This window comes from Vulpes vulpes, chromosome 12, assembly GCF_048418805.1.
Source record: "Vulpes vulpes isolate BD-2025 chromosome 12, VulVul3, whole genome shotgun sequence".
Lineage (NCBI taxonomy): Eukaryota > Metazoa > Chordata > Mammalia > Carnivora > Canidae > Vulpes > Vulpes vulpes.
Window position 1 is genome coordinate 75,397,088 of NC_132791.1, and position 71,235 is coordinate 75,468,322.

Below are 71,235 nucleotides of genomic sequence, written 5' to 3' on the forward strand. Positions count from 1 at the left end.
TGGTGGCAAAGTGCAGTATCTGCGGGTTAGGTTAATAGGAAAGCAGTGAGATTGCTGGGAGTCCACCCCCCATCATGGTTCATGGTTTCTGTCTCTCCCTTGTTCTGAGTCCTTGAGTCCTTTCCCCAATCCTGTCTCCATGGGAAATGTTTCCTGAAGCTTTAGCTCTGATTCTCACAGCAGCTTCTTCCGAAGCCCAGTAGTCCCTGCTTGTCTCCATGGCACATCCCAAGCAGATGGACAGGAAGTGCTCTGGGAGGAGGTGATGTCCCTGGGAGCCACACACCAGTCACGAAGTTATCCGCTCCAGCACATGCAGACCCTGCTCCAACATGCCTCTCTGAAACCCCATTCCCAAAAAGAGAGAGGTGAGGACAAGAGGAGGAGACTCTCTGGGGAGATGTGTTAGGGGAGCAGGCTCTTTCTTGGCCAATCAAAGCCGTCCGTGACAGCTTACTCATGGGTGCTTCTGCCTGACTCACCCGAAATCCTTACTGTCTCATCTACTTCTCTCTTTACAAAGTACAGCCTTTATTCTTGGCCTTCAAAGCAAAAGGAGTTTGTTTTTCAGATACCTATTTATGCTTTTTATTAAAGCACTGAATTATCACATCAGCCTGTTGCTTCTTACAACCACCTCTCCTTTACCTCCTCAGTGTCTTGCCCTACCCTCTGTCTCTCTAAGTTTTTTCTACCCATCAAGGATAAAGCCACCTTTTAAACCTTTCACTTTGACTGCATTTCTGTCTTCTTCCACATTAAATTCTCTCCTCTTTTCATGCCAATACTTTCCCTTTCATTTCACTCCAGTCTGCATTTGGTACCTTTTCCTTTCCACATTCTCGACATGTCATATATGCTTTCCATTTACAAACTACCCCCATTTTATATCCTGATCCCCTTGACAGTCTGTCTAGATAATAGCAATAAAGTGACCAGAAGAGCCAAGAAATCAGTCCTTTTCCAGATTTCCTTTGAATTCAGGTACAATCTTCATTTTAATGAGTTTGGTGGAACACTTATCTCCTTCAGGCCAAATTTCACTAAAACTGTATTTTTCTGTTGTGTTCATAAAGGAATACTGATCTTAGTTAATATGAGGGAATTATTAGTTTACACTGAATCTGCAAGCAATGTCCTATTTGGGGGAAGATTAAGACAAAGAATTTTCTTTCCAAGCAATAGAATAAATACGTTTTGGCCTTTCCTCTATAATTGTATTTGAATGCAGTTTGAAGTACTCTTCATACCCTCAGACTTTTAACAAATGCTTTAATAATTTGTGCCCTTTTCATGGTAAAGATTGCTCCCGATCCTACGTTAGTAAGTACGACATAAGTTATTTATTTTAAGATGTGTTTATCTCACCTTTCCTCTCTAGCACTTTCCTTAATTGAGCTGAAGAGATATTTATCAGTTGAGGGAACATGACTAAGAAAGAGACAAATGGTCCCTTGGTGTGTAAGACTCCATCAGTTCAAACAGGTGACACTTCCATTTTGTTTGCTTTTATTTTTTTTTTTTAATTTTATTTATTTATGATAGTCATACAGAGAGAAAGAGAGAGGCAGAGACACAGGCAGAGGGAGAAGCAGGCTCCATGTGCCGGGAGCCTGATGTGGGATTCGATCCCGGGTCTCCAGGATCGCGCCCTGGGCCAAAGGCAGGCGCCAAACCGCTGCGCCACCCAGGGATCCCTTGTTTGCTTTTAAATGTGTAAAACTTTCTATTTAAAAAAAAGCTGAAAAAGAAAGGGACGTTTCAATTATCTATTTCCTATTTTAGATAATGAGACCAAGCCTGAGACTGGGAAATTGGCTGGAAAGCAGGAAGTATCCAAAGAAATGGAATCACAGAAGATGATACTCCATAGAATCTGCAGAGGTAGGAATATTTTTCTGTTTCTCTATTTTGGAGACCTTCATGAATGCAAGGACAGGCTTGGCAGGTGTCAAGGAAATTCAGAGGAAGGACGACAATATAATGTGATCGGTGTGGGAAAAGCTTCATGCACAGCTTGAAGTTCTTGAACATCAAATAATCCACACAGGGAAAAGCCCTTTCAGTGTCAAGAGTGTGGGAGAACCTTTAGTCAAAACACAACCCTGTTTAAGTACCTCATAATTCACATGGGTGAAAAACAGTATCAGTGTAATCAGTGTAGTAAAAATTTTAGTCCAGGCTCAGTCCTTAAACATCAGAGAAACATTAAACATCAGAGAAATCACACTGGGGAGGAACTGAACGGGTGCAGTGAATGTGGCAAAACCTTCAGTAACAGCATAGGACTTGCTGTGGCAAGCAGAGATACCATAGCTTAATAAAATGTTATCAGTGCCGGGAGTGTGGGAAGGCTTTTAGGGAAAGTTCAGACTTCACTCAACATCAGCAAACTCATACAGGAGAAAAAGCCTTAGAATGCAGTGAATGTGGAAAAGCCTTCAGTGTAAGTTCTGACCTTAATAGACATTACGGAATTCACACTGGGGAGAAACCCTGAGTGTGATGAGTGTGGGAAGGCCTTCCATTTGACCTCAGGTCTCACTGAGCACCAGATTATCCACAACAAAGAAGAACTCTACATGTGTAATAAGTGTGGAAAATCCCTCAAACAGAGGTCAGGTCTCTTTCAACATTAAAACACACACACACACACACACACACACACACACACACACACACAACTAATCAAAACCCATTGCTTTAATTATTGTAGTAAAATTGTTGGGCAGCATTTGCATTTAGGCAAGTCTCCCATGCTTTCTGGGCATCTGTGAATTATGGGATTAAAATAGTAGAATCTGGGCAGCCCCCATGGCGCAGCGGTTTAGCGCCGCCTGCAGCCCAGGCGTGATCCTGGAGATCCTGGATCCAGTCCCATGTCGGGCTCTCTGCATGGTGCCTGCTTCTCCCTCTGCCTGTGTCTCTGCCTCTCTCTCTTCGTCTCTATGAATAAATAAATAAAATCTTAAAAAAAATAAAATAAAATAGTAGAATCTCTCAAAGGTCCCTTCCACCTCGAAAAGTAAGTGGTTTTTGTGAATACCGTCAACCCTCTATATTTAATTCCTAAACATTCAAAAGTGTCCTCCACAAATTTGTCCCAGGATTTCCGTATTACTTTCCTTTTCTGGTCTCACTTTGCCTAGCTACCCAAGTACATTCCAGCTTCCATGTCTGTCTTCCATTCCTCCCCCTGCCCTGAATACCCCCCTTTTTTTTTGGAGGGGGCATTGATTCCCTAAGTTTATGTATGTCCTGCTGTAACCCCATTTGGGATAAATAACCTTTCTGAGTGCTGGGTCTCCCAGAGGTTATAGCAGTGCTTCTGATGTGTCACTAAAAGTGGCCTGGCTTATGGATTAGTGAACTGTCCAGTACCTCCCCTTCAGAGCCCTGGAAGATTTGTCTGCGCGCATTCAGTAAATGTGGTGACAGTTGGGATTACCTTCTAAAAGATCTTGCTCTGGCAGCTCTGGTGGCCCAGCAGTTTAGCGCCGCCTTCAGCCCAGGGTGTGATCCTGGAGACCCTGGATGGAGTCCCACGTCAGGCTCCCTACATAGAGCCTGCTTCTCCCTCTGCCTGTGTCTCTGCCTCTCTCTCTCTCTCTCTCTCTCTCTGTATGTGTGTTTGTGTGTGTGTCTGTCATGAATAAATAAATAAAATCTTTAAAAAAAAAATAAAAGATCTTGCTCTTTCATGGAGGTCCTAGGAAGTGCTCCTTCCAGGCACTGTTACGTTAATGCTATGTTAATGCAGAGAAAAATAAAATGGGTTGGTTCTGGAGAGGAGTTCTGAGGTCTTCCCAAAACAAAGAGCAGAGAATGGTTCAAGTCAAAAGAATGTAGATACTTTGTTCACTCAGAAGATGGGTAGCAGGGATCAAAAAGAGTATACCCTAGTGAGATTAAACTGGATAAGCTAGAAAATATGCTCCTTTAGCATGGCTCCCACATGAGAGTTAACTTATTTCAAGACCCAGTGACCCTGAGGGCATTAGCTGTCATTTCTATTAAGTGTCATATCACTGTTAATGTAGAGCTATCCTTTTTATATTGATTAGCCAGCATACTTACAAGTGGAAAGACCCTAACTTCCCCCAGGTTTCAAGGGAGAGATCAAACTTCCAAGCATAACAATCTTGGAGGGTAACTCAAGCTATGGACACTTGAGCCTGGCTTGACATTATGGCATTTTTAACATAATTTACTGAGTGGTTGATGAATCACTGAATGCGGTGCCATTTTTTGCCTGCTGTCTCCTCCCTTTTATTCCCTGACTACTTACATTCTTTCTGCCACATCATTGCTGCCTAATTATCTACATTCTTTCCAAATTGTGTTTCCTAAATATCTATGTTTCAGGGAGGAAGCAGAGATAGTTCAGTCAGAGATGAAAGGATCACATTTTACACAAAAAGGAAAAGAAAACCCTAGTTTTCTAAGGTGAGGGAGAGAGAACATAATTTTAGATAATGAGTTTCAAATTTTTCTCATCAATTTTATCAATCATCCTTATTTTTAAAAACACTCAATGTTTCTATATAATCACCTTATGACTTGATAATAATTTTAGGTCACTTTAGACTTAAAAAAATATATATATATATCTATATTTGAGAAGCATTTCACATAATTGCTGAGTAAGAAGATTATCATACATCTGTATCTAAGTCAAGGAGCAGACGCCCTATGTCAGAATTTATGATCGACTATTAGTAACAAAAATCTGAAAAATTCACAAAATATATTTCTCTCATGTAAAAGACATCTAAATGCAGATCATTTACAGTTGTTGGTTTATTTCATGGGGTCCTTGGGGATCCAGGTTCTCACATTTTCCCCATCTTCCTCATATATCTTCTCTTCCCATGGCTGCTGAAGCACCACCCATCAATTCTGCATTCCGGGCAGCAGGAAGGGCAAAAAAGGGATTCTGCCAGCTAACAGCATCTTTCATGGAACCTTCCAAGAACACACACATTTCCTCTTACATTTAATTAGCCAGAATTGAGTCACATGACCACACTTGGCTGCTAGAGTAGGTAGGAAAAAGGGCTTGGGTGGCTCAGTCAGTTAAGTGTCTGCTTTTGGCTCAAGTCATGATCATGAGCCCCAAGATGGAGCCCCTACTCCAGCCCCATGTTGGGCTCCCTGCTCAGCCTAAGTCTGCTTCTCCCTCTCCTTCTGCTCCTCTCCCTACTCCTTCTTTCTCTCTCACTCTCAAATAAATAAATAAAATATTTTTTAAAAGTAGCCAGGGAATATAATACCAGATACCAAAGTACACAGATAAAAATTGGAGTTCTGTTACTTAAGAAAACAGAATACTTATTTGGTAGGCAAACAATCTCTGCCAACAGTCTCAAATCTTTTGAGTTCTGAATTGTTAAATAAATGTGTGCTAAAAGACTGATTTACATATGAATGCATGAATGAATGGTAAAGGGTGCAAGGCACAAAATTAGAACTAGGAGATACAGTGGTGGATGGATATTAAGAGATTAGGATTAAAAAAAGAGATTAGGAGAATAGAGCTAGGAGGGACCCCTGGGTGGCTCAGCGGTTGAGCACCTGCCTCCAGCCCAGAGCATGATCTTAGAGTCCCGAGATGGAGTCCCACATCAGGCTCCCTGCACAGAGCCTGCTGCATGGAGCCTGCTTCTTTTTCTGCCTATGTCTCCGTCTCTCTCATTGTGTCTCTCTGAATAAATAAATAAAATCTTAAAAAAAAAAAAAGAAAAAAAGAATAGAGCAAGGAGAAAGAAAAGTGGGAAGCAGGGAGTGGGAATAGGTAAAGCTCATGAATTGGAGATTCTTTAAACTTGCCAGGCTTCTTTTATTTTTTTATTTTTTAAAATATTTTATTTATTTATTCATGAGAGACAGAGACATAGGCAGAGGGAGAGGGAGAAGCAGGCTCCCTGCAGGAAGCCCTATGTGGGACTCGATTCTGGGACTCCAGGATCGCATCCTGGGCCAAAGGCATCCCGAGCCAAAGGCAGACGCTCTACCGCTGATACCACTGAGCCACCCAGGCGTCCCTACCAGGCTTCTTTTAATGTTATTAAAAAGACTTGGGGAAAAATACAGCCCAAATCCATTTTAACTTAGTAATAAAGGATATATTTTTTAAGGTTTTTGTTTTTTTTTTTTAATTTGAGAGAGAGAGATTGAACATGAGTGCGTTGGAGGCAGAGGAAGAAACAAGCAGACTCCCTGCTGAGCAGGGAGCCTGAAGGGGACTCCATCCCAGGACCCTGAGATCATGACTTGGGCCCAAGGCAGATGCTTAACTAACTGAGCCACCAGGCACCCCAATAAAGGATATTTTTAAAGAAAAAAATTCCTCTAGATTCTTACCTCCCTAATTTGAGAATTATTTTCATTTATTTACACTATTTGGAGATATATATATATTTATTTATTTATTCATTTGTTTACACATTTATTTATTTATATATTCATTTGTTTACATATAGTAAACAAATATATCTATATATAGATATATATCTAACAAATATATAATATATATATATAGAGAAAACATAATTTTAGATAATGTGTTTCAAATTTTTCTGAACTGTTCTATCCATAACCCCTATTTAAAGAAAACATTCCATATTTCTATATAATCACCTTATGGCTGGTATTGTACAGGTAAATGAAATTCATAAAATGAAACAACCCACATAGCCACCACCAAAGTCAAGAAAGAGAACATTACCAGTTCCCCAGAAGACCCACTTGTGCTCCATCCCCCCTTCCTGTTATGACTTCTAACACCAGATATTAGCTTTCCCTGTTTGAACTTTATGTAAACGGAATCATGAAATATGTATCTTTTTGTGTCTGCCTTCTTTCACTATTATTTTTGTGAAAATTATCGCTGTGGCTTATAGCAGTAGTTCATTCCTTTTTATTGTTGCATAGTATTCTATTGTATGAATAAACTTAAACTTTTGTATGTATTCTGCTGTTAATGGATGTTTGGGTTGTTTCGATTTTAAAGCTGTTAAAATGCTGCTCAGTCATGCCTTTAGATGCAAATATATATTCATTTCTGGTGGCTATCTCTGAAAGTGAAATTCCTGGGTCATGGACTATGCATGTGTTCAGCTTTAGTGGATATGTCCAAAAGTTTCCCCCAAATAATAATACTAATGTACACTCTCATCAACAGCATATGAAAGTTCTCATTGCTCCATAATTCTTGCTAACATATGGCATTGTGAATCCATTTTTTCTTATATCCATGGATGGATACTAGGTTGCTTCCATATCTTGGTTATAGTAAATAATGCTGCAATAAACATAGGGTACATATATCTTTTTAAATTAATGTTTTTGTTTTCTTTGGGCAGATATCCAATAGTGCATTTACTGGATCATAAGGTAACTCTATTAATTTTTTGAGGAACTTCCATACAATTTTTTCAAAAGTGGTGACACCAATTTTACATTCCCTCTGACTGTGCATGGAGACCACGTTGCCAACACTTGTTATTTCTTGTCTTCCTGGTCTTGGCCATTCTGACAAGTGTGAAGTGATATTGTGGTTTTGATTTGCATTTTCCTGATGATTAGTAATGTTGAGCATCTTTTTGTATGTCTGTTGGTGATCTGTATGTCTTCTGTGGAAAAATGTCTATTTGTGTCTTCTGCCCATTTTTTAATTGGATTATTTGGGGCTCTTTGGTGCTGAGTTGTATAAATTCTATATTTTGGATATTAACTCCTTATTGAATATGTCACTTGAAAATATCTTTTCCCAATCTCATTCAGTATTTTGCCTTGCTATTTGATCGATATTTTTCTTTGCTGTGCAAAAGTTGTTTATTTTGGTGTAGCCTTAATAGTTTAATTTTGCTTTTGTTTCCCTTGCCTGAGGATATGTATCTAGAAAAATGTTGCTGGGTCAATGTCAAGAAATTACTGCCTATGTTTTCTCCTAGGAGTTTTACAGTATCAGGTCTCACATTTAGGTCTTTAATCCATTAGTTTATTTTTGTGTATGGTATAAGAAAATGGTCCAGTTTCATTCTTTTGCATGTAGCTGTACAGTTTTCCCAGCACCATTCATTGAAGACATTGTCTTTTCCCTGTTGTATATTTTTGTCAAAGATTAATTGACCACATATGTGTGGGTTTATTTCTGGGTTTTCCTTTCTGTTCCATTGATCTATAGGTCTAATTTTATGCCAGTACAATACTGTTTTGATTACTAGAAGTTTGTAGTATACCTTGAAATCATGGATTATGATACCTCCATCTTTGTTCTTTTTCAAGATTGCTTTGGCTATTCAAGGTCTTTTGTGGTTCCATAAAAATTTTAGTATTATTTGTTCTAGTTCTATGAAAAATATTGTTGGTATTTTGACAGAGGTTGCATTAAATCAATAGATTGTTTTGGGTAGTATGGACATTTTAACAATATAGGTTTTTTCAACTCATGAGCGTGGGATATCTTCAATTTCTTCCATTAATGTTTTATAGTATTTGGAGTACCCTATGAATTCATTTTTAACAGGGATTTCAGCATTGGAGTTGTGGTTGCTTAAGAAATACTTAATGAGGGATCCCTGGGTGGCTCAGCCCTTTAGTGCCTGCCTTTGGCCCAGTGTGCTATCCTGGAGCCTCAGGATCGAGTCCCACATCGGGTTCCTGGCATAGAGCCTGCTTCTCCCTCCTCCTGTGTCTCTGCCTCTCTCTCTATGTCTATCATGAATAAATAAATCTTATTAGAAAAATAAATACTTAATGACCTCCATATTGATAAAATTCAAAAGTTTGAAAACATACAGTTGGGGAGGTTATGTGAAAACAGGCACTCTCACACTTTGCTGTTGAGAGTGCAAAATAATATGTTTACAAAGATACTTCCCTTTCTCTCTCCTCTCTTCTCTTTCTTTGTTGTTTACCTTCAGCATTATTTATTAAAACAAAATGTTGGAAACAATCCAAATACCCATCCCTCACAGACTGGCTGGAAAAATTATGGTACAGTTACATGATGGAGTACTATGACACTGTAAAAAAAAATCAAAGAGGGATATTTCATTGAACAGATAATTTCCAGGTTATTTTAGTAAGTGATAAAGCAAGGTACAAAACAATATGATAGTTTATAGACGGAAAGAAGGTAAGTGCTTGTCTTTGTAAGGGAAAGAAGGGAAAGAGGAAGGAAAGGCAGGATAAGTTAAAACTACTGGAAATGGGGTGTATACAGTTGACCCTTGAACAATGCAGGGGTTGGAGAACTCACCCCAATGCAGTAAAAAATACACATATTGACTCCCTCAAAATTTAACTACTAGTAGCCTACTATTGACTGAAGTCTTACTGATAACATAATTAGATTCACACACACTTTGTATGTTATATGTATAATATACTGTATTCTTATAGTACAGTAAACTGAGAAAAATAATTAAGAAAATACATTTATAGAACTCTATTGTATTTATTGAAAAAAATCTGTGTATAAGTGAATGCACACAGTTCAAACCCATCTTATTAAAGGGTCCACTGTATATGGAGTAAAGGAGTTAGGGATAGAGGCAAAACTTTGGTTATATCCTTTTATATCGATTTTGAAGATTTTGAATTAAGTGTTTTGCATGTTCAGAAAGGAAATGAAAAGGGATGAAAGGAAAATAAACCCTGAAACAGAAAAACAAACAGAAAGAAATGATCCTAACTGTATACCAAGTTTATAATATAACTATAAAAAGAAAGAATTCATTCAAATTAAGTACTCTATGTTTTTGTATTTGAATTGGAGACATTCTATAAAATCGTAAAGAAAATAAGAATTATTGATAGGGCCTACAAGCAAGTAATGCGGGTCAGTTTCCTCTTCTGTTAAATGGGGATCACTGTACCCGACTTACAGGGTCGCTATTTAGAACACCAAGCCGGCTGTCACTCCGTTTGCCCGCCTAGGGGCTCCAGGCCAGCCAGGCTCTCACTCCACCTGGAGCGGTGACTCCGAGGGGCGACCACCGAGGCGCGAGACCTCCGAGCTTGCTAGAGCGAACGCGGCCGGAACCGCTGTCGCCGGGGGGCGGGCCGCGCCCAGCACCTCCGACTGCCGCCGTTCGCGGTGTGGGCTCCGGTGGTCGAGGACTCGGAGGTGGAGCCGTCTGGCCGAGGGCCTCTCCGCCCACGGATGCCCGGTGAGCTTCGAAGTCCGGCTGCGCCGGGGCCTTGGGAGGGGCGGGGCTGGGGCCGTGAGGCGGGGAGCCGAGGGGTCCCGGCGGGCAGGGCGGCGGCGTCGGCGGCGGCGGCCCTGGGCCCTCACTCCTCGCCCGGCCCTTTCCAGCTCGTCCACCCGTTCGCGGACCTAATTCGCTCGCTGACCTGGTCCCCGGGCCGCTTCGCGCCCTCCCTGTCCGGGTCGTAGGACAGTGTTTGTGTTCTCCCGCGGCCGGCAGTCTGCTGGGGACTTGCTCGAAGCAGTGAGCAGGGTCGTTTCGTCCTGTGCCGCAGCCTCTCGCGGTCTGGCCCACAGCCGGCGCAGGCTCTTGCCTTCTGTTGGTTTTTGTTTTTTCGGCGACTTTATTTATTTATTTTTTTTTTAAAAATCTTTATTTATTTATGATAGTCACAGAGAGAGAGAGAGAGGCAGAGACACAGGCAGAGGGAGAAGCAGGCTCCATGCACCGGGAGCCCGACGTGGGATTCGATCCCGGGTCTCCAGGATCGCGCCCTGGGCCAAAGGCAGGCGCCAAACCGCTGCGCCACCCAGGGATCCCTTTCGGCGACTTTAAATAGCAGTTATTATGTTCCAGGTAGGCACTGCTGAAAGCACACGTATTAACATATTTACTTCCCATGACTCTAGGAGGTAGGCACTGCTCTAATGTAAGCCCCCTTGCCCCCTTTTTAACATCGAGAAAGAAAATCAGGTCAAGTAACTTTGCTAGGATCGTGTAACTGCTCGGGGCTTGTAGTCACCTTGCAGATCCAGGCTGTCTGGCACCAGGGTCTGTTTTCTTAGACCTTTTGCTCTCTCTGTTGATTCTGCTTTCTCTCTGGATTAGCTTTCCAGCCACAACCCAGGAGGTTACTTCTCTTGTTTGAATCTGATCCTGCACCTTTTGGACCTCAGGAGACCTAGTCTTCTAGCTAGGATTTAAAATTGCAGAAGAATAGATCTGAAGACTTGAATGTCTTGCAGAATATGTCTGCAAACTTGATGAAACAGCGATTTCATTTGTGTGCTCACCTGTGTGGTACCCACATTTCACCACCCGCATACCCATGCTGTGCTTTGGGAAGTAGAAAACATTACAGTCTTGGCTGCTAGGGTAGGTAGCAGCTATTGATTAAGCCACCTTAGATCAAAAATTGTATATTATCTCTTTCGAAGGTAGTTGATTTAAAGCTTATTAAGTGCCAGGTTTTGTGCAAAATCCTTTTATATGCATTATCTCATTTAATACTCTTGCACAACTTTACAAAGTAGTTGTCCTCATTTTGTAAGAGAGATTGAAGGTCAGAAAAATCCATCAGGAAACTTGCCTGGAATCACATTGTTCATAAGTCAGGATTCATAACTAGATCTGCTACCTCATACTACCTTCTACTTACTGCAGGTAAACAGGAAACATAAGAGGTGTGTGTGTGTGTGTGTGTGTGTGTGTGTGTGTACATGCACACATTCACGCCTCTGAGATTGAAGATAAAGTCCAAAGGATCCATTCTTATCTATAACAGTATCTACTTCTGGAGAGTAGAGCTTGATGAAGGAATTTATTCTGTACATTCTGGATTTTTTTTAATATGAGAAATAACTACAAGATAGTGACTTGAGGGAAAAGAAAAGGTTCATAATAGAAGAGCTGGGAGGAGGAGGGGATGGACTGGAGTGCATGGGGAAGACCTCAGAGGATTTGAGAGTCAGATCAATGTGCTGAGTTTGGATAGGGTTTGAATAAATACAGAAAGTAAGACCACAGACATGGAACAGGGAAGAGGAAGGCCTGATTAAAGAACAGTGAGAAGGAAAGCCTAAATGGAGTTGGCAGTTTTTGCATGTGGAATAGAGAAAACAAGAATGTGGCCCAACAATTGAGCTAGAACTGTGACTGGTCTTAAACCAAGCTTGAGGGTTTGAGGATATGTCCGGTAAGTAGTGGGCGGTCTCAGATGGTGACAGAGAGAGAAGAGTGTGGGGATGAATCCAGTAAGTGGTGGGGACCTTGGATGGTGACATCATGGGGGGAATGTGGGCATGTGTCCAGTAGTTACTGGGCACACTGGCTGGTGACATCAGAGGGGAGTGTGGGATTGCATCTTGTAAGTAGTGGGAGCATTGGATGGTGACATCAGAGGGGAGAGTGTGTGGATGCGTCCAGTAAGTAGTGGGAGCCTTTGAAGGTGACAGAGGGAAGAGTGTAGCATGTGTCCAGTAAGTGGTAGAACCTTGGATGATGACATCAGAAGGGAGAGTGTGGGCATGTGTTCAGTAAGTGGTGGGGGCCTTGGATGGTGACATCAGAGGGGAGAGTACGGGCATGCGTCCAATAAGTGGTTGGGGCCTTTGATGGTGACATCAGAGGAGAGAGTGTGGGGAGGTATTATGATAGAGACATTTGTATTGCATGCTGCTTTGTCTTAACCTCTATGCCTGTTGGTAAAGAACATTTCTCTGAGAGTCATGGTAGATTTTGAGGTATTGATCTTGCTGAGGCTCTACAGAAAACTAGCTTTAAAATGCTGATGTAGGGCAGCCTGGGTAGCTCAGCGGTTTAAGTGCCTGCCTTCTGCCCAGGGTGTGATCCTGGAGTCCCAGGATCAAGTCCCACGTCAGACTCCCTGCATGGAGCCTGCTCCTCCCTCTGCCTGTGTCTCTGCCTCTCTCTGTGTGTGTGTCTATCATGAATAAATAAATAAAATCTTTAAAAAAATTAAAAAATAAAAATAAATAAAATGCTGATGTAAAAATAAAATGCTGATGTGCTTCTTTTTTAACTGAGAGATTATTATGCTAATTATATTCCTGACCTGTTTCCGAGGCCCCAATGATGTAGGATGATTTTTCAACGTAACAATGATGGAAAGTGATAGATGTTCAATGCTACTTCAAATTTTGAGTTTTGATCTTCTCGAGTTGTTTACAAGAAACAACTGATAGACTTAAAACCATTCTGTACCTGTACAACCATTCTGGTTTTCACTTTCAGTACAATATTCAATAAATTACATGAGATTTTCGACATTTAATTACCAAATAGGATATGTTAGATGATTTTGCCCAATTGTAGGCTAATGTAAGTGTTCTGAACACATTTACTGTAGGTGAGGCTAAGCTATGATGTTTGGTAGGTTAAGTGTATTCAGTGCATTTTCAACTTGTGATATTTTCAACTTTGATGGGTTTATGAGGACATAACCCCATTGTAAGTCAAGGAAGACCTGTACAATGGGTGGTGAACCTAAACAATATTAAAAACTATATGTTTGTGACTGGGAGGCTAGGGTTATAAAACACTTGGGAAGCATTTTAGAGGCACTGGGTTCGAAAAGGGGCTAAGATGTGCTAGGGTCATGACTATCAATGAAGCCAGAAATGTCAGAAATTTGTGGAGGAGGATTATGTTTGCAGATTAAATATAACTAATAATGGCAATATAGATTTAACTTTGTGGTTGTAGTGTGACCTGTATTTAGTTGTAATGTAAATATGCTCCTAGTTTTTTTTTTAATTTTTTTTAAAGATTTTTTTATTTATTCATAGAGACACAGAGCGAGAGAGAGGCAGAGACACAGGCAGAGGGAGAAGCAGGCTCCATGCAAAGAGCCTGACATGGGATTCAATCCTGGGTCTCCAGGATCATGCTCTGGGCTGCAGGTGGCGCTAAACCGCTGTGCAACGGGGCAGCCCCCCACCCCCCACCCCCCAACTCCCCCACCCCACTCCTAGTTTTTTTATTTTGTGATGCATGCCAATGCCTAAGAATAGTGTTGGGATACACACACACACACACACACACACACACACACATATGTATGTATGGATATGCACACACACACACACACACATATATTTTAAAGATTTGTTTATATGAGAGGAGGGGGTTTGGGGGAGCACAGGAAGAGAGAATCTCAAGCAGACTCCCTGCTGAGTTTGAAGCCCAATGCAGGGCCCAATCCCAGGACTCTGAGATCAGGACCTGAGCTGAAACCAACAGTTGGATGCTTAACTGACTGTGTCACCCAGTTGCCCCAGTATTTACAGTGAATTTTAATAATTTTACTTAAATGTGGAAACTTTTTTAAGCTGTATATCATGACTTGTGGATCGTGAAATCTATGTGGTCAGCTGTGAGCAGGGTTTTTTGTTTTGGGGTTTCAAAAAAGAATTTAAAAAATAATAGTATATATGATGTAATTCAGGATACATAGTGTTTTGTGAAATTATTATTTTAGCTATTTGTGTGTGTGTGTGTGTGTGTGTGTGTGGTACCTCACTCATGTGCAAACATGCATTCTTGTGCATGTATACATACATGCTCTGGGTCTCAATGTAAAAATGTTTTGTTTCGATATAAAATATTTCTGAGAGTCCTGGTCAAAAAGTTTGAAAGCCTCTGCCAAAACATGATCCTTTAAAATCACTTGGTTTATATAATATTCTTTCAGAAAATTGCTTTCATTAATTACTCTCATGGTTAAGATTTTACCATAAGTTTTACGTGGTCATAGACATTTGTCTCTTTACGTGCTCTAATTTTCTTTTACACACGGTTGCCATCCTCCATCCTCAATATTCAAAGAGAAAACAGTTTTCAGAAAATTAAAGAACAAGAAACAGCTCAAACTCTACCTCTGTTTTAAAATATCAGAACCAATATTTCTTTCATTTTAATATCTCTGAGTCAAGAGCAGTTCAAGAGCATTTTTTTGCCATAATGTTTTGACCGCTAGGATTCATTAAATCTTTCAACAACATTTATAAGGAAAATAATAATATTGGTAATTTATAATACTTGAGAATATCCCAAGCTCCCAGCTTCTTGTGCTCTTTATCCATGGTCTTACTTGATCTCTATATCCACCCACAAAGATAGGTCAGCAGAGGTTGTGCCTGGAGGACCAGGTCTCCATCCGGATTTCTCCCACCCCACACAGACCTCGCTCCTCCACACCCCACCTGACTGCAAGGATGGAGCCTTTCTCCTCATTCTGTCTTTTTATCTTTTTTTGCTTTCTCTCTCTTCTCCATTTTGTTTCCCTTTGCTCCTATTGTTAGTGTCCTCTGTGACCCCTTGGCACCAAAATGTTGGTTTACCTCCAACTGAAAACTTAACTCCGAGTCCAGTATCTTGCCATTCAAATGGAAACCTAGTATGTTCCCGCCGATTTGTTTGAGCTGATTCATTCATGATGATCAGAATGGTCCCTTCCTTCAATAAAACTCTGTGTGTGTGTGTCTGTCTGTCTGTCTGTTGGGATAGGGTGGGTGTTCTATTTCCCTTCCCATATCACCTGCATCAGAATTTTTGTAGTCCTTACCGTTACTCGTGCATTCAGAGTTTTTCACCAGACAGTGACTGCTTTTGGTACAAGTACTCCCTGTGCCTGCCAGCAGAAAAGATTTTCTATATTTTAATATTTTTTTTCTCTGCAATTACTTTATAGATTTTGGGATTTCTAGGAGAAAAGATCAAAAAGGCATCATCGAGCATAGACTCTTTTCCTGAATAGTTAAGCCTAAAATGGCCACAGCCTTGGCCCTTCAGACTCCAGAGATGCAGGAGGGACATCTGGCAGTAAAGGTAGAAGAACAAGAGGGGGATAACCCTCATACAAGAGAGATCTTCCGTAGACGCTTCAGGCAGTTCTGCTACCAGGAGACCCCTGGGCCCCGAGAGGCCCTCACCCGGCTCCAGGAGCTGTGCCGACACTGGCTGCGCCCCGAGACCCACAGCAAGGAGCAGATCCTGGAGCTGCTGGTGCTGGAGCAGTTCCTGACCATCCTGCCTGAGGAGCTCCAGGCCTGGGTGCGGGAGCAGCACCCCGAGAGCGGGGATGAGGTGGTGGCCGTGCTGGAGGACCTGGAGAGGGAGCTGGACGAGCCAGGAGAACAGGTGGAAGATAGGAAAACAGAGGTTTGTACCTACAGGGAGAGTGTGGGTTTCAGTGCAGCAAGAGGAAGAGGAGGATTTCTTTGTTCCTGATGGGGTGTGTTGTGGGTTTTCTATCTCTCTGCCTTTTCCTCTTTGCCAGTTTCTTGGTCCTTTCTTTCTTGTGCAGTGGACCTGAGATGGCTCCCTTACAGTATCTTCTCTGATATTTGATTCCTAACTGTCCTTAATTTCCCATCAGGTCCCAACCTATGTCTGTGAACAGGGAGAGTTTGTGAAGGAGAAAGCATCCCGGGGAACAGCCCACGAGTTGTCAGGTGGCCGGCTCCAAACCTTGGAAGAGCTGCATCAGTGCAATTCTCGAGAGATGTGCCCAGTTCAGGACATCGGTGAGGATTAGAGTTTCCTCAGGAGGCCTTCCTCACTCCCCGAGTGTCTATCAGTTCAGCACCTCTGTTCCATGTCTGCTGTGTGCCAGGCAGTGTGCTTGGTTTTAGGGATACTGTGACAGGCAGGGGAGACATGCTCCTTGCCCTCAGGAAGTCTGCAGCCTGGTGGGAGAGGCAGACAGTCACAGCAGTTATGGTTCCGTGAGTTTTCTCCCTGGGGGCTGGGCATCATTGTTTACCCAGGGACAGTAAACAGAAACCATGGTTATTTGTCTCCTGCCACCTACTCTCCTGGCTGGTTTTTCCCATTTTCCTTTGGAAACATAACATTCTTGTGATCTACTTATTATTTCAGGTGATGGGGCTGGGACTTGGAATGTGCAGTTAGCCCCAAAGAGGGAGCTTTCTAAAGAAATGAAATCTCTTGTGGAAGCACCTGAAAAATCGAATGGTGATATTATTCAGACGCCTGAATGTGGAGACACCTGTGACCATGAGGGCAGATTGGAAAGGCAGCGGGTGAGCTCTTCAGTGGAGAGACCCTATATCTGTGGTGAATGTGGGAAGAGCTTCACCCAGAATTCCATCCTTATCGAGCACCAGAGAACACACACAGGCGAGAAGCCCTATGAGTGCGAGGAGTGTGGACGGGCCTTTGGGCAGCGGTCAGGCCTGTTTCAGCACCAGAGACTCCACACTGGGGAGAAGCGCTACCAGTGCAGCATCTGTGGCAAAGCCTTCAGCCAGAATGCGGGGCTTTTCCATCACCTCCGGATCCACACGGGGGAGAAGCCCTTCCAGTGTGGTCAGTGCAGTAAGAGCTTTAGTCGACGCTCCGTCCTCAGTAAGCATCAAAGGATTCACTCTGGGGAGAGGCCTTACGAATGTGAAGAATGTGGCAAGAACTTCATTTATCAATGCAACCTCATTCAGCACCGGAAAGTGCACCCTCTGCTGAGTCCAGCCAGCCCCTTGGAACAGGTAGGGCAACATTTCCTGACATCAGACCACTAGGCAAGGTTGCAGGGCGGGTTCTCACTTTGTCTCACTATTACCTTTGAGCAAGGTAATAGTAAAAAGTAGTGTAATCCTCTCGAGTAGGAAGCTCCTAGGAGAGCCAGTGAAATTGTATTTTTCTGCTGAGAGAAGTGTTAATACCGTAAGTACCTCTGTCAGGTTTTCTGGGGTCAACAGCATCCACAGTCTTCAGTCTCACACACACCTGTGCAAAAAGTTTTCTAGGTGTGCTTCAGGAAGCCTTCTTCATTCTAGTTCTAGGAAACTTTTTAAAAGTTTTTAAAAATTAAATGCTGCCTGAACACAAATTATGTTAAAAGTAGTTCACTCACTGAGAATTTAAAAATCAATTGAAAAGTAATTGCAGTGAAATATATAATATAAACTATTTGGCTATTTTCTGTTTTCATTAAGGTATGATAAAATTATCATACTTTTCTGACCTGCAACAGGGGGGCAGATGAATTGTCCCATAGACATACACAAAACTTTTCCCTACGGAAGCACTCTGTAGCTTTTCAGTAACTCAGCCTCCGGATAGGATCCAAGGAATTGAACAATCATATGTTACTAGTAGCTCAGTGGCTAGACATAGCAGACATTGCCTGAGATACTCAGTTGGCACAGGCCAAGAAACTTAGCTAAAAATCTGGTTATCTCGCTTCTGATCTTTGTTATGAAAATATAGGCCTCTGTATTTTTCCTGTGACTTACAAGCGTTTTCAGTTTTTGCTTTCTTTAACCCCTAGTTATGGATATTTTCAAATACATAAAAAAGGAGAAAAGTATGATCAGTCTTCCGTGTTGTTGGCCTTTTATAAGCTCCATGCTTCTCAGCACTACCTATTGATTACCACCAAGGTCATGCATTAAAAAAAACTTCTTTCCCCTAAAGTAACGGAGTGTTTACTTTATACTAAGCCCAGGACACAAAGAAATGGAAACTCTCTGGTGATGACAATCTGGATTGGAGTACCAAATACGCCTTAATAATAGAAACACTGTAAGGGCCCTCAGAGATCACTTCTGCGCCCCCTTGTATGATTGATATAGAAATGGAGGTTCTGGGAAGCAACTGTAAGATCATACAGATAGCTAATTAATGAAGCTGGAGCTAGAACTCTGTCTCCTAATTCCCAGTGCTCTTTCTATTAAGCCACTGGAAGCATTTTATCTCCAAATAGAAATTACTAGTAAATGGAACTTACAAGAATTAGAAGGCACTGAGGCTTTGCTTTTTTAGCTCAACAAAGCCTCCCATCTGTGTGTTTTAGTAAATGCACAGCTTCTCTATTCAGTTCCAGGAAAGACTCACCACTTATCCCTCACTTGGGGCATTTTGTTTTTAAGTAATCTCTATACCTCAAATATGGGCCTTGAACTCACAACCCCAAGATCAAGAGTTACACACTCCACTGACTTGAAACAGCAGGCAACCTGATTATTTTTAACTTTTAAATTTTAATTTACTTAGCCAGAGTTTTCAAGAAAAATAACTCATTCTTCATCCAGTTCAAGTATCAGAACATTAAAAAGGGAGCCTATCTTTGACCTTATAGCCATTTTCCTAGTATCTTATGTATCCTCAGTGTTTATGTAAATACAAGAAAACGTTAGTATATATAACCTTATTTCCTCTGTTACACAGAAAGATGATATACTCTAGACCTTTCTGTGTTCATGAAACAGTAGTCTTTAGAGTAACAGAGCTTCCTCGTTCTGTTTGCTAGTGGGGACAGTATTTGACTTATTGGTGCTCTTGCAGTTTGACACACTCCCATAGATGCACAATCACTACTTTACAATGTCACAGATTGTTTCATTCTTTTCCCAAATCTGGTTCAAGCCAAACCATTTAAAAGCTAACAACTTCCACATGAGCTAGGAAATAGGGTTTGAGTAACTAGAGTTGCACCTAATTCTTCTACAGAGAAATGCAGAAGTGATGAGGTGATTTTCAGTCTTGTGTATTTGGCTCTATTATATATCCTTATTTATAATATTTCAAACCATTTCTGTCACCATTTGTGGCTAATTGCAGGTCTTTCCCCAAATCTTAAATTTTCTCAAGAGTGTATTTTACTGTGTCTCGAGCTTAAATGATTTCCAAAAGTGATACATGTGGATTTTAAAGTGAAGGAAAATATAGTAGACTTAAGTTTGAAATAAAATCTACTTCTCAAATAAATATATATTCCATATAGTAATTACATATACAATTATAATCTGAGTTCATAAATATCTCAAATGCATCTGCATATACCGAAGCAGCATATATTGGATAATTCCACTATATCAGCTCTTAAAAGATTTAAAATATGAACAGATCAGAATTTTAAAGAATGTATTTCTAATGGATTGTTTTTACACCTGCAGTTGAGGATTGGATGTTTGGTTTGTGTTGTGCTTGTCTTTTTGTTTTGTTTTGTTTTTTTCACAGCTTCTCAAAAATTCTAAATTTTCTCAACAACTGATGAAATACCAAGAAACAAAAGATGTTATATATGCTGTACAGATATGTGCCACTTAGAATGCAGTGATGGTTAATGTGATTAAAATTACTTACAGTTCACTAAACTAACTTTACTTGTTTCTGATACTAATTGTGCTAATTCTCTTATCTGGGATGCATATTTGTCATTCGCTGAAAACTAATGTTTGATGTGGCCTGTAGACAATGGCATGCAGACCCTGGCTATTCTGTGATTATTCCAGCCTTCCTGGCCAGAAGTTCTTGCTTGTGTCCCTTTTAAATTCCTAAATTACCCTCGCTTCTCTTCTTTCTCTACCCTGGCTCTTTTTATTCAACCCACGAAGTCTCTGGCAGTGATCTCTGTTAAGCCAGCAACCATCTATCCGTATGCTTTTGAAAGTCTAATCTGAAAGAGGAAGTCAGTTTTACAGCTGAGCAAGGTATAAGAAATACTGATTGAAATCCAATTAAAAAGCCTGTTGGTTCTTGAGGGATAGTCCAGGACCCCTCTGAACAGGAGAAGACTGGACACTGTAAGGAAAAAAATGGCTGAGAATTTTGCAACTAACACCTATCTAGAGATGTAGATAAGAGCCCTAAAGATTCTTTCACTGTAATTTTTATTTGAAGGTCAAGACACAAGGAGAACCAAGTCTCTGTCCACATTTTGTATTTGGAAATGACTCCTATTTTCTGTATCTGACAATACTTTTTCTCTAAAAATTATTATTTATAGTGGAAGACTGTTTTATACTTTTCCAGTAAGACAAAGTTATCTCTGAGGAGATTTTAAAACAAAAGTATACCTAAAGTCAAGGTAGCTGGGTGGCTCAGTTGGTTAAACGTCTGCCTTTGGCTTGGGTCATCTCAGGGTCCTGGGGTTGAGCCTTGCATCTGGCTCCCTGCTCAGTAAGGAGCCTGTTTCTCCCTCTGCTGCTCCCCCTGCTTGTGCTTGCTTTCTCTCTCAAATAAAATCTTTTTTAAAAAGTTTATCTAAAGTCAAAATTATAAAATATGAAGTATTTTTCTCAGGAGCAATTTTGAAATATAAAGTCTGTACCACTATACATGTGTGTCTGTGGTTCAATGTTAATTTAAGTTAGAAGTTGAGAGAAAAGTAAGGGTGTCTGTGTGGCTTAGTCAATTAGGCGGCTGCCTTCCACTGGGTCATGATCCCCTCCTTGGGATCAAGCCCTGCGTCGTCGAGCCCTGTGTCAGGCTCCCCCCTTAGCAGGGAGTCTGCTTCTCCTTCTCCCTCTGTTCCCCCTGCTTATGCTCTCCCACTCTTTGGCAAATAAATGAGTCTTTAAAAAAATTCTTTTAAAAAAGAAGTTGAGAGGAAAATAGATTATTTGTAGAAGGAAATGGAGGATAGAGAAAAGTATTTGTGGCAGAGAGAAGAGGGTGAGGAGGGCCCGATTAAGATATGCTCAAGATCCACACGTTTTCCAGTTTGGCCAGGTCACGGAGCTCCTGCAAGGAATTGCAGGAGTGGGGCCAGATTGAGAGATCCTTAAACACTTTCCTGTGCATTTGGTAAGCAGAGTGGAATCACTGAAAGTATTTGTTGTGCTATAGGAGGAGGTTTTTAACATAGAATCAGAGAATTCTACCTTTAAGAAGAAATTTCGAGTTTACCCATTCATATCTACATGAGACAGGTGAAGCCTAGAGTGGTTAAACACTTGTACTGATCTATTTTTTAATCACTTTAAAATTTTTAAAAGCAAAACTATGAACAGAGATCATTGTGAATTATACGTAATTTCATGTAGCCCGGGACACAGTTCAGGCATCTGCAAACAGCAGTAGCAACAAAATGAGAGGGAAAGAGGAAAGTGAAGAACAAAATGTGAGAACTTAAGAAGGACTCAGGCAAAATTACACGTTAAAACTGGATTAGACCAACAGATGCTGACCAAAGATAAGGAAAAATAAAAAGATGCAGAGACTGTTACCAAAAAATGTGCTTTATCTTTATAATACCTTTTACTAGAGATCCCTTTGTCTCTGTTAGTCCACTTGTCTTAACAGTGAAAACAGTCCCACTGCTCTTCACCCCTTACTCATTTTGGTGCTTTACATAAAAAAGAAAGAGAAGGGCACAGTGTATACATTACTGACTTTTTTTTAGGTCTCTGGACCCACACCCAGTTTTCCATGCCAGCATCTCAGCTCTTTGATGAAGCCACTGATTTGAATATATACCTGTGTTAGAACCCCCTGCGCTGTTTGAACTGCAGTTTCCTGGGCACTACCCCAGACTGGCTGAATGTTTCTGAGGGCAGAACCTGGGAGTATTTTAGCTAGTTTATCAGTGGTTCTCAGACATAAGGTAATCATATATATAATTTATTGCCCAATTTGGGACACTTGAGAATGAAAGGAACGGTTACTAATTTCACCCAGATAAGAGGCCTAAATCAGCATGTGTGGTCTTCCCACTTAGGACTTTTCCAGCTGAGGAGATAGAAAATGAGATAGAAGCAGACAGAAGTCAATGTTCTCATGAGAGCAAAGGTAGAACATCTATGAAGATCTCCAATGGGAGATTTAGATGAAGCCACCTAGACCAGGGTCACCACCAATTGCCTGGTTTGAAATAACCCCTGTTAATGCATCTATTGGATTAGGTAAGAAAGGGTGAGTATGCCTACAAAAAACACCCAAAAAGGATCCCCTCAAAACACAAACAACAAAGCTGTTAATATAGGTAGTCACCTAATGTGAACCTGTCGAGAGAAGGGTTTACCAGACAAGATGGGTGACATTTCAGAAGCATAAGGGCCGTTCAGTGCATAGGGACTATGGACTAGTATGGGATGTGCACTTTCAAACTGTAGAGGGAAGATGGGACAGTAGGGCACTAGATGGGAACCTTGAAGGAGTAAGGCAGAAGGTGAGCCATTTTAAGCAAGTAGCTCGGATGAATGGGGACCAGATCCTGTGCCAAGTAGCTTCCTGAGTTACTATAGCTGAGCCACTTACTTCGCTGCGGCCAGCACGGACGCTGCCCCCCTGCCCCAGGCCCGTGTGCCGTTGTTCCCGAGGGTAGAGTGGGGTAGGGTAGGGGGTGGTATCCTCCTAGCTTTCTGCCAGCCCAGTAGTCAGGGATCTGATGCGGTTCCGTTACTCAGAAGGACCCAAGTTGTGTGAACAAGGCCTCAGACAATGAAGGGCAAGCCAGCCTTGCTCCGGGGGCTGCTGATTATTGCTTCTGGTCCCGGGGGCAGAGTGGACTGTTATCTGGACAGCGGGCATCTTCAGGGACCCTGCGGGCAGGACCTCCAACGACCAGGGGCCCGGCGTCCTCAGTGGAGTAGAGAGATCTGGGCCCAGGCACCAGGGCTGCCGGACACCAGGCCAACCCGCCTTCCCGCGCGGTTCCGAGCCCACCGCGCCAGCGAGGCCCCGCTGCGGGTGGGAGCCAACTAACCACTGAGATGACGGGCTCTCTAACTTCCTAGAGAGGCGGCGAGGAGCCGGCGGAGGCGCGCTCGGGGGTCGTGACGCACTTCCGGTCTTGCGGGCGCCGCGGCCCCAGGGTGCCTCTTCCGTCGCGGGTGCGGGCGTGGGCGGGAGGCTGGTTCTCTGCCCGCAGGCAGGATGGCTATAGCGTGGACCCCCAAGACCTGGGTAGCCTCGGCGGACACAGGCGCTGCGCAGCGCTGGTGTGGTCCGCAGGTGGTGGTTTTTGCCGGAGTGCTAGTGAAAAATCCTGGGGGGCTGATCGCGGGACTGCATGTAGTGCTGGGGAGGCTCTCACTGAAATACGGAGCGTGACCTGCCTACTGGCGAGGAGCCAAGGCAGCGCCTCGTGAGATCCTATGGCCAAGAACGGGTCCACAAGGTAGCACGGCAGTCTGTTGGGCGCCGAGCGTGCCTTAAGCACGGGAACAGACATTACCGTGTGATGAGGAAACTATTACAGTATAGTGTAAGTGCCTCAGGGAAGTAAGCTTCATATAGGCCTTGGGAGGCGGGCACGGGCGAGTTAGAGGTCACCCCCCTGAAGCCATTAGAGCGGTCTCTCAATAGGAGGCAGACAGCGAAGCGGAAAGAAATGGCCCTTAGGGGATTGTGGGTGACAGATGAGAAAATTGAACCGAAAGAAGGCGGGTGTGGTGTAGCTGGGGCCCAGAGGGAAGTAGTAATGACTGGGTATGCCAAGGGTCCTAAACATTGAAAGGCACTGTGCTGCTCCATGTTTAATGTAACAGCTCATACATTTAACATAACAGTTAGTTATGTCAGTGCAGCCGCCTTGCAGAAGAGACCAGGCCGAGGGCTGCAGCTGTGCCAGTTATGCTCATCAGTATGCTGGCACTATCTAGGCACCCGGTGAACTGTGGCATCCACGGTAGATGGGAAGGTCTACTCTACAGCTTAGTAATATAATCCTACCAGGCTACTAGGAATATTCTAGAAGCATTGTGGTAAATGAATTGGAAGGGGGCAAGACTAGAAGCTAGAGAAGAGATGTGCTGTTGTCACAGAAAGAACCAATACTATAACTTGGTGAAAGGCCTCCATGTTCAGCTTGGAGTCCGCTTGTCCTGCTCCCTGTTTCTCCCCTGTTCACCCTCTCAAATAAATACAATCTTTAGAAAAAATAATAAAGCAAAATATAGCCAGGGATAATTAGTTTTTTTAATTAGATGATTAGGTGAATGAATATGCCATTTTTTCTAAATAGGTGCCACACCCAGGATGGAACCCAATGCAGGGCTTGAATTTAAAATGCTCAGATCAAGAGTCCAATGCTTAACTGACTGACCCATGTGACCCAGGTGCCCAGTGAATGTGCCATTTTAAAAGAGATGGGGGAAGGAAGGAGTGAGGTAGGTAGGTAATTTTCGAGGAGACATTGATTATGGGGGAAAAATGAGTTAATTTTGGTGGTGCTGAGATGCCTTTTTTTTTTTTTTAAGATTTATTTGTTCATGAGAGAGACAGAGAGAGGCAGAAACATAGGCAGAGGGAGAAGCAGGCTCCCTACAGGGAGCCCGATGTGGGACTCAATCCCAGGACCCTGGGATCATGAGCTGAAGGCAAACACTCAACCACTGAGCCACCCAGGCATTCCAAGAGATGCTTTTAATACATGCAAGTGGAAGGGTCTGATACACCATTGGACTATAATGGTCTGGAGCTCCAAAGCAAGATTGGGATAAAAAAGAATCATATTTAGGAGTTCTTAGGTGACAACATCTCACTTCTCAGATGCTACTACTGAATGGACAAGGTTGCCCAGCATGAAAATGGAATGAGAAAGACGGCGGGTCTCAACTTACAGTACCAGACATTTCTTGACAAGCTGAAGAAGAGCCATAAAGTAGACTTAAGAATGAGTTATGACAAGTGTTATATAATACATCCGGGGGATGCCTGAGTGGCTTAGTGGTTGAGCATCTGCCTTCTACTCAGGGTATGATCCCGGGTCTGGGGATGGAATCCCACATTAGGCTCCCCGTGAGGGGCCTGTTTCTCTCATCTGTCTGTGCTCTCATAAGTAAATAAAATCTTAAAAAACAAAACAAAAACTCCCTGAGCACCAGGCATTGGTCTAAGCACTTTACAGAGACCAACTTATGGAAAACAGCCACAAGACTGCAGTTCCTTGTAAGACTGGGAGTGGCTAGCAGTGTTAGGTGCTGCAGGGGCATCTGATAAGTAAAGGACTGAAAAATACTCACTGGGTTTGTGTACAAAGGGGGCTTCAGTTAATTGACTTGGGACTCTTGACTCAAATTTGGGACACATTGACATGCACACTGTTCTTTTTTAAAACTAAGAACGCCTTGGAACATATCTAGCACAATTCTTGGCAGACAGGTTGATTTGTAAATATAACTGACTAAACCTGTGACATGCAGCTTAAGCGGACAATTGTTTGCATTGTTTTTTCTTCGTTACCTGAATATTTTGTTATCTGAATATGCCACTGAAGTTTCTAGATCTAAAAGTTACTAGTATTGTTCTTTAATCCTAAAGTAATGTGTTTTGCATAATTTTATGACAGTATTCTAATGACAGTCTGTGTTCATTTTATCTTTTACAGAGCATCTCTACCTTCAAATCACTGGCTTGATCACAGCGATTCACTCTGACTAAATATGTTCTTCCTTTGGAGCTGATCTGTTAAGTGTTGTGTTATGTGTTATCATGAGCCTTAAGCTCCCCCTGCTGTTATAATGAGCCAGTCTTCTGAGCAGTTTGCCCAGGAATGGATTCAATCCAGCCCTTCTGGGCTGCAGAAGAACAGAAGGAATGTGAGTAGCAGAATCTAACCTGCACAGAAGTGGTCTTTCTGACAGGATTTGTTCAGACGAAACTTAAGGCAGTTCTGCTGGGAGGATTCCTCTGGGCCTCAGAAGGCCAACTCCAGACCCTCTGCTGTCAGTGGCTGAGACCAGAGATGCACAGCAAGGAGCAGGGCTTGGACTTTCTGGAGCCAGGGCAGCTACTGACCACCCTGTGGGAGAGCTCCTGGCCCAGGTGCAGGAACAGCCCAGGGGATAGGGAGGAGGCTGTTGCTGGACTTGGAAGGCTTGTCCAGGAAGCTGGATCATCCCAGACAAAAGGTGAGATAAGGAAGAAGTGATCTATCATTGGAAGGCAGGTATTCTTTCTCGAGAGAGATAAGAGAGTTGTGATCTCCTCTCACATGTAGGGAGGGAAATTGTCAAGATGTATTGGCCAGGGACACCTGGGTCGCTCAGCGGTTGAGCGTCTGCCTTTGGTTCAAGGTATGATCCCAGTCCCAGGATCTAGTCCTGCATTGGGCTCCCTGTGGGGGGGCCTGCTTCTCCCTCTGCCTGTGTCTCTCATGAATAAATAAAATCTTAAAAAAAAAAAAAGATGTATTGGCCAGAGTTGTGTTCCCCTCCCTGTCCTTTTAATCCCTGCCGTTGGTCAAGGAAACCTCTGTCCTCCTGATCTATGTTCCCCATTGATATTGGGATTGAAGCTCTAGAACTCTCAGCATATAGCTCCCTGGTCAAATTTATCTCATTGTCCCTGGGTCCTAGTCCTCCTGCAGCGACAGGAAGGGACCCAGGGGCAAACAGCTTATGTGGCAGCAGCACAGGACTCACCCCAGAGTTGGCTCCAGCCAGAATGGGTCAGCTCACTTCTGAACCTTGGGAGCTGCACCCTGTTCAGGAGAAAGGTGAGGAGATCCCAACGGGGGAAAAGATAGGAAATGTCTTCTTGTGTTTTTCCAAACAAACCTCATCACTAACATTTTTCCCTACCTTTCACTTGCTCTTTTTTTCCACTTTTAACCTGTTCCTCTAAACACATTGTTTTCACCTTGTGATTCTTCCTTCATTTCTTTGACTAAAATTGTTGAAAATTAACTCCTATTGAATGGTTCAGTTCCTCCATTCTAACTTAATACTACCAACTTCCCTGATCCCTACCAACTTCCTCTTATCCCAGAGGCAGAACATTTTTCTTCATTGAAGCCAATAGAAAATGACTCAAAGGCTACGTGCAATACAAAAATTTCTAAATGTGTATTTTGAAAAAATTAGTACAGGAAACAAATTTAGTATTTTTATGTGCTTGTTAGAGAAGCACACGTATATGCTCAAATATAATCATACTGAACATATCAACTGCCACTACTATTAAATTTAATAATACATTATGGACATATCCATAAGAGTTACATGTTATGCATACATATTGCTACCATAAATTTTTTTCTTTTTTTGTGGGACTTGATCCTGGGTCTCCAGGATCATGCCCTGGGCTGCAGGCAGCGCTAAACCGCGGAGCCACCGGGGCTGCCCAGATTTTATTTATTCATGAGACACCAAGACATAGGCATAGGGAGAAGCAGGCTCCCCATAGGGAGCCCAATGCAGGATTGGATCCCAGGACTCCGGGATCACGCCCTGAACTGAAGGCAGACACTCAACCACTGAACCACCAGGCATCCCACTTAACAGGTTTCATTTTATGGGTATCAAATTATTGTTATTTTTTGCCTTTGATCAGGTCTTTATTCAAAATTAGCTGTCCAAAATGGTTCAACTGTTAGAGAACAAACAAATTTAAGCTTATGCAGCAGGCTTCTTGTCTTCTGTGATGGGTTTCTTCCCTACAAGCTACTTCTCAGCTACTGGTTTCTTGGTAGCTGTGGCCTTTTCCCACCAAACGTTCCTTCTGCTTCCAACACCAACAGCCTTTTTTACTTTCTTCCCTAACACAGGCTTCTTGCCCAGAAACCCCTTCTCATCTGATTTGGCTTCTAAGGCTGCTGCTCTGGATTGTGACTCGGCCTAGCGAAGAATGATGTTCTGGCACGTGGTCTTTGTGTACAGGTCTAGCTTCACTGTGATTCCCAGGTTTTTCAGTGGATTCCAGGCTTTAAGGTTTTTTTCTTCTTCTTCTCCTTCCTTTTTTTTTTTTTTTTTTAAGATTTATTTATTTGAAAGAGGGAGAGAAATGGGGGTATGGACAGGCAGAGGGAGAGAATCTTCAAGCAGATTCCCCACTGAGTGCAGAGCCCAACACAGGGCTCCATTCCACAATCCTGAAATCATGACAAGCCAAAATCAAGAGTTGGATGCTTTACCGACTGAGCCACCCAGACATCCCAGGCTTTAAGTTTCTTAAGAAGCAAAAACAGCCTCCTTGGTCTTCTTGTAGCCTTCAACTTTATCTTTAACCAACAAAGGAAGTTCAGGAACTTCCTCAGTACAATGACCTATAGACATGACCAGTGCTGGAAAGGCTCATGCAGCCAGGGTAGAGCAGATAGCATTGTTGCTTCTGTGTTGTTTGCTTGGTACAAACGTGCAGCTCCCACAGCACATATTCCCAGAAACCCTGGCTATAATGGTGAGTCCCATCACCTTGTAGCCTGGGAGGCCAGTACCCCAAGATGCAGCACTGGCTAGATGACCTGCTAATTCACTGACAGCATAGGGTCATCTGTTGTTTTTGCACAAGTTGGTGTGAACAGAGTTCACAATATCAGGTTGAATGGGAGCCTTGAGCACAGCAGGCAAGGTAACATTTTTGCCAAATGACCTCTTTTCAGAGTACACAGATATCAGTGGATGAGTACACACCATGAAGAGGAGAGGACTGCACTCCTTTCAACCCAGTGGCTCCTACGGGAAAAGCTCAAATTATTTTTTAACTAGCCATGGAGGGTTTTTAAGTTGCCTCTTTTTTCTTTCTTTTTTTACATACTACCAACTAAAAGCCACAAACTTTTTTCTTCTTTTTATTCTGGAAAAAGTACAAATCTATATATAAAAATTGCATAATGAATCTCCATGAACCTGCCACCCAGCTTCAACATTATCAAATTATGACCATCTTATCTCATTTATAACTCATTGCTGTATTATTTTTTCCATATAATTTTGAAGTACATCTCAGATATATTTTTTCAAATGTAAATATTTCAATATATAGCTCAAAAGATGGATTCTTAGAGGTATGACTGAAAGACAGGAATTTATTTAACCATAATAGTATTATGACATGTATAAATATTAGCAATAATCCTTTGATACCAAATTTCTAGTTGTCTCAATGATGTCATGAATTTTTAAATTTCTTTTGTTTGGGGATCCCTGGGTGGCGCAGCGGTTTAGCGCCTGCCTTTGGCCCAGGGTGCGATCCTGGAGACCCGGGATCGAATCCCATGTCGGGGTCCCGGTGCATGGAGCCTGCTTCTCCCTCTGCCTGTGTCTCTGCCTCTCTCTCTCTCTCTCTCTCTCTCTCTCTCTGTGTGTGACTATCATAAATAAAAAATAAATAAATTTCTTTTGTTTTAGCTTATTTGTTTGAATTAGGATCCCAAGAAGAAAACATACTTTGGTTGATATGTCTCTTAAGTTTTTTTTAATAGATAGTTTCCTCTTCCTTATCTCCCCACTTGCAACTAACTTATTAAAAATATCAAGTTGGGGATCCCTGGGTGGCTCAGCGGTTTGGCGCCTGCCTTTGGCCCAGGGCACGATCCTGGAGTCCCGGGATCGAGTCCCGCGTCAGGCTCCTGGCATGGAGCCTGCTTCTCTGTGTCTCTGTCTCTGTCTCTCTCTGTGTGTGTGTCTATCATAAATAAATAAATAAATCTTTAAAAAAAAAAAAAAAAACATCAGGTTGGGGGCGCCTGGCTGGCTCAGTCAGAGGAACCAGTCAGTGACTCCTGATCTCGGTGTCATGAGTTCAAGACTCATGTTGTAGGTAAAGATTCCTTAAAATAAATAAACTGGGGATCCCTGAGTGGCTCAGTGGTTTAGCACCTGCCTTTGGCCCAGGGTGTATCCTGGAGTCACAGGATCGAGTCCTACATTGGGCTCCCTGCATAGAGCCTGCTTCTCCCTCTGCCTGTGTCTCTCATGAATAAATAAAATCTTAAAAAAATAAAAATAAAACAGCTGGTTGTGGACCTGGGGAACTCAGAAACATTAGGCATTTTACCTTTTAAGTAACATCTTGTAGAACTATTTGTCAGTGTATTTGAGGTGCTCAGAGCCAAACCCCTGGGACTTTGTTACAGTCCTCCCTTCCTCTCTCTCAGACTTTCCTTAGAGCTCTCATGGTTTCTGCTGTTGGTTCTATAAACAATCTTTGTCTCCTCTCAGCCTTTGGTGGAGAACTGAGAGGCAGTCCTGGCTGAGTCCCTCATGTCCTGGCAAGGTGGCCACCACAGAGTTTTGTTGCTAACTAATCGCTTTCTTGTCCTTTTGGGGAGGTCAAGGCCAGGCCACAACTTGGCTTGAAGGGACATTTTCAGAATTTTCTTCCTGTCACTGGAGTGTCTTTGCTTCTCATATTTCCCTAATAAACTTCTCAACTTAAAAAAATGTAGCAAAAAAAACATGTAGCATATCTTCCACATCTTTTTCTGGTTAGTAGTTGAGAAATCAATTACAAATTGAAAATTCCCTGTAGACTATACCATTTAACCTAAGGAAATTTAATATTCTCAGGGAATCGTCTAACCAAGCCGTAATAGTAAACATGCTCTGGTTATCTGTTGCTGTATAAAAAGCTACCCCAAAACAATGGCTTAGATAGCCATCCCATGATGTCTTTGGCCAGGAATTTTGGAAGGGCTCATCTGGGAGTGTTGGACCCTGGCTCACGGGTGCCAACGTGTCCCGGTGGACGCCCCAGAGACTCAGACCCCAGACAGGCAGATGCAATTAGCAAGAGGGTTTATTGAATGTTTGCGCAAACGGGCTCTCCGCCTCAGAGGTGGCAGAGCTCCGATTAGCAATTACAGGCATCTTTTAAAGGCAAAAAACCGCGGGAGTAGCATAGCATTCGGGTTATGACATGATTGATTTCTTTGAAGGTCAACACGACCATGTTCAGGGACTTTTCCAGTCAGGGCGAGGGGGGGATAGTTTTCGTACCTCGGAAAAACAGAATGTTTTTGTTGCTTGAATTTATGGGAGGCACCTGGATGGGCTGCCTCAGGGTTAGGCCTGGTCCCACTCGGGGGGGGGGGGGGGGTTTCTTCATTCCCTCCTCTTTGTTTGGACTGATTTTAACCTTAAAATCTTAGGGAACTTTTATTTCTTCAGTTTGGAGGGCCCGATATTGTTGAGTTAGTACCAGAGCTTGGGTAATGGACAATCTTTCTCGGATGAACTGGAGCAGCCGGTTGAGGATGCAGGGGCCGAAAGTTAGCAGCAGGAGCAGGATAACTAGAGGGCCCATAATGGTAGAGATTAGGGTGATCATGTAGGGAGACTGGTTAAACCAGCCTTCAAACCAACCCTGCTGGGCCTCCCAGTCCCTTTGTCTTTTATTTAGCCTATCTCTGAGTTTGGCCATGGAGTCCCTGATGACTCCAGAGTGGTCTGCATAGAAACAGCATTCTTCTCCTAGGGCCGCACACAGTCCTCCCTCTTTCAGGAATAGTAAATCCAAGCCTCTCCTGTTTTGAAGTACTACTTCTGAAAGTGAGGTGAGGGATTGTTTTAACTTAGAAACGGACTGCTCTAGTGCCCATAGATCTTTATCTACAGCTGCTTGGAGTTCTAAATAACGTTTAACGTGAGCCCTGAATCAGAGCAGCTGCGCCAGTACCCACCCCAGTTGCGACCCCTAGTCCCAGCATAATGGCTAGGGTTAGGGAGACAGGCTTGCACTGAAAATGGGTGGGATGTCTGTCATATTGATTTTTTAGAGTTTCAGCAGGGTGATAGAATACCCTGGGCATAATCTGCACCATAACACAGAAGTCCTCAGAGTCATTTAGGACCTGAGCAGATACACAGGGGTGAGGCCTTTTTTGCATGCCCACCAGGTTCCCGGCTGGGGCACCAGGTAAGAGTGAGTCCCTAAAATCAGGGCGGCAATATTGCAGAGTTCCTGGTAACCCGGGTGAGTATAGTTAGCCTTGACAGTGATGTAATCCCAGGAGGAGGAGGGCCTCCCATCCTGTGTCTCCCGTAGTCTCGCACCCCCAATTTTTACAATGGCAGTGTTCCCCCACCCCCTCCATAGGTGGGATTTAGCCTGCGATCTCTGTGGTACTCGGGACAGACATAGAAGGGGAGGGTGCGTAACATGGCCCTCCTTAGGCGTCCCACATCCTCCCCAGGGGTTTAATCCTTTTCTTCTGGGGGGCTTTAGAGGTGTCAGAATACCCCTCTAGGTCCCATGGGCTGGGGGCCCCTATGGTTAATTTACATAAGTCAGGATATAGGTTGGGCCACCAGGTTCCCATGGGAGTAGTTTTTGTTATTGACCAGACCTTGTCACCCCCAGACGTTAATACCTGCCAGGTTAACTTTTTGGGGGCATGACGGTTACCTTTGGTGGGAGTGAAAAGCGCTAGGAGAGGTAGGAATATAACAATTGTCATTGAACAATTTTTGAAAGTCTTATCTTGAACGGGCTTTGGGTGCGGTGGAGCTTCCATTGGAGTGGCTCGCCCGGTCCATCCTGGCTGGCGTCAGCGGTGCTCATTGATGGGGCGCACTTGACGTGTGAGGTGTGGACCCAAGCAGCAATACCGTCTACTTTTAGGGCGGTTGGGGTGGTTAGTAGTACGATGTATGGGCCCTTCCAGCGAGACTCAAGGGTCCTGGACTGATGTCTCCTGACGTGGACGGAGTCACCGATCTGGAACGGGTGTGGGTCGGTTGCATCTCCGGGGCAATAGACAGCTGCCAGGGGTCTCCAGATCTGGTGCTGGATAATCTGGAGCGCCTTTAGCCTGTTCTGTAAACCGGGAGTGTTAGCAAGAGGGTCAATAGCAGAATCTAGTAAGTCCGTTACTGGTGGGGGACCTCCATAGAGAATCTCGTAAGGAGTTAGTCCATGGCGCGTGGGAGTGTTCCGGACTCGGAACAGGACCAAGGGGAGGAGTTGGACCCAGTCTCTAGTGCCAGTCTCCAATGTCAATTTGGTTAGGGCCTCTTTAATTGTTCTATTCATTTTTTCTACCTGCCCTGAGCTCTGGGGTCGGTATGCACAATGTAATTTCCAATTTATCCCCAGTAATCTGGCCACCAACTGACTTACCTGGGAGACGAAGGCAGGGCCGTTGTCCGACCCTATTACCTTGGGCAGTCCAAACCGGGGGAAAATTTTTTCTAGGATTTTCTTGACAACCACCTGGGCAGTTTCTCGTCTGGTGGGGGATGCTTCTGTCCATCCTCCTGTGGGCCTAGTGCAGTGGCTCGTGCTGTTTCATCGGCCATCCTGTTCCCCTCTGCTACTGGGTCGTTGCCGTGCTGATGCCCAGGACAGTGAATTATACTCAATTTTCTGCTGTCAGTATAAATGTTGACCTTTTTGTCCTTAGCCTTTTTAGGGCCTGAGTTAGGGCTATAAGCTCCGCCCTTTGAGCTGAAGTTCCAGGCTCTAGGGCACTGGCCCAGATGACAGTTTTTTTTCTTTTTCTTTTTTTTTTTAATTTACCACAGCCGCCCCGGCTTTACGTTCACCATTTCGTAGAAAGCTACTCCCATCTGTGTACCAGGTTGCTTCAGCATCTGGCATAGGCTGGTCCGTCAAGTCCCCTCTGGTGCCATGGACCTCGGCTAGGATCTGGTGGCAATCATGCATTATCAGGGAGGGGGACTCAGTTTCTGGAAGCAAGGTGGCCGGGTTTAGGGATGTAGCCGTTCCGAACCGTATCCGCTCAGAATTCAGTAACATGGCCTGATAATGGGTGACCCGAGCGTTTGAGAGCCATTGATCAGGGGGCTGGCAGATGACTGTCTCTATGGCGTGGGGGGGGGGCCACCATAGTGAGGGGTTGGCCGAAGGCCAACTTATCTGAGTCTTTTACCAGGACTGCCACAGCCACTATTATTCGGAGACATGGGGGCCATCCTGCAGCCACGCTGTCTAATTTTTTTGAAAAGTATGCCACAGGCCTTTTTCAGGGTCCCAGTTTCTGAGTTAGGACCCCTTTGGCTATTCCTCGGCGTTCATCAGCATATAGTGCAAATGGCTTGGTTACATCTGGGAGGCTCAGGGCAGGGGTGGTCAATAAGGCCCTTTTTATTTTGTCAAAAGCCAATTGTTGCTCCTTTCCCCAGTGGTAGGGGGTGTTGGATTTCGTGAGAGGATATAGGGGAGCCGCCAGCTCTGCAAACCCGGGTACCCAGAGGCGGCAGAACCCGGCACTGCCGAGGAACTCTCATAGCCCTCTGGCATTAGTGGGTGCTGGGATCAGGGCTACAGCCTTTTTGCGGCCCTCCGTCAGCCACCTCTGGCCTTCTTCCAGGAGATATCCCAGATAGGTCACTTGTCTCTGGCCTATTTGGGCCTTTTTGGCAGAGGCCTTATACCCCAGTCCTCCCAGTCTCTCGAGCAGGGCCCCGTACCTTTTACACAATCCTGTTCTGTCTTAGCCGCTAGGAGCAAATCATCCACGTACTGCAGGAGGATGAGGTCCAGATGATCAACTCAGAAGTCTGCCAAATCCTGGTGCAAGGCTTCGTCGAACAAGGTGGGGGAGTTTTTGAATCCCTGTGGCAGCCTTGTCCAAGTGAGTTGTCCTGAGAATCCCGTCTCAGGATCTTTTTATTCAAAGGCAAAAATAGGCTGGCTTTGAGAGCTTAGCCTTATGCAAAAGAATGCATCTTTTAGATCTAAAACCGTATACCAGACGTGGCTCGGGGGTAAGGTGCTGAGTAAGTTGTAGGAATTCGGCACTGTGGGGTGTATGTCCTCCGCCCTTCGGTTAACTTCCCGTAAGTCTTGTACCGGCCGGTAATCTCCTGTGCTGGGTTTTTTTTTTTTTTTTTTACGGGCAACAGAGGAGTGTTCCAGGGCGACTGACAAGGTATTAAGATGCCCACTTGTAATAGTCTCTGTATATGTGGCCGAATGCCCTCTTTGGCCTCTTTGCTCATTGAATATTGCCAGATCGATATAGGGGTGGCCGAGGATTTTAGGTTTATAATTATGGGTGGCTGGTTAACAGCTAGTCCCATTCCAGCCGTTTCCACCCAGGCCTGAGGGTAGTGAGCCATTCAGAATTTAGGGGCTGCACGGACGGTGGAGAGTCCTGGTGCAGCCGGTGTTCATCCTCTGGGCGCAAGGTCAATACCTGAAGGGGCTGCCTTTCTGCGCCAGTAATGGTGGCCCCTTTCTGATGAAAATAGATCTGAGCCCCTACTTTTGAAAGAAGGTCTTTGCCTAGGAGGGGGTAGGGGCAGTCTGGGACCAGTAGGAAGGAATGTGTTACTTGCCCAGTGCTCAGGTGGACCTTCCATTCGGTTGTCCATCAATATAACTTGCCTCCAGTTGCTCCCTGAACCCAAGACGTTTTAGAGCTCAAGGGTCCTTTTGCCTCAGTTAAAACTGAATGTTGAGCTCCCGTATCAACCAAGAAGGTCACTGGCTGGCCCCCCACTTTAAGGGTTATCCGAGGCTCAGGGTGGGGGGGGGCTCCTGGCCCTGATACCCCTAATCTTTATCTTTTAGGGACAGAACAGCAATGGGCTTCTTCTTAGGTCCCTGCGTTTGGCCCTTCTTTGGACAATCTTTAACCCAATGTCCTTTTTCCTTGCAGTAGGCACACTGGTCTCGTTCAACCCGTGGTTTTCTTTTGTCTCCCAGGTCCCTACTCTGTCTTGACTTACTCTGCCCTGAGCCCTGTACTATGGTGGCCAGTATCCCAGTCAGTTCTTTATTGCGTTTCTTTTATCTCTTTTATTCTCTCGTTCCTCTTGCTCTTTACGGATCCTTTCCTCCCTTTCCTCTGGGGTCTCTCTCTCTCTCTCTCTCTCTCTCTCTCTAAGTCCTGTAAGGTGTATCCCTGAAGTCCCTCCTACCGTTGTAACTTATTACAAATACCCGAGGCCTATTGTCCGATGAAGGACATGATTACATCTGGTTGCCGATCTTTGGCCAAGGGGTCAAAGGGGGTGTACATACGGTAGCCTTCCATTAATCTTTCCAGAAAACCTGCCGGCGTCTCATCTTTCCCCTGCACTCTAGCACGTACCTTTGCCAAATTGGTGGGGCATCGCCCTGCCCCTTTGAGACCCGCTAGGAGTACCTGGCGATAGAGACGGAGCCGCTCCCTACCAGCAGCAGTGTCGTAGTCCCAGGTCCGGCGAACCAAGGGGAAAACATCCTCAATTCCATCAGGCAGCTGGGTCGGCCTCCCATCCGCCCCCGGGACGCTTTTCCGTGCTTAGAGGTAGACGCGCTGCCTCCTCCGTGGTGAGGAGAGTCTGCAGGAGCTGTTGGCAGGCATCCCAGGTCGGCTGGTGGGTCAATAGAATTGACTCAATTAACCCGGTTAGTGCCAGGGGGTCTCGGGAGAAAGTGGGGTTATGAGTTTTCCAGTTGTAAAGGTCAGAGGCAGAGAACGGCCAGTATTGCGTCTGGCCGCCTACTGATCGGAGGGGAAGTGCCTGGGAGGTCCAGACGTCTTCCGACTCCCCCTCGCGCTCTCCTCGAAAGCGGAGGCGACTGGGGGGGGGTGTGAAGCGAGGGGTTGCTTCTCTACCCCAGTAGAGTCGGGGGATGGAGCTGAGGGAGCGGAGGGAGAGGTAGGGCGGGGAATAAGGGGAGTGACGCAGGGAGGGGGTGGGGGTCTCGGCCCGGCCCCCCCTGAGAAGGGGTGAAGCATTTTATCCAGGGGGGGGTGGGTTTTTAGCGAGATCCTCCCAAACTATGATGTACGGCACCTGATCAGGGTGCCCATTGGGTCCTGGCTAAAAGACCAGGGCCTTCACCTGCAAGATAATACCAATATTAAAAGTAACGTTCCTGGGCCACTCTGAGAGTGGCCTGAGTTGAGAATCGGCCTGAGTTGAGAGCCGGCCACTCTGAGGAGCAGAAGGTGACCCATTTTCTGACTTCGACTGAAAGGTTGTGTGCCCGGCCGGCGACTTCTTTCCAGTGATCTAGAGTGAGGCTTAAAGGGGTGGTTGCATTATAGGACAAAGTGGCACCTACTCGAGGTGTGCCGGCCTCGCCCACCGTGGGGGGGACAGGGAGAGCTACTGCACCTGCTCGCTCGCCCCTCCCTGCGGCTGCCGCGGAGGGCGCACGCGCTCCCACCCGCCTAACACTCGCGACCTCGCGGGGCCCGCGGGAACTGCCCGGCGAGTCGCCCGCCCACCTGCGGCGGTGGCGGAAGTGCGTGCTCGCGGACCTCGCTGGCTTCCGGCCTTTGTGGGGCGCTGTCGGCTGTTCTGGCTCCGGGCCTATTCTAGGCCACGGCCCTTCGTGCCCCGGAGGGGTAAAAGTGCTCTGGCCTCTGCCGGCCGCGGGTGAGCGAGCGTGCGGCCCTCTCCCGCCCTCGGAGGGCCGCGGAGAAGGAGCGGAGGCTGCGCCCGCGGGGATAAAGTCCTGCGGCCGCTGCCTGCCAACTTCTGGGCTTCCGCCGCACTTCCGACCGTCCCAGGACAAAGGAGACATGAAGGATGTCTCCACCTTTTATTACTGCTTATTTGCTCTAAATGTTAGTTGTATGCGCTTTGCCCTTTTTTCTAGAACAGAATGCAGGTGTTTCTGCCGCGTCGTATTCGTTTGTAAATCCTCAGACCACTTGGCATCTTTTAGTTAATACTTCTTTTTAGTCTGTTCTTAAGTCTCTTGTAATCAGAGCATTTCCCCGAGTATCGTCAATTAACCTGGAGGAGGCTTTCAAAGCACAAAGTAAATTGTTAGAGTTTGCCATTTTTGCCTGTGGTGTAGCCTGTGTTAGAAGGGATGGCTTCTCCCTCGGGTCCGCCCAGGACGAACTTGACCAGGGATTCTTGCTAAAAGCGTTGACAAAGCTTTTGAAGACAGACACGATGGCATCTACTTGGACAGTCCAGGCCCACGAGGACCCGGATGAGCTTTTGGAAGTAAAGATCGAGGAGGAGGAAAAGCAGTGTAAGGATACCACCACACGGGATCAGAACCTGCAGAAGAACAACACCCACAGCAGAGAAGTCTTCCGGCAGTACTTTAGGCAGTTCTGCTACCGGGAAACATCTGGGCCCCGCGAGGCCCTGAGCCGGCTCCGGGAGCTCTGCCACCAGTGGCTGCGCCCTGAGACCCACAGCAAGGAGCAGATCCTGGAGCTGCTGGTGCTGGAGCAGTTCCTGACCATCCTGCCCGAGGAGCTCCAGGCCTGGGTGCGGGAGCAGCACCCTGAGAGCGGGGAGGAGGTGGTGACGGTGCTGGAGGACCTGGAGAGGGAGCTGGATGAGCCCAGAGAACAGATGAGAAAAAGAGATCTGGTTTATGATTGAGAAAAGGTGGATTATGGATTTCTAGGCCAGAGTGAAGTGCAGCATTGTTTCACAAAATGTGTTCTTGACAGTCTGGTGCATCAGGCTCGACCCTCTTGGAAAGTTGGTTAAAATTATATTTTTTTCTGTGGAAGGATCGTGTATTTCTGTACTAGGCTACAGAGTTCTAGTTGGTGAAATGCTGCTCAAAAACATTGGAAACATTTCTAAGAGGAAATGTTAGAGAGGTCATGGTAATGGGGTGGGCAACAGTCGTTTGAAACAGACATCACTTCTGTTTTTGCAGTATAGTGTATCTGCTGCCCTGCCTCCATTAAAGAATTAAAAGATGGCAAAATCAAAGTCTCCACCTTGGATACGTGTGAGGTTGGAGCAGAGTGGAAGGTTAGGATTGAGGGCCAGGGCAGGAGCCAAGTTACCTGGAGTAGGAGAAAGCCCATTTAGGTTGGACAGGCGAGTTGTAAGTAGAAGGGTTGAGAACAGAGAGTCCAGGACCTTGAATATCATCTCTGGAGTGTAGATTTTATTCTGTAGGACACAAGCTTGTTTCTCTTTAAATCTAAATGAGTTTCTCTAACCCCAGGATGTAACCAAAGTTATAGAAGCTTGTTCTGTTCTGTTTTGTTTAAACATTGTTAAAAGACAGTGGTTCCCAACCGGTGGCAATTTTGTGCCCTTGAGGCATCTGACAGCATCTTGGGACATTTTGGGTTGTCAGATAGGGTGAGATGCTACTGGCATCTAGTGGCTAACAGGCAGGGACATTGGGGAATATCTTACAGTGTATAGGATGGCCGCATACCACAAAGAATTATCTGACCCAATTTGTCATAAAGTCAAGGCTGGGAAGTCTTGGTAGGAAGAGTGTAAGATAGGTAACTAATCAAACAAGAAGTGCATTCCAGCATTGGAGCAGAAACACTGGAGAGGGATGTGAGTTTGAAATGGAGTTGTGATGGTGAGTCTACAAGGATGAAGCATGTCGTCCATAAGTTAATTGGAAACAATGACAGACTAGTGGATGAAAAAGGCAGGATGAAAACTGTCTACTGAGGATTCTGTTCTAGGCTGAGCACTGGGGATTTCCAGCTTAAGATTTTCCAGTGTGATCCAGGTGCTCCTAACAGAGTTCAAGGTATAGGGGAAGGTGGATTAAGGAAAAGTCCACTCATTCAGAAGACATATACTGAATGTTGATTTTTGTACCAGGCACCATTCTAGGCAGAACCAGAAGAAAGAAGCAGAGTTCTCAAGTGCAGCACAGTAATTTGGTTTTAAACATGTTGAGTTTGTTTACCAACTAGCCCTTTCCCTCAGAGCACGCTGGGGGCAGCTAATGGAATTTAAACTTGATTTTTGAGGCCCTGCCAGAGATCCATGGGTGGAAGGCATAGCTCACTGTACCAGCCTTTTTCTCCTTCCACTTTTGAGGTGGACACATCTTTTTCTGTCCATCTCAGATAGCATCATGCTAATTCTGGCTCTTATTCTGGGGTCAGAGGTTACAAAATGAAACTGAGTCGGAATAGAGGCAGTGTGTGGTGATTTCTTATTTACAAAATTTAGCCACTGTAAGGGATTGGGGAGCAGTTTGAGGACCTGGTGTGTGCCAGTGCCCACCCCCGCCCGGGTGAGGTGCTTTGGTACACAATGCCATACAGTCTGAGTAACTGGGCCATGGTCACAGAGCTACTGAACTAAGAAACAGACTAAGCGGTCCCTGGCCCCTGCATTTTGCACCCTGCTGGGGAAACCTATTATTTTCAAATACAAGGGGAATTGTTTTGTCCAGGCATGGAAGCTACAAGGCAGCTTAAACTGATAAATAAATGAGTTAGTTGCAGGAGCAGGGGTTAAGGGTTCAAGAAGGGATGGGGTTGAAGGCAAGGGTGGAAATACAAGCCTCAAACAAGAAAAGGCCTTTTCCTCTAAGTGCGAACCAAAGGAGAAGTGTGTGTGTGTGTGTGTGGGGGGGGGGGGTGATGAAATGAAGGGTGGGCGGTCCCTGATGTGACTGTGACCTTGACTGTGTACAAGGAGAAATCAAGGTCATCTCCCAGAAGGAAGTGGGGTGGGGGCCTGGGCAGGGCAGAGTCTGTAGGGAGGAGACCTCTTCTCCGTCCTCCTCCCCCTTAGTTTCCTTCTGCCTTCTTCAGCACCTCTGTCCTTCGTTCCTCTCCGCTTATCCTCGCCCTGTTTTCCTTCTCCTGTTTTATTCTCCCCCAAGTTCTGTTCTCTTCCTTTCTGCCTCCCTTCCCTTTCTCCACTTCTTTGAGCATAAATGAAGTGAAGGTGGTACAACCAGCATTTTGTAGCTGCGAAGAACGAGAGAAGGGAAGGTTTCCCAGAGGAGGTGCCATGAGTAGGCTTAGGACAGACTGGTGTCTGGAGAGAAGTTCAGGTATCGGGGAGCTGGTGTCACTACCCTGGACTGTATCCTCTTATTTACTGTTTGCAGAGTGTCTGAACTGTGTCTCGTCTGCCCCAGGTCTTGGTCCACACTGAGGAACAGGAAAAGCCCTTGCAGGACATGGGCCCTCTGGGGACAGAGCAGGAGCCCAGCACGTCCCTTCCACCCCTGATGGTGCAACTAAAATGTGAGTCTCTGGAACCTGAAGCCCAACCAGAGGAGCAAGGTAAAGAAGACAGAACCATCCTGGGAGAAAGGAAAAGGCAGGCTGGCCCATGACATGGGGCCTCTAGTATTTTGTTCTGTGTCTGATCAGTATAGTCAGGAAGGGCTCTCATGCATAGACTCACCCACTTTGGTTTGTCACTCTTCCGTTCTTGTTTTCTCTTTGTATTTAAATTTTTTGTGTGTGAATTCTTGCAATATTTTATTTGAGATCACTTAATTTAGTCCTTCTGATAGTTATTTTCCTGTCCTTATCTCCCTGCTTTCTCTAGCCTTTATCCGATCAGACAGTACTACTGTCTTCACTTTGGCTATCAGTCAGTAGACAGGCCTCTGCCCCACGATGTCTGCAAGTTCCAGATGGTTCGGGGAAAAAAAATGTATAAATGTGTATGCTTATAAAGAGCAGGAACGACAAAGCAAATATAGCAGAGTGTTAAAAGTTGGTGAATGAGGGACGTCTGGGTGGCTCAGCGGTTGAGTGTCTGCCTTTGGCTCAGGGCGTGATCCCAAAGTCATTGGATCAAGTCTCACATTGGGTTTCTTGGATGGAGCCTGCTTCTCCCTCTGCCTGTGTCTCTGCTGCCTCTCTCTCTCTCTCTTTCATGAATAAATAAAATCATTTTAAAAATAAATGAATACAATCTTTTAGTAAATAAATAAAAATAAAAGTTGGTGAATGGGTGAAAGAACCCATATTTTCCTATCTCTACTTTGTCTATATTTATTTTTTAAAAATAGGTAAAAATTCATATAGTTCAAAAACAAAAGTTACGCAGTGAAAGGTTTTTCATTCCACTCAATTCCTTTGGCAGTCTGGTCTCCTCCCATCCCTGAAACAGATTGTCACTGTTTTTAAGTTCTTATGTGTTCTTCTTAGAAATTTTTTTACATACATATGTTTTTCAAATTCAAAATATGTATTCATATTCAAAATAAGTATCTTTTTTTCTTTTTATCACTAAGATAGTAAAATTTGCAGTTTTTATTTCTTAACAGCAGCTTAATATTAAAGTGTATGGACGAGCCACACAACTTACCCATCCCCCAAGCTGTCCTCAGTGTTTTATTTTAACAGGTAGTGTTGGGGAATGTGTGTGAGTACTTCAGTATAGATTCTTATATGTGGAGTTACTTGGCCAAATGTTGAGTACATTTGTAATTTTGATGGATATTGGCAAATTGCTCTCTGTAAAGCCTGGGTCAGTTTACACTCCCACTGGCTATGTGTGACACCCATTTCATGAACACGATGTTATACTCATGGGCAGAGATGATGGGTGAAAATTGTATCCTGATACTGTTTAAATTTGTTTTTCCCTTATCTTAAGGTGGAGTATCTTGTGTTTAAGAGTTAATTATTTCCTGTCCTGGAGACAGTCAATTCTTCCTTTGACCAGTTTCCTTAGGGTTTGGTCTTTTCCATAATAGTTTTTGAAGTGCTTTATATATTATGTCAGTCCTGTGTTTTAATGCCATTTCATTGTCCTACAGAAACTCTAGGTTCTTATGTATTTTTCACCTGAATAATTTTATGCTGGAAATTAGCTGACTTGGTGATCGATTGTAGTTTCAGGTGTTGAGACTGGAAAGGAGTACAGGAATTTAAAGCAAGAAGTTTCTGAAGAAATGGAACCGTGTGGGAATATGTTTAGGTTTGAAAGTGAAGTATTCTGGTCCACTCGATACAGAAAAGTTAATGAATCTGCAGCAAAAGCAGAAGAGTCTTCTGGACACTCCAGGGAAGATGAACAATCTACAGGTGATGAAAACAGAGTCAGTTTGGCTGGACAGCAGATGGTCTATCTGGGAGAAAAACCTCACGAGTGTGAGGAATGTGGGAAAGGCTTTAGTCAGCACTTGCACCTCGTAGAGCATCAGAGGGTCCATACTGGGGACTGGCCCTACAAATGCGAGGAATGTGGAAAAACTTTCCGTGGGAGAACTGTACTTATTCGGCACAAAATAATACACACTGGAGAGAAACCATACAAACAATGAATGTGGCAAAGCCTTTGGCCAGTGGTCAGCTCTTAACCAACATCAGGGGCTTCACATAGGAGAGAAGCACTATCACTGTAATGAATGTGGCAAAGCCTTCAGCCAGAAAGCAGGCCTCTTTCACCATCTCAAGATCCACACAAGAGACAAACCATACCATTGTACTCAGTGTAATAAAAGTTTCAGTCGGCGCTCGATACTTACTCAACATCAAGGAGTTCACACTGGGGCGAAGCCCTATGAGTGCAGCAAGTGTGGAAAGGCCTTTGTTTATAACTCATCCCTCATTTCCCACCAGGAGATCCACCACAAAGAAAAGTGCCATCAGTGTAAGGAATGTGGGAAATCCTTCAGTCAGAGTGGCCTTGCTCAGCATCAGAGGATCCACACTGGGGAGAAACCCTACAAGTGTGATGTATGTGGAAAAGCCTTTATTCAGAGGACAAGTCTTAGAGAACATCAGCGAATTCACACTGGGGAGAGACCTTATAAATGTGATAAGTGCGGGAAGGCCTTTATTCAAAGGTCAGTCCTCACAGAACATCAGAGAATCCACACTGGAGAGAGGCCCTACAAGTGCGATGAGTGTGGGAATGCCTTCCGAGGAATAACCAGCCTCATTCAGCATCATAGAATCCACACTGGGGAGAACCCCTACCAATGTGATGAATGTGGCAAAGCCTTCAGGCAGAGGTCAGATCTTAGTAAACACCAGAGAATCCATAACAGAGGTGGTCCCTGTAAATTTAAAGAGTGTAGGGAATCCTTCAGGTAAACTTCAGCTCTAATTCAACATCAGATTATCCACAGAGGAAAAAAATCTGTTTCTGTATGACAACTATAGGGAAGCTGCCTCACAATGGAAGCTGGAGAGAAATACTAGCTTTCAAATCCTTTAGGGCAAAACGTTAGTCACTCGCTAAAAGAAAACCTCAGATATTTTACAAAGAATTCACTGTGTGCTGCCCATTCTCTCAGGTGCTGTGGAGAACAAGAAGCAGAACACCAAATTATCCTTCTCAAAAGTTTTACAATTTAGTTTGGGATTTCTAAGATCCACGTGTGAGGTTAGATCATCAAATGGCAGCAGGGCAGGAGGATTGATGAGTCCTGTATCTTTGAAGTGGCACCTGGCACACAGTAAGTGCTACCAATTCTGGAGGACAGATCACTGATGCCTAAGCAGGTCAAGAAAGATTCTATGGATGATGAGGGTTAGATGGGCAGATTTGGAAGGCAAAACGGGAGACATTTAGGGTAAAGGAGATGTAAGCAGAGGCAAGAGTGCTCATGGTTTGGAAGCATGCATGCCAACCTGAGGTAGACCAGCTTCAGTTGGACAGTTGATGGCAGTAAGCTGGAAACAGAACTTGGGGACAGATTGGGAGGGTGAAAGAGCCTCTTAACCAAAGGCACTTACAGAACACTCTTACTGAATTCCTAAAATATCTCTGTAAATTAAAATTCTTCTCCTTTTTTTTTCCTTTTATTTTTTAAAGGATTTATTTATTCATGAGAGAGACAGAGAGAGGCAGAGACACAGGCAGAGGGAGGGGCAGGCTCCCTGTTGGGAACCCGATGTGGGACTCAGTCCTGGGTCCCTGGTATCATGCCCTGAACCAAAGGCAGATGCTCAACTGCGGAGCCACCCAGGCATCCTAACATTCCTCTCCTTCTTAAAAGCAAGGCTACCCTTGCTTATGGAGATGGTGACATAGCTCTAACATCACACAAAGGGAAAGGCCAGCCCCTGAAGCCTGGGTCTCTGACTTCAGGTCCTGTCCGTTGCTCTAGGGATTCCTCTGAGCATCGGAATCACCCATGGAGCTTGTTGAAATGCCTGTATCCCACTCACAGACATTCTGCTTCATTAAGTCTGGAATGAGGGCCAAGAATCTTCATTTGTATAGCTCTGGTCACCTGATTGTAAATCTGAGAAACATTGCATTGAATCCCAGCTCCCTTCATGGTTGCCTGTGGAGTGATTATGCCTGGAAACAGTCTGTGTAAACAGGGACCCATGCAGATTTGAGGCATAAAGAAAGCCAGGTGCTACCAGTGCTTTAGTGGACAGGGAACTAGACCACTGTCCAGCCCCTAGGGCTTCAGAATGGCCTTCCTACTGTTTCAAACTTAAGGCTTTCAAAATAGACTAACCTACATTTGAAGGCTTCCAGAGGTCATCTGAGCACACGGCTGTGTATGTTTAGTTAAGGGGGTGCCAGAGTTCTGTTTTACTCCTAACCTCTCTTTTTACCCAACTATATGGTTCTCACGTTCTGAATTCCCTAATAACTGCTCTCTAGAACTAGTTTACAATTTTTTGGTCTATATACCTTTTTGAGCACATGAAAGAGCCAAAGATTGGTGACTTTGTCCCTTGGGACTTGTGAAAACACGGATCAACTGATAACTGGTTAACTTTACTCCTGTATTACTGAGTAAATAGTTATGTCCTAATGAAGGCCTATGATTATTGTTGTGGATAATAGGCAGCCATGTAGAGGCATGTATGGCTCCTGGTCTTTTTATTTTTACCATTTTTTTAAACTTTCTTTTTAAATAAATTTTTAAATTTATTTGACAGCACAAACAGGTCAAGTGGCAGGCAGAGAGACATGGAAAAGCAGACACCCCACTGAGCAGGGAGCCTGATGTGGGGCTGAGGCTCAATCCCAGAATTCTGGGATCATGACCCGAGCTGAAGGCAGATGCTTAACTGACTGAGACACTGAGGTACCCCTGTTTATCTTTCTATTTACAGAGACTATAACCTTCACTGAGCTGTCTCCCCTTATTTCCTTCCCTTTCTACCTTGCCATGGCAGACTACAGTTTCTGGGGCTACCTCCTCACCCCACCTTATCCCATATGGCTCCAGAATCCTCTCCACCCCTCACCTCTAGCTGGTTAGTGGGCTTGAAGTGGTAAGATAGTGACAAAAGGGGGTGGTGAAAGACAAGGGTAACTATCCTTTGGCTACTCCTAACTCCCATTGCATCCAGCCCTGTGTCTTTATCCCATTTCCTCCCTACTCCTGTAATGTACTTGGTGTCCTTTCCCAGTGGCCCCTTTCTCTTGCCCCTCTAGCCACAGTCCTTTACAGAACATAAGCATATCATCACTGACTTGGAACCAGAAGAGTCTCTGGAGAAATAGTTATGTAGCTTCTAAGCTTGTAGGTGTGAGCACATTTTCCCATAAAAATAATAATGGTATCACTACTATAATTTAGGCATATTATGTATCACATTTGCTTTTGGGATTGGAATTTACATGACTGGGAAAACATCCTGAGTTCACAATAGGGGAAAGCAAATGAACATTTGAAAAACAACTCAATCATAAGTTGAAAACTCTTTAGGGTGTTTATCCTACGACCAGCATTGGTGCTGAGCCCATGAAACACTGAAGCCGCCAGGGCTGGACACCTAATTTTTTTACATCCAGAAAGCAGTTTGTTGCCCCGAGTGAGCCTGAGTGTACTCAGCCGTATGCTCCTGTTCCCCAGCTCACCCTGCCATGTGTCTCTCACTCTCCTGCAAGTTCTCTGCTACTCAGTGATGAGAACCCACGCGCGCCTTTCCTCTATACCAGCTGATGCTATCTGTCCTTGCCATCCGATCTGGTTTCAGACACGGTGTCCAAACTGGTTACTCTTCATAGTCCCTTCGAGCCTCTCTCATAATCTTACTGTTCACTGGAACTCAATTCTTATTTTCTGTTTGCAATGCTGTTACTTGCAGGTTGTGCAGTTCATCTGCTTAACACCTTCTTTCAACACAGACACATCCTCCATCTGCCTCTGATGTCCTTAACTGCCTAACATAAAGGAGCTGTAGACAGAGACCCAGAGCAGCAGGATGTACCCCTTCAATAGGATACAGTTCATCACTGGTTTAAAAGTGAAGGTGGGAGCTTTGTTCTGATCGCTTCTTGCACTTATATATAGTTGCAGAACCAAGAAAGGGTGGGATGGTATGGAATTTCCAAATAGGCATCAGAGGGGTCAAACTATCCAGGATAAGGAGAAAATAGAGTGGAATAACGCCAGCTAAACTGGCAACACAGAAGGCGAAGGCCCTGAGGAGCAAGTGGGGGACATGATGGGTTAGAGATGAAACTGGGGAATGTGGTGAACAGAGTGCCCCATGACGAAGTCCAGAGTATATCTTTATGGATAAAAGGTAGACATGCTATAACCGTGACAGCATCTAGAAGTTAGGGTCCTTTGGAGTAGCTTACCTTTGTGGATGTTGAAATCATCAACAATAACAGGCGGTAGGATGGAAAAGAAAAATGTGAAATTGAAGCAAGTCCAAGGTAGAAATAAGGTCAGTTGAGAATAGTAACATAACAGCCAGGTTGAAGAACTGGTGTAACATTCAAATGATGAATCATGAAGTGGTGGCTTAGAAATAAGGATGAGTGAGATTGCCTGGCTTTTCTAATTGATTCAAGGTAAACAAGATATTGAGTGTTTAAGACAAAAAAAGAAAAAAAACCTGGAGAGATTGGGGGAGAATCAAAGTACTAAAACAGTGAAAAGGGGGCTTTAAGTGAAAAGTAACCTGACAAACAGGGGGTCCAGGATTTAATGGAAAGGGACAAAGGGATGAAAGCTGGGGCTCCCCTCAAAAAAAAAAACCCAGTTCTATGAAGAGGCTGCTGGAATTTTAGGTGGGAAATAAAGCTAATGAGGAAGCAAAATGAAATTGAGTAGGGCTCTTAATTGAGAATGTCTATTGTGTGGTGAGGCCAGCTGTAGAGAGCATGAAGATCCAAGAAGAGCAGCTCTGTACTCCTGTGCTCTGAACAGATCCCTTACTGGCTATCTTTGCAAGTCAAGAAAAGGATTTGTTAATGCCTAACATTAATGGCTTACCAAGGGCCAGGCACTACTAAGTGTTTTATTTTATTTTTAGCTGGGGAAACTGAAATCAAAGCCATCTGAGGTCACAAAATTATTGTGTGGTGGAGCCAAGCTTTGAACCCAAGCAGCCCAATTCCAGAACCCACACTTCCTGTTTACTTCAGTTGAGGGAACCCTGTGTTGCAGTGGTAATCAGTGTCTCTAGTAATGATCTGTGGAAACTTTCTTACTCTTGACATTATTCTGAAAGATATGTTAGAAACCCCAGAGTCCTAGGTCTAAACACCCAAGGTAATATCACCACCCTCTTTGCACACCAAATCTTGAATGAGGTTTGGTCAGCCTAACATGAACCCCAATTCTTGTTGCCTACCCAAGGAGGGTGTCCACAGGAGACATTCCACTAAAAGAGGGCTCTCTATATGTTTATAGGAAGGGATCACCCTCCATTCTGACAGAATTCAGGGTATTTGGCAGTTTTCACTAATACAAATGATAAAGATTTAGATGTCCCATTATGGGTCTATCCAATAACCCATATGGATCTACCCTTGATGAGGGTTTTATATTTGTAGCTAACACCACTTCTAAGATTGAAGGAAACATAAGTATATAAAATAGTTTTTTCAGGTGTCTCTCCTGGCGTCACAAGCCCAGAATTTGAGCAACAAGTTGCCCTATTCCTCTTAGGGATTATCATTTGATAACCTTTAATTAAATATTCTCAACTTTTGTCCTTTCACACCTAAAAGTTCTCATACCACAGTCTCTAGCAGTTCATTTTATTGGAAATTTCTTTGAATTCTCTCTCATTCCAAATGTTTTTGGGGGTAATTGGTAAGGAGTCCTTGCACATTTTTTACTCACGTGTAGTTTTTTTGTGTATATATAGAGAGAGGATATATGTATGAATGTATTTTATAAAAATATGTTGTATATAGGCTTTAGACGTAATTTGATTTTGACAAAGCCAAATAAGTAAAGTCAGTTGAGTAACTCCTTAGCTCACATGGTAAGACCATCATTGAAAGCCAGCAGTTTTCGTATTAGAAACCACTGACTCCCTGGTCTGAAAACCCATTGGCTCCCAGAGCTTTCAGCCAACACAGTTGAAAGTGGTCTTTGGGGGACGCATGTTTGTTCCACCAATCATCTTACCCGGAATGGCCTGGTCCAGGCTATCCCAAGAAGGACCTCAAGTGGGGGTCATTTGTCCCTTGTGATTTATGGTTAGGATTTTATTCATTCCTCTATAAGCTTGATACGTAAATTTCACTTTCATCTACTGCGACAGTTGTGCCTACTTGAAAAATATTTAGGAGTGGGCATCTCACCATCTGATACCCGCTAAAGGACCTGGCAGTGTAGGTACTAGTTTTCCAGGCATACTAAGTGAATTCCGGCAGACCGATGGCTATCCTTGTGTCAGTGTCTCCATAGGGAAAGTGGCGGTACTAGACGCCACGTGATTGGGCCGGTACATGAGTCGCTGGGTTCTGTAGACCGTGCTGAGAACAGGGCTTGGCGCTCTGAGGTTCTTAACAGCCATCTGCTGCTGCTGCGTCCCCGTGGGCGCTCCAACCGCAAGCACCGGCCGTCTGTGGCCACTGCAGGATTCCCGGGCCAACTGCCTGCTGCGGCTCCTCAGGACCCATCTCACTCAGGCTGAGAGAGGGCTCCCCGCCCTGTCTCCGCCCCTGCTCGTTAACTCAGTACAGCCCGGGTTAGCGGGTTAGCGACCCTTGTCCTGGGAGGGTGGGCCCCCTCATCTGCCCGTGCCTCGGGGATGCTTGGCAGGGCGGGGACAGCCAAGGCAATCACCAGAGGAGGAGGCCTCCAGGTTCCTAGAGGAGATCCACGGCGCAGCCGGAAGTGCGAGGGCCGGGGACCGGGCGCGCTTGTGCAGGAGGACGGGAGGCACGCTGGGGTGGGAGTCCGTCGGACAATGGAGCGCTGCATGGGAGGGTCACGGATGGCTTCCGAGTTGTGAGCTGTATTAGGATACCTGGGTTGTTAGGAGGAGGAAAGTCTGGGGCCCAGCTCTTGTGAAAGCAAAATTGGGTTGGTCGGGAGATGATCCGCCTCGTGACTCCCTAGAGTATAGGTGACGCTGGAGTGCGAGAAAGGATTAGGATGGTTGTGTGCTGTATTGAGTGATTCAGTCTCTACCATGGTGTCTCAACTGTCTGTGGGATTATGATATTATCTACTTAAATGAGTAAATTTGTAGTCACTTTTAAATATTAGCTGTTATTTCTGTTTATTTGGGATTCTCTGAAAGGGGAACCCAAAAGAAGAGGGTCATGGTCTTTCAAGCTTTATTAACATTTAGGAAGTAAGATTTTAGTACTTAGTGTTGGTGCTAGCTAATAATTTGCAAAGTCACTCCCACTCTCCTAATTTATTTAGCTTCCTGACAGAGTTCTTTTTTCCTTCAGTGCCTTGTCTCCTAAGTGAGCTCTTGAGGAAAAGAACTTAAAATTGAGAGTTTCTGTTAACAGTGTTACTTTGTTCCCCAGGAAGAAGAAAACTGACTACAAGGAAATACTTCTGAAGAACCAGTGTGAACTCGAGGCTGGAGTGAATCTTCTCCTGAGTGCTCTCCTCCCAGAATGGCGGTCCTCCTGTGCAAAGGTCCCTACTAGTGACTGATGGCAGAGGGAGAGGGCTATGCCTGGGATGGTGCTGGCAGAGAAATCATGGACATTCCTTCAGACTTGAAGTTGCTACTACCAAGAGGCAGCTACCTGGGCTCCAAGGGCTGTCAGAAGACTCAGAGCTTTGTCTACAGTTGCTGAGATCAGAAACAGACCAAGGAGCAAGTACTGAAGCAGATCCTGACACCTACTGGGGAGCTGCAGACTCAGGAAGGGATAATATCCAGAATGTGGAGAAGAGACATCGCTGATGCTGGAGAAGTTGGAGACAGCTTGGAGGAAGAGCCATCAGGTGGGAAGGGTTAGGATAATCACTTATGTTATGGCTTGACTAGTCTTCTGGAATAGTACAGAAAATGGTAAAACTGAACTCTAGGATCCACTACATGTCTTTGAGCCAAACCCAGCACCTACCTCATGGACTTTAATTCTCCCCTTGGTATTCGTGTGCACCTCTGGAAACTTTTTTGAAATTGGGTGGTGGTGGTTTGGGCAATTTTACTGAAAGTTTAGCTTCAAATTCAGTTTTGCAAGACCAGCTTCATCCCATTTCCTTTAGGGCCTAGGCTAAAGGATAGAACAAGATATGCTTGTGGCAGAGATAGTACTTTGGAATCCAGAGTGTCAAGTGCAGCCTGTTAAAACCTTGTCTTAGTTTGACTTTGAGCATTATTGCCTTTTTGAAATGGAAAGCCGTGTCTTCAGAGAAAGAAGAGATCCTTGAAGAAAGTTTCTTGGAATTCTCATTAGTAATGCCCTTTCCCTTGAAAACTTGGCCTCTACCCATCTCCTCATTATCTGCCCAATTCTTGAGGTAGAAACTCCAAGCCATATTTGTGAGGGGTTCTGTTTAGTTTGTTTTGACCTATTCAACTCCTTGAACTTCAAAGTGCGGCTTTCTTCCTATGATTTAGTCCTGAACATTGCTGGAAAAGTTATTTTCCCCACTTAAATTTTTCCCTTTCAAAACAGTATGAATTTTGGGGTGCATTGGTGGTGCAGCTGATTAAGTGACTGACTCATGATTTCGGCTCAGGTTATGATCTCAGGATTGTGAGATCCAGCCCCACATCAGCACCCCCATTTAGTGCCGAGTCCGTTTAATATTCCCTCCTCCTTTGCCCCTTACGCTTGTATGCACTTTCTCTCTGAAATAAAGAAACAGATCTTTTAAAAAATACTACGTGTTTTGAAACTGTTCTAGCTATTGCTTTGAGTTAACTTTTATCATATCTCACTGTTAATTGGTTCACTCAATAAATATTTGTGGAGCATTTTGTTTTTCTATAATAGTGGCCTAAGTACATCTCACTTGGTATAAATGGTCCTTTTAACTCACACTAACAAAATTTCTCTTGATTGCATAATAACTTCATTTTTCATCTCTGGTTTCAAGCTGATCTCTTAACTTTTTTGATTATACCTACCTGATTCTTTGTCACATTTTATAAGAAAATCCTCCAGACTTTCTGCCCAGTTGTCTCTTCTCACTAAAACTAGAACCTCACATGCCTTTTTCAGCACTTTGCCAAATTGAGATGACAGTTTGGATACATAGAAAAGGGATGCACTTTAGGTAAAACTGGGTTTTATTTTTATCACTACTCTTCATCTTAAGTCTTATTATCTCAGGAGAAGAGATAACCAACATTTGAACTGTCTGCATTTTTTTTTTAGATAGTGTTACTGAGAATGAAAATAAGGACTTGTCTCCAACAAAAAAATTATGAAGATGCTAAATCATGTGGTAGTTCTATCTCTGTAGAACTGCAACACCTATGCAGTAAGTGTAGTAAAAGATTTAGTAACTGGTGAGTCCTTACTCGACATCAGGGAGTCCAAATGACAAAGAGAATCTCTTGGAGAACAAGTTTGGAAAGGCTTTTGTTTATGGCGGGTCCCTCTTTTCCCACCAGGAGATACATCACAAGGAAAAATGCTCAGTGTAGGAAATGTGGGAAAGCTTTCAGCTATAGTGGACTTATTTTACATCAGAGAATCCACATAAAGGAGAGACTGCACAGATGTGATGACTGTGAGGAGGCCTTCATACAGCACCGAAACCTTATAGAACCTTACATGGAGGAAATAGGAATGCCTTCACCCACAAGTCAGGACCAACTGTGTACCAGAGAATCTATGCAGGAGAAAAATCTTATAAATGTGATGAATGTGGAAATGTTTTGCATGGAACCATCAGCTTTATTCATCATTGAAGAATTCACACTACAAGGAAACCCAGACAGTGTGATGAGTATGAAAGTCTTCAAACAGTGGTTGGACCTTGGTTAACGTCAGTGAATCCATACCCCAGAAGTTCTTATAAATGAGAGGATCATGGGATGTTGCGTGGACAGAGACCAGGTCTCAACAACAGAATCTCCACATTATTGGAAAATTAAATTAATGTAAAAAGGCAAGTTGTATGGGGAATGGGTATTCTTAATTGCCCAATTTAGCCAGTAAAAACATTCAATGAATGTCTCAGGTCAAGAAAAGAAAATGTCAGCCATTCTTTTTTGCATTCTAGAGGAATCTATAGATGTAAGCAACCAGAACTTTTGAAATAAGGTGCTCATCTGCATCCCAGGATCTGTGTTACCGTCTTCTTGATGACTGTGTGTACATGTTTCTGCCAGGCCTGCTGTAATCTCATATTTTAATTCATTCAACAACAGTAGATATTGTCTACTGTTATATTTTATTTTTTTTTATGAGCTAAATAGGCTTATGTCTGTACCCCAGGACACAAAAATCACATTTATAAAGTTGGACACTTTCCTAAATTTAAGACTGCTTCTGTGTTCTCCAGCATAAGACCATGTCAGTGTCCCTTAGAGAATATGTATTTTTCTACCTTGGGTTTGATTGTTTAAGATAGTGAAAGATAGGGATGCCTGGGTGGCTCAGCGGTTGAGTGTCTTCCTTTGGCTCAGGGTGTGATCCCAGGATCCAGGATCGAGTCCCACATTGGGCTCCTGCATAAAGCCTGCTTCTCCCTCCGCCTATGTCTCCTCTCTCTTTGTGTCTCTATGAATAAATAAATAAAACTAAAAAAAAAAAGTGAAAGATAATTCACAGACAACTTATTGAAAGATAATGATGGAAATACTTTCCCTTACAAATAATGCATAATATAATGTTGTGAAGGCTAATACTTTAACTTATTATCCTTTTTCATTTGTAAAACAGGCCAAAAGAGGAAAGCATCTTTAGAAGCTCTTCAGCAAGTTGTTAATATGGCCTAATCTCTGTGAGAGAGAATGAGGCTTATGTAATTAATCACTAAATATAGGAAACACAGATTTTAAAACTTTGCAGTGATTATTTTAGAACTCTGAGTGTATTTGGTGCGCATTCCAAAATTTTTTTGAATAGATACTACAGAGGGCATTTGGATGGCTCAGCCAGTAAAGCATCCAACTCTTTTTTTTTTTTTTAAGATTTTATTAATTCATGAGAGACCCACAGAGAAAGAGGCAGAGACATAGGCAGAGAAAGAAGCAGGCTCCTCGCAGGGCGCCTGATGCAGGACTCGATCACCTGACCCAGGATCACACCCTGGGCCAAAGGCAGAGGCTCAACCACTGAGCTACCCAGGCGTCCCAAGCATCCGACTCTTGATTTCAGTTCAGGTCGTAATCTCGGGGTCATGAGATTGAGCCCTATGTTGGGCTCTCTGCTGGTTGTGGAGCATGTTAACGATTCTCCTTTGAGGCCCTTGGGTAGCTCAGTCTGTTGGGCATCTGCCTTTGGCTCAGCTCATGATCCCAGAGTCCCAGGTTTGAGCCCCACAATGGGCTACCTGCTCAGGGGGCAGTCTGCTTCTCCCTCTGTCCCTCACCCTGCTTGTGCTTTCTCTCAAATAAAATCTTTTATTTTTTTTCAAAGATTATTTATTTATTTATTTGTGAGAGAGAGGCAGAGACACAGGCAGAGGGAGAAGCAGGCTCCTTGCTGGGAGCCCAACGCGGGACTCGATCCTGGGACTCCAGGATCGCGCCCTGGGCCAAAGGCAGGCGCCAAACCACTGAGCCACCCAGGGATCCCTAAATAAAATCTTTTAAAATACGATTCTCATCCCTCTGCCCCCCCTCAACAAGTGCTCTCTCTCCCTCTCAAAAAATAAGTATTACAGTCATTTCATTTTTTTTTTAGGATTTTATTTATTTATGAGAAACACAGGGAGAGGCAGAGATGCGGGCCGAGGGAGAAGCAGGCTCCGTGCAAGGAGCCGGATGTTGGACTCTATTCCAGGATTACGCCCTGGGCCATGGGCAGACACTCAACCATGAAACCACCCAGGCGTCCTCTATTCCAGTCATTTTAGAAGATGGACTGCATTCAGGGTGCCTGGGTGGCTCAGTCTGTTAGGCATATGCCTTTGACTTAGGTCATGATCTCGGGGTCCTGGGATCAAGCCCTTTGTTGGGCTTCCTGCTCAGCAGGGAGTCTGCTTCTCCCTCTACCTCTGCCTCTCTACCCCTTCTCCCTCTGCCCCCACCCCCTCCTCATGCTCTCTTCTTGCTCCCTTGCTCTCAAATAAATAAAATCTTTAATAAAAAAAAAGAAGACTGCATTCTGCAAAAGGCCTTTTAGAAATTATATAAATCACGTTATTTTTTCTTTATTATTATCTTTTGTTATGTGAAAGGATTTTCTAATATTGACTCAATCTTGCATTCTTGTAGTAAATCCTTCTTAGTCATGATGTATTCTTAATATGTGTGACTTCTAATATTTTATTTAGTACTTTATTCTTCAATGTTTATATGAAATTGGCCTGTAATTTATTTTTTTGTACTACATTTTCCAGGTTTCGGTTTCAACATTTTAATTGCATCATAAAAGCAATTCCTTTTTTGTTCATTTTTAATACTCTAGGACAATTTATAGAGCACTGGAATTAGCTGGTCTTGAAGCTTGAATTCTAATGTAAAACCATCTGAGTACTTTTTCTGTGTGATAGTTCTTTGATAACTTGTTCTGTTTCTTCTACAAAAAATGGTCTATTTAGGCTATTTATAATGGGAATCAATTTTAGTAATGTATTACTTTGCCTAGAAAACTATCCATTTCATCTAGATTTTTAAATTTATTTACCTCGAATCTGCAATATAATCAGTTATAGTATTTTTTAAACAGCTTTACTGGAGCGCCTGGGTGGCTCAGTTGTTTAAGGGTCTGCCTTTGGCTGAGGTCATCATTTCATGGTCCTGTTATCAAGCCCTGGGTCTGGCTTCCTGCTCAGTAGGGAGCCTGCTTCTTCTTCTGCCTGTCCTCCCACTTGTGCAGTATTTCCCAAATAAACAAAATCTTAAAAAAAAAACAAATAAACAGCTTTACTGAGGAAAATTGATGTATAGTAAACTGCAGAAGTGTATAGTTGAACATAATTTTTAACATGTGCACATCTGTGAAACAATTACCACAATCAATATAATGAACATATCTATCACCCAAAAAAGTTAACATGTGTGCCTTGATAATTCCTCCCTCCCTCCCTTCCCTGCATCCTGCCCTCATCTCCAAGCAAACTCTGCTCAGCTTTCTGTTGCTATAAATTTAGTTTGCATTTTTTAGAATTGGATATGAAAGTATAAAACAGTACATTAACTGTTTTGGTCCAGCTTCTCTTATTCGGCATATTTATTTTGAGATTCATCTGCGTTGTTGCATATATCAACAATCCTTTCTTTATATTGTTGAGTATTCCATTGTATGGATACACCACAGTTTGTACATTTACCTAAATGTTCATGAAGTACAATTTATCTTTTTTTTTTAAGACAGGTCATGTTGGCGATATGACTAAGAAATCTTTGCCTAACCCAAAGTCACACACACACAAAAAAATTGTAATTCTTTTAGGTGCTTTGTAATTTTTAGTTTTTTCCTCCACTGAATTGCCTTCAAATGATTGCTGAAACGTTGTTCATATTCATGCGAGTCTATTTCTGGACTTGCTATTCTGTTCAAATGATCTATTTGTTTACCTTTACACTAATACCATTCTCTTTTGATTAATATCTTTATAGTAATTCTTGAAATCAGTTGCATTAGTCCTCCAACCTTTTCAAAGCTGTCTTGGCAATTGCAGGTCATTTCCATTTCCATATGAGTTTTGGAAACAGCTTGTCAATTTCTTCCAAAACATCTGGGATTTTACTTTGCATTGCATTAGATCTATAAAAAAAAAATTGGGGAGAATTGACATCCTAAGAGTACTGAGTAGTCTAACATATGAACATTGTATATTTCTCCATTTATTTACATCTTTTTGGATTTATCTTGGCATCATTCAGTGCATAGGGTACATGTATAATCGTCTTAATTTGTAGCTTGAATGAAAAATCTTTCTTTTTTTTATAAATTTTATTTATTTGAAAGAGAGAGCATAAGCATGAGCAGGGGGAGGGACAGTGGGAGAAGCAGACTCCTCACTGAGCAGAGAGCTTGATGTGGAGCTCAATCCCAGGACCCTGAGATCATAACCTGAGCCCAAATCAGGCACTTAACTGAGCCATCCCGATGCCCCCCACCAATCTTTCTTTTATCGGGTAAGTTAGGTTTCACTTCTATTTATTGATATGATTGGATATATTTGGTACCAACTATCAATTTATTTTTAAAAATTTTTTAATATTGACTGTTGTGTTTGCTATATTTATTCTTGTGTATATTTTGCTCTTTTACTTTAGAAATATTCTTCATAGTTTTATTTTATTACAATGGTAACATTTGTATTTATAATATTTTTAATGCCCTTAGTCACCTATGTATTTATAATGTATTTATAATACAAATATAATAGTTTTATTTTATTACAATGGTAACATTTGTATTTATAATATTTTTAATGCCCTTAGTCACCTATTTTCATATCCAGCTTTTACTATTGACTTGTCAGTTTTGTTTCCTTCACCTACAATCAGTGAGCTTCTCCTTTCTCCCATTTTTTTTTAAAGTTTACTTATTTTTTTTCTAAAAATCTATACACCTAATATGGGGCTCAAACTCACTACCCTAAGATTAAGAGTCTCCCGCTCTTCTGAGCCAGCCGGGTGCTCCTCCTTTTTCCCATTTTGAAGTTGTATTAATTCTACTTGTCACAATAAATGATGTTTACATATTTATATTCTATCCTTGTTGCTGCTTCTATTTTAATTTTAGGCCTACAATAAAATATATTAAAATATTGATAATTTTGAGTTTTCCAAGTCATATGGTTGAATAAAGCCTGTTTCCAGGTGTTTCCTCCAGAAAGACTCATGGATTTAGAAATCCCTAAGTTCTTCTAGATCTCAAACTATTTTTGTAATCTTGATACTTGAAGGACAGCTGAGCTGAGTATTAAATTCTTTGGTCACACTTCACAAAAAAATTTTTTTAAGTCGGCTTCATGCCAAGCATGGAGCCCAGTGTGGGGCTTGAACTCATGACCCTAAGACCAAGACCTGAGCTGAGATGAAGAGTCAGACACTTAACAGACTGAGCTACCCAGGTGCCCCATGGGTCGCACTTTCCTTCATTGAATTTTTAAAAAATACTCCACTATAGTTTGATTTTGTGTGGTGTTTTTGAGAAAGCTAATATCAGTCTAATTATTTAGCCCTTTTAAGTTCTTTAATGTTTTCCCCTGGAGGCCTAGAGGACATTTTTCTTTATCTTTGAAGCCAAATATATTGACTAGCACACATCTCTAGTTTCCTGTTCCAGGACAATCTTCCCAGGTATCCAGTGAGCCCTTTGTACATTTAGGTCTTGTTTTCAGTGTTTTGTTTTTGTTTTCTTTTTAAAATTTTATTTATTTATTTATTCATTCATTCATTCATTCATTCATGACAGAGAGAGAGAGAGAAGCAGAGGGAGAAGCAGGCTCCGTGCAGGGAGCCCGACACGGACTTGATTCCGGGTCTCCAGGATCACACCCCCGGCTGGAGGCGGCGCCAAACTGCTGGGCCACCAAGGCTGCCCTGTTTTCAGTGTTTAACAATGTAAAGTTTGGGATGCCTGGGTGGCTCAGTTGATTTGAGTGTCTGCCTCTGGTTCAAGGTGTGATCCCAGGGTCCTGGGATTGAGCCCTGCGTCAGACTTCCTACAGGGAGCCTGCTTCTCCCTCTGCTTATGTCTCTGCCTCTCTCTGTGTGTCTCTCATGAATAAATAAATGAAATCTTTGGAAAAAAAACATGTAAAGTTTTCTTGGATTAGGACTTTAAATATTAATTTTGTTTTGTTGTTTTATTTTTCAGGGACTTCATTGGCCCAGCTTCCATTTCAATCACTCCTCTAATATCTTCCACTTTCTTCTTCTTTCCTTTCGTTTTCATTCTCTTTGTTTTCCTGCCTTTCCTGCCTCAGTGCTCCTTTTATTTTTTACATTTAGGATTTTCTACCCTAGGTATCTTTCAATGTAGTGTTTGTTTTTCAGGTAACTTTCTTCCATTTCCTTCCAGGTTCAATCAGCTCTCTTTTCATTTCCTCCTAGTTTTTTGATCTATCTTTGTTTTTAATTTTTGAGTTTCTTTTTTTATTTTTTTAAAAGATTTTATTTATTTATTCATGAGAGACAGAGAGAGAGAGGCAGAGACACAGGCAGAGGGAGAAGCAGGCTCCATGCAGGGAGCCCGACGTGGGACTTGATCCCAGGTCTCCAGGATCACACCCTGGACTGAAGGCAGCGCTAAACCGTTGAGTCACGCGGGATGCCCCTTGAGTTTCTGATTCAAGGTGTTTTTCATATCCCCGATGCTTGTTTGAGATGTTCAGTTTACTTTGCAGTATTTGTTTCATTTTTCTTTTTCTTCAAGGATTTTTGGGGGAGTGGGCTAGTTGATTTGTATTAGTTGAGGTGTGTTGGTTCTGATTTTTTGTTTCCATGTAGTACCTTTTCCTAGATTTTTTTCACATTTTCCCCTGTTCATAAACTTAGGGTGTGTACTAGATTCTTTATTCAGTGGTTCCTTCTGTCAGTGTAACAAAATCCAGTTTCTTTGGTAGGTGTTTTTATGCAGACTGTGTGATTACTGGTTTTGAGATTTCTTTGTGTGTATATATATATATTTTGCAGGAATCTTAAAACTTTCCTCTTTAACTCTTTATCCCTTTCACTACAAATTTACCAAAAACTGTTTTTTTCTTCTTTACTCCTCTCCCTTTCAAAGTATGTCTTTTGAAGACTGCCACCCTGAGTTACATACTCTCTTAAACCCCTTGCTGTAGTCAGTGTTCTCATACCCGGTATATTTTCCCCAATCTTCACACATAGGATAGACTCCCTCTTTCTGATGGTGATTTTAGAGTAACTTTTAGGGCCACTACTAGCTCCCCTCTTCTCTTTTCTAGGACTTTCTCAGACTGCCCGTTTCTCACCACAGAGCCTTGCCATGGGGGCGGGGAGGGTGGGATTCTGGTGTTTTCTCACTTTGTATTCTAGGTAATTTAAAGTTTAGGCATTTTCTGTCTTCTGGTAGTTTGAAGACACAGTTTTTGTGTAGTTTTGTTTTTCTTGTTCCACATGGTTTTTGGAGGATATTTGGCAACACAGATCGAAGCAGTTGTCATTATCCATCAGTGGGTTTTCCAAAAACTGAAATGGAAGCATTTAGAACAGAAAATATCAGAATTCATTAATAATAAGAGTACTGTTTTATGATACTTTTGTTTCAGTATTCTGTATTTGTATGTGTAACTGTCATTTGTAAAGTTATTTTTATAGGTCACATTCAAAATAGAGAATGTTGTACCAGGTCATCTCCTAGGCCCCTCTGAACTTGTACCATCAATGGTTCTGAACTCTCAGTCTTTACAGACATTTTATTGCTGAGCTTCCTTCTGGCAAATCCATTTCAAAGGAACACTGTTTTGTCAGTCAACTTTGATAGATGCATTGTGCTGGGCCAGGCATTTGTTAAATGCAAAAGCCAAACAGAAAAACATGACCTTCTAACCTCTAGGACACTTACTAATTGGGAGGAGAGAACTTTATACCTCAAGAATACCTATGGAGTTACTGCCCTCATATAGAAATGACCAACTAGCCCTCACTCCATACATCCCTTCATGATACAATTTTCTTCACTGGTCTATAGGTATGAAGGAAATCCATGACTTGGAGCCCTGACATTTTATTCAATAGTTTCACTCTACTGTTTTTACCCTACAAAATAGAATAGTGATGTCTCATCATAATAGCTTTGCCTTGTTTGGAGGAAAGGACAGTAATGCATGGGCAATGCTGTCAGCCATAAGAGAAGAGGTAGAGTGGTGATACATCATGATTAGACTTCATGCTAAAAATGAGGTAACTTAGATTTCTTTTTCTAAAGGTCTAGTTCTTTCTTATAAGATTTTATTTAGAGAAAAAGCGCACAAGCAGAGAGGAGGGTTGGAAGGAGAGGAAGAAGCAGATTCCCTGGTGAGCAGGGAGCATGATGAAGGGCTCTGTCTCAAGATCATGAGATCATGACTGAATCCAAGGCAGATGCATAACCCCCCAGGCACTTAAAAGTCTTTTTAATTCTTAAAGATTATTTATATTATTTATTTGTTTGAGAGAGTACACACATGCACCAAGGGGGGACGCACAGAGGCAGGGCAAGTTAGAGGGACAAGCCAACTCCAGGCTCAGTCTATTGACCTAGAGATCATGACCCCAGCCGAAACCAAGAGTTGGATGTTCAACTGACTGAGCCACCCAGGCGCTCTTGTAACTTAGATTTCATATGGACTACTAGATTTTGAAAGGTCAGGAAAAAAGGGCTCCTTGGACTGGCTGGGTGCTAGGAGTTGCCATGAGATGCAAATGGGCAAAGACTATATGAAGAAGGTCTTTCGAAGTGTTTTCAAATATCTCAAATAGGCTTATTTTAAAACAGTACTTCTCATGCACGATGATTTTGTCCCCCAGGAGACATTTGACCATGAAAAGAGACTTGTGGTTTCACAGCCGGCAGCCAGGTGGGGGGTCAGTGGGGAGGGACAGGTCAGTGTCTGGGAGGGGAGAAGGAGTTAGTGGAATCTAGTGGGTAGAGTTCAGGAATGCTTCTAGTCCCAGAATGCACAGAACAGTCTCTCATAACAAAATGATTCAGCCCCAAATGTCAATAGTGCTCAAGTTGAGATTCTTGCTGAAATGAAGGAAACTGGCAAGAAATGGAAATAGGAAATACAAGTTTTCTTGGTTGAAATTCTAGTACCTTCCTAGCTTTTTATTTTATTTTTTTCCTTCCTAGCTTTTTAAATGTACTGATTCCTAGGCTGTATTCTCTAGGCCAGGAAATAAAGGGCTGAAACTGTCATCCTTTGACTCCTGTCCCATCCATTATTGAACTTAATACCCCACAAAGTTTTTATGTGGGAAGTCTATTTTCTCATTAGGGTTTATTATCAACAACAGGCAGAGGAGAAAGGAGAAGATGCAGGAGAAGGAAGAGGAGGAAGAAGAATCAACAATTCTGCTCACTCTTATTTCCCACAAGGAAGACACTTCCTTTGGATTTTGGATATTCACTGGCAGCAGAGATAGCCCCTTGTCTTCCCATTGCACCTGCTGCCTGTGTGGCTTACTGCCAACCCAATAGGTGCATCTGGAAGTACCTATTATTTCACAGATTCTCAAACTACCTTTGTATTGCTGGGGGAGGGCACAGTGTTTCTCTGAACACACCGTGGGACACTGATCATTTGGGAGTCCTGGATGCCTGACAATACCGGTTAGTTTCTTTAGACACCCCCTGCCTTGGTGTCTCTTTCTGAGGTCATGCACTAACTCTGTACTCAGAATACTCTTTCACTAATGCGTAAGGGAAACCAGTCTTCCTCTCATGCTTACCACGTAGCTTTCCTCCTTCAACTTCATCCCGGGCCCTGAGATTAGAAACAGAGACCACCAGTTTCGTCTGTGGTCAAAGACAGGACAGATGAGCAGCATACCAGGCTAGTAGGGGTAATGCACTACTTTCATCTAGCAAATACAAATGATATTACTTGTGCCAGGCCAATATATAACAAGTCTCGTCAAGTCAGCAAAAAAACCCTAAAAGTAAAGTGTCTGAATTTTACAGGCAGAGGGAGGTGAGTCCACACGCATAACCACCACGGCAGGTCGGCCTGCTTCCGCAGGGGAGGGCAAGGCGGCCAGGAGAACGCGACCTCGAGGCCAGCTAGGCCAGGCCAGCCTGCCGCGCCCTACAACCGGCTCAGAGCAACCACTGAGTTTGGGAACCTTCCTGCGATCCTAGAGCGATCCCGGAAGTGCCTGCGGACGACGGAAGTTCGGGCAGCCGCCTCAGGAGCGGGGATGCTCCGCGGGAGCGCCCTCGGTGGCCCTGGCGGCTGGCTGGACCGTGAATGACGGGGGGCGGGGAGGCCTCCGTAGCGTCTTTTCCGACGGCTCGGGGCGACACCGCGCGTGGTGGATGGGGCCTTTCGGAGCTGGGGAGCTGCGGCACAAGCCCTTGTGGAGAGTCCGAGTCCCCGTCAGTGGCCTACGTGACCCGCTTCTCCCACGGCACTCGGGTCGGCTCCGGGAGGCCGATCTGCTCTCTCTACAGCTCTTACCGCCTCAAGCGCTGAAAGGTCCCCTTTTTTTCGTCTGCCGTTTGTCTGTACTCCCAGCCTACGTCTACCCTGACGTTGGTGTGAGCTCCTCCAGGGCCCAAGTCTGTGTGTGTTTAGTTGTAATCATGAGTAAGAATTGCCGACTGCCCGGAACTCTGCCTGGTGGGAGTATTGGCTCTTACTGTTGTGTTCACCGAGCACCTGAGGGGCTTGAAACAGGCCTGGCACACGGCAGGAACTCATGAATGAACGAATGAAGTTCTTCCCAGAACATTATGATAAAGGAAGGAAACATTTTTTTTCTCATTAGCTAAGCTGTGTTAGTAAATTCTTCGTAGTAGGGAGCTGAGCTAGGCCCTGGAGATAAAGAGATCCCCAGCATAGAGGCTTCTAGGGCAACAAGGGGAAAAGGATAGCTTGCCCCCCCTTTTTTTAGTATTATATAAGTAACAAATAACCACCTGTCTAGCAGTGACAGGAAGTGCTGATGTCATCACTCGATCTCACCAGTAGGCACCTCCGGGTTATTTTATAATGCTAATCAATACCCAGCATCCAGTTTCAGCACCACAAACATCAGTGGCCAAATGACTGTTGGATTTCTCAGTGAATACAGAGCTAAAAAACAAACAAACAAACAAACAACAAAAACAAACCACAGCACTTTGTTCCCAGGAAATAAGGCAGGTAGAAATTAAACTGTGGAGTGAAAAGAAAATGAAGTGTTTGTGAGCTCATTGAGAACCCTGTGGCATACATGCTTCACTCTTAGGTTGTCTTTGTTGTGTATTCTTGCTGGTTGGTTGTGTTTGGTTTTGTAGGAGTCATTGCGACTTTCTTGGATATAAGCTACAAGATATTTGCTGTTACACATGGAATGAGACAAATGGGGTTAACAATTTCCATTTTCCGACGTTTTAGCAACTCAATTTTCATGCTCTTCACACTGTTATAGTGTTATACTAAAGAATTTTACCTACTTATAGTCCTTAATCACTTAAAAGAACGCATCTTTCAGACATGGAAGAAAGTATTAATTTTACAGGATTATTGCTAGGATTTAACCTTTTCTATACACGGGAATAAAATCCAGTTACTCTGAGGCATCCACTAAGTAACTTGAAGGTCTAAAAAAGTACATACCAACTGAATTGAACACATTGAAATAAAGAAATATAATTTAGTCCAAGACTCAGTCAATTATGAGTATCATTTAAAATTTACTGTCTCCAAAATTGTGATTATTTGGGGGCCTGGATATCAGTATTTTTACTTTTTATCTCTGTATGGATAAAACCTCCCCTAACAGATGGCTTTTAGGGCAGAAGACATATCCTTGGTAGTGCCCCTGGTGGTCTTGTTTATTCACTGTGTAAATCTGATTATACATGCGTATATATCTCATACTTTGGAGCACCCCGAATGGATTTTCTTTTTAGCTTCATTTGTTGCCTTTCAGTTTTATGGTGATAAAACTTTGTATGCATAACTATTTTTTAAAAATTCTATTTCCCTTAAGATACATGCATATAATATGTATAGGAGGCCAGTACTCACAGTGACCACCTTTTAACTGTTGCCTTGCTTTTACCCCTTGGAGGGTAGCTATCTTGTTCATTTAGTATCTATCTGCCTTTTTCCACCTCCTTTTCCTCTTTACTTCCTCCTCTATCTAGTTACTCCTAAATGATAGTCCTCACTGCAGACCACAACTGTGGGAGAGCAGGACCTCAACAGGTAGAAGAAACAATAAGAACAGGGACACACATAAATGGCAACAGCTCTATGCATGTGGCAAAAGTCAATTATTCCTGCCATTGGTCTGTGCTGAAAATAGTAATGGTAATGGATAAGATAGCTGGGCCTGCTGAGGTCAGTTCTCTATTTCCTTGCAGCACCCTAGTTAACGCTTCACTAAGACCCGTGCAGGTAGTCACATATGCAGTTCCTTGCTGCCCCTCACGTGATGCTTTCTTGGGTTATTTATCCTTCCTTGTTTCCACATACTTTACATTCTGATAAAACCAAGACTCAGCCCGGACTCACAGCTTCACCTCGGCTCCTGCACTTCTTGGTGGTGCAGCCCCTTCGGGCCTGTCTTTATTCAAAGTATTGGACTCTGAGTAATCATTTCATCTCTTGTCAGAACACACAATGTGGCACACAACTGCTTTCTTACTTTCAGTTAATTGGTGTAAAGTTGTGAAGGCATAGAAATTTGGAGTTAGAGACCCATGTTTAAATTAAAAACTTTAGTTTCATATTTTTTTCTTACATATGTCACTGAATTATTCTGAACTTGAGTGTACCCATTTGTAAACATTATAATTTGAAAATTGCTCACTTGTAGGAATTAAATAATCAATATAAGCACCATAAATATAAGCCCAGCATAATTCCTGGCACATAGAGGATGTTCAATAAATATTACTTCTTGTCTCTTCATCTACTTGGCTTTCTATTAAATGTTTAGCAGCACCCACCTTTACCAATGGCCATTTCTTTACATGTTTACCTAAAGGCCATCTAAGTCAAATCCGGCTTTGGCTCACTACTCTAAAGTAACCCAAACTTTTCAAATTCACCCTTTAAGTAGGTTGGATTATAACCCCTTTTAGTGCTCATTTAGGAACTAGAAACTCCTCCCATGTAATAGAACATATCCTGTGGTCCTTGGACTATCAGTGGCAGGTGGAGATATTTCTTAAAAAACATTGGCATATCCCAGTGCAGTCTCTATCAAAATACCAACAGCATTTTTCACAGAGTTAGAACAAACCTAAAATTTGTATGGAATCACAAAAGACCCCAAATAGCCATAGCAACCTTGAAAAAGAAAAACAAAGCTGAAGGCATCACAACTATGGACTTCAAGTTCTATTACAAAGCTGTAGTAATCAGAATAGTATAGTACTGGCACAAAAGTAGACACATAGATCAATAGAACAGAATAGAAAACACAAAAATGAAGCATAACTATATGGTAAATTAATCTTCCACAAAGCAGGAAAGAATATCCAACAGGAAAAAGAGTCTCTTCAACAAATGCTATTGGGAAAACTGGACAGCAATGTGCAAAAGAATGAAACTGGACCACTTTCTAATACCATACACAAAAATAAATTCAAATGGATTAAGAACCTAAATGTGGGACCTGAAACCATAAAAATCCTAGAAGATCGCACAAGCAGTAACCTCTTTAACATTGGCTGTAGCAACTTCTTTTTATATATGTCTCCCAAGGCAGGGGAAACAAAAGCAGAAATAAACTATTGGGACTTCATTAAAATTAAAAACTTCTGCACAGCAAAGGAAACAATCTATAAAACTAAAAGGCAACCTGTGGAATGGGAGAAAATATTTGCAAATGATATATCTGATAAGGAGTTAATATCCAGAATATATGAAGAATTTATACAATTCAACACCCAAAAAACAAATAACCCAGGTAAAAAATGGGCAGGAAAAATGAACAGACATTTTCCCAAGGAAGACATCCTGTTAATGGACATCAAAAGATGCTCATCATCACTTACACCAGGGAAATGCAAATCAAAACTACAACAATGAGATATCACCTTCCACCAGTCAGAATGGCTAAAATCAACAACACAAGAAACAGCATATGTTGGTAAGGATGTGGAGAAAGTAGAACCCTCTTGCACTGCTGGTAGGAATGCAAATTGGTTCAGTCACTCTGGAAAACAGTATGGTGGTTCCTCAAAAAATAAAAAATAGAACGACTCTATGATCCAGCCATTGTACTACTAGGTATTTATCCAAAGAATATAATACTAATTCAGGGGGTCCCTGGGTGGCTCAGCGGTTTGGCGCCTGCCTTTGGCCCAGGGCCTAATCCTGGAGACCCAGGATTGAGTCCCATGTTGGGCTCCCGGCATGGAGCCTGCTTCTCCCTCTGCCTGTGTCTCTGCCTCTCTCTCTCTCTCTGTCTATCATGAATAAATAAATAAAATATTTTTTAAAAATACTAATTCAAAGGGATACATGCACCCTGATGTAAGCAGCTTTATCTACAATAGCCAAATTATGAAAATAGTCCAAGTGTCCATCAAAGAACAGATAAAGAAGATATAGTGTATATACACAATGAAATATTACTCAGCCATCAAAACGAATGAAATCTTGTCATTTGCAACAACAGGAATGGAGCTAGAGAGTATTATGCTAAGCAAAAATTAGTCAAAGAGAAATGTCATATGATTTCACTTATGTGGAATTTAAGAAACAAAACAAAAGAGCAAAGGAGCAAAAAGAGAGAAGAAAACAAAACAAAAAAAACAGACTCAACTATAGAAAACAAACTGATGGTTACCAGAGGAGGTGGGTGGGAGGATGGAGAAACAGATGATGGGAGCTAAGAAGGGCATTTGTGATGAGCACCTAGTGTTGCATGGAAGTGTTGAATCACCACATTGTATACCTGAAACTAACAGTACACTGTGTTAACTAACTGGAACTTAAGTTAAAACTTAAAAAAAAATAGAACATTAGCAGATCCCTATAGGTTAATCACAGAACAGACCCTTAGGATTTTGAAGCAGAGCCATGCCATTCTCTTCAAATAATTGCTCTCCTTTTGAGAAACAGCTTTTGGCTTGCTACTGGACCTTAATAAAGAATAAATACTTGGCCATGGACCACTAAGTTACCATGTGACCTGATCTGCTTGTCATGAGTTGGACGTTATCTGATATACCAAGCCATAAAATTGGGAATACACAGCAGCTTCATTATTAAATGGAAGTTGTATATATACATGGTCAGGCTTGAGCAGGCTTGCAGACAAATAAGTTGCATGAGGAAGTGACTGAAATACTCCAGACCTTTACTCCTGCTACATTACTTCCTATTTGCTTGAAACTATGGCCTCATGGGGGAGTTTTCTATGAATAGTTGAATGAAGAAGAAAAAAACATGATTCTGCATGACATCTACAAAAGTTGACTTGCAGCACTGTAGGCCTATTCTGGGACAGTTCTGAAAGACAGTGATAAAATGAAATCCTCCCAGGAGACAGAACTTCAAGAATTGTACCTGGTTGTTCATTTTGTTTAGGAGAGGTTGCCAGAAGTATGAATCTATTAACAATTTATGGGCTGTAGCTCTTGGTTTGGCTGAATGGTTAAAGTACCATTGGAAAATTGAAACAAGGAAGTCTGGGTAAAAATATGTGAATAGATTTCTCCAAATAAGAAAAAATCTGAAGTTACATGTGTGCCATTTATTGCTTACCAATGGGTGATCTCAGCAGAGGAGGATTTTTTTTTTAATAATTGCATGGATAGGATGACCTGTTCTGGGGCTATCAGTCAGCCTCTTTCCCTGGGATCCTGAACAAAGTGGCCGTGGATGCAGGGATTCAGGCTCACTTCCACTTACCAAGGCCAACCTAGTTAGAGCCACTGCTGAGTACCCAATCTGTCAACAGCAGAAACCAACACTAAACTCCCAATATGCATCATTTCTTGATGCAATCAGCCAGCTACTTGACTGAAGTACAATGGACCATGTCCACCATTTTGTACACACTAGAATACACACTTTGGATATGGATTACCTTCCTGGCCTATAGTGCTTCTGCCAAAACTGCCTTCTGTGGACTTACAGAATGCCTCATCCACTTTCATAGTATTCCCCACGGCTTCACTTCTGACCAAGGAACCTATTTCAAAGCAAATGAAGTGGGTATTGGGGCTGTGTTCATGGAGTTCACTAATATTACCATAGTCCTCATCATCTGGAAGCAGTTGAGTTGATAAAACAGTAAAATTACCTTTTAAAGACTCAGTTATGGCACAGCTAAGTGGACATACTTTGCACAGTTGGTACTATCTTCCAGAATGCAGTGTATGCTCTAAATCAACATCTAATATATCATGCTATTTCTTCCATAGCCAGGATACAAAAGTGCAGAAATCAAGGGATGGAGATTGAAGTTATTTCACTTACTCTTACCCCTATGAGAATTCCACTAGCAAAATTTTTATTTCCAGTACTGAGCTTAGTTTCTGCTAGTCTAGGCGGGAATGTTCCCCTAGATGTCACCACATGACACAACAAGGATTCCATTAAACTGGAAGTTGAAACTGATAGCTGATTGCTTTGGGCTCCATAATGCCCCTCAATCAACAAAGAAAAGCGTCACTATACTGACTGGGGTGACTGATCACCCAAGGGGAAAGTGGGTTGCTAATAGTACTATGCTACCTGTATTTTAGTACTACATTATCTGTGGTTAATTTTATCGGAAAATTATGACAACCCAGTGCAGGCCTCAGACTGCTAATGGATCTGACTCTTTGGGAATGAAGGCTTGGGTCACTCCATCAGGCTAAGAACCACAACCAGCTGAGGTGCTTGCTGGGGCGATAGGAATATGGAACAGATAGTGAAAGAAGGTTGTTATAAATAGTTATTACCATGTTGCAAAAAAAAAGGATAATAATAGTTATGACTGTTTAATTGCTTTGATATGAATGTTTACATTGATGATTTTTTGTTTTCTTCTCTTGTCCTCTTATCATTTAACATAAAATATGTCAATGATAGTTAACTTTATAACCCAGTCTTTAGGTTAAGGTGTTTATTTTTTCTTTTTAAAGATTTTACTTATTTATTCATGACAGACACAGAGAGAGAGAGAGAGAGAGAGAGAGAGAAAGGCACAGGCAGAGGGAGAAGCAGGCTCCATGCAGGGAGCCTGACATGGGACTCGATCCCAGGGCTCCAGGATCATACCCTGGGCTGAAGGCAGCACCAAACCACTGGGCCATCGGGGCTGCCCAGTGTTTTTTTTTTTTTTTTTTTTAAGATTTTATTTATTTATCCATGAGAGACACAGAGAGAGGCAGAGACATAGGCAGAGGGAGAAGCAGGCTCCCAGCTAGGGGCCCGATGCAGGACTTGATCCCGGACCCCAAAATCACACCCTGGCCAAAGGCAGATGCTCAACCGCTGAGCCACCCAAGCGTCCCGGTTAAGGGGTTTCAAAATGAGTGTGAATCAGGTAAGAGAGGAATGAACACAGCTAAGACATTTTTTTTTAATGGGGAAGGAGAGGGAGAAGATGTTGTATCCTCTCCTGAGAAGAGTTAGTGTGGTCATGGTTTTATGGGGATTCTGGTATCATGTAGATGGAAGTACAGCTTTGTAACTGTCGATATTAGGCAATTAAGTATGGTTAAGAAGATGTGTATTGGTACCAAGATTGACAAGGGATGATGGATTTTTATGGCTTGTGATGTGCCAACTTGGCCAAGCTAAATTACATTCCCCAGAATTCTCTTTCTTAGTATGTTGCTGTTAGAGGGGGGCACTGCAGGAAGACTGTCTCCTCAGAATTACAGGCAGGAGGGAGGTAACAGCCATTATGTAGCCTACATACATTGTTGCTAATCACCTGGCTCACTTGGTTGGTGTGAGGCAGCACCTGGGTTTATAGTTGTTCTCTCTTCCCCTGGATCCTCCTTGTGCTTCTTTGACTCTTTGTGCTTTGACTTCTGATCCAACTGCATTTAACTCCACAATGAAGGGCCCCGTTTTCACAGGATAACGTTATCACAAAAATCAGAGGCAATAGGAATGGACACAGGTACTAGATGGCTTGTTATCTTCCCTTTCTGACTACATGCTTGTGGGCCCTGGAGCCTCACAGAGACTGTTTAGCCAGACCCCCAAATGCATAAGTCTATTGACAGACAGACAGATGGGTACATAGATGATAGGTTGGTAGGTAGATATCATGTGTTTTCTGGTTGAACTATTACTGATACAATGGAAAATATGACTCTCTGAACGCCCACACCCC

The 71,235-nt window shown here is 43.3% G+C and overlaps 2 protein-coding genes and 1 pseudogene across 6 annotated transcripts; 2 read left to right on the forward strand and 1 right to left on the reverse strand.

Annotated features, from left to right (window-relative positions):
• The first annotated feature begins 9,908 nt into the window (after positions 1–9,908).
• On the forward strand, positions 9,909–26,833 carry ZSCAN23 (zinc finger and SCAN domain containing 23). 5 transcript variants are annotated; one of them, XR_011995631.1, is made up of 7 exons: positions 10,050–10,178; positions 10,607–10,793; positions 15,649–16,118; positions 16,336–16,483; positions 16,839–17,464; positions 24,670–24,814; positions 26,035–26,833. XR_011995631.1 is itself a non-coding variant. In XM_072728892.1 (6 exons), exons 3-6 carry the CDS (start codon positions 15,726–15,728, stop codon positions 26,062–26,064), a joined length of 1,197 nt encoding a protein of 398 aa, XP_072584993.1. In that variant the 5' UTR covers positions 10,052–10,178; positions 10,607–10,793; positions 15,649–15,725; the 3' UTR covers positions 26,065–26,833. The 5 variants fall into 5 exon arrangements, 2 of the variants coding, with proteins under 2 accessions (XP_025842371.2, XP_072584993.1); XR_011995630.1 differs by lacking the exon at positions 10,607–10,793 and having other exon boundaries at positions 10,051–10,178; XM_072728892.1 differs by lacking the exon at positions 24,670–24,814 and having other exon boundaries at positions 10,052–10,178.
• Positions 26,834–28,090: 1,257 nt separating this feature from the next.
• On the reverse strand, positions 28,091–29,062 carry LOC140594839 (large ribosomal subunit protein uL4-like; annotated as a pseudogene).
• An 8,019-nt stretch (positions 29,063–37,081) lies between these two features.
• Positions 37,082–57,988, forward strand: ZSCAN12 (zinc finger and SCAN domain containing 12). Its single transcript, XM_072728893.1, is given in 5 exon segments — positions 37,082–38,668; positions 41,169–41,316; positions 42,886–43,309; positions 43,311–47,226; positions 50,708–57,988. Coding segments are annotated over 4 exon segments (1,845 nt in total). The 5' UTR covers positions 37,082–38,236; the 3' UTR covers positions 44,152–47,226; positions 50,708–57,988.
• Positions 57,989–71,235: the final 13,247 nt, after the last annotated feature.

Excerpts from the sequence above, each read along its gene's own strand:
- ZSCAN23 (XM_025986586.2), top strand. The coding sequence starts at position 15,726 with ATGGCCACAGCCTTGGCCCTTCAGACTCCAGAGATGCAGGAGGGACAT. Across the intron at positions 16,119-16,335 it reads TGGAAGATAGGAAAACAGAG|GTCCCAACCTATGTCTGTGA; the intron begins GTTTGTACCTAC and ends ATTTCCCATCAG. Across the intron at positions 16,484-16,838 it reads GTGCCCAGTTCAGGACATCG|GTGATGGGGCTGGGACTTGG; the intron begins GTGAGGATTAGA and ends TTATTATTTCAG.